Source organism: Phytophthora infestans, genomic scaffold (assembly GCF_000142945.1).
Source record: "Phytophthora infestans T30-4 supercont1.40 genomic scaffold, whole genome shotgun sequence".
Taxonomy (NCBI): domain Eukaryota; phylum Oomycota; class Peronosporomycetes; order Peronosporales; family Peronosporaceae; genus Phytophthora; species Phytophthora infestans.
The window spans coordinates 337,366-409,454 of NW_003303719.1; the positions used below are offsets into that span (position 1 = coordinate 337,366).

Here is a 72,089-nt window from a genome sequence, read left to right on the forward strand (position 1 = left end):
CGTCGCCCCAATAGAACCGGGGCCCTTTCTTCTTGAGACGTTCGATTGGGGCCGATATGGCAGCGTACCCCGGGATGTACCGTCTAAAGTAACTAGGCAAATCCAGGAACGCTCGGACCGTATGCAAGTCGTGAGTTATTGGTACGTTCATCTCCGACTTGACTTTCTCTGGGTTGGGCAAGATGCCAGAAGGGGTGACGATGCGTATCAAGAGCACTACCTGGTCACGAGCCCACTTACACGTTTTCATCTTGAGTTTGAAGCCAGCAGCTCTGAAACGCTCCAAGACTTGCTTTAGCCGTGCCAGGTGAGTAGGAAAATCTTCGCTGGAGGCCACGCAGTCGTCGAGGTATACTGGACAAGTCCTCCGCTTGAGGTCGACAAGTACAGTCGTTAACGCAGGGACTGCATTACATAGCCCAAAGGGCATCACGAGGCACTCGAAGAGGCCATATTTGCAAGTGAAGGCTGTCTTCTCCATACTCTCCGCGGCCATCGCGACGTTCCAGTAGCCGGACGCAATGTCCATCGTAGAGAACAGTTTAGCATTTTCAAGCACATCAAGAATTCATCAATGAGCGGCATTGGGTAGCAGTCTTTGATAGTGACGGCGTTCAGCCTTCGATAGTCGATGCAGAACGATATCCCTCCATCAGGCTTGCGGGACATAAGTGGGACTCGCCCAAGGGCGAGACGAGGGTCGTATGAGTTCTTGGCTTACGTACGCTTGTATTGCCGACTCCATGACGTCTCCTTCCGCACTGGACACCCGGTAAGGGGATTATTTTGTGGGCTGATGGTCACCAGTATCGATCGAGAACACAAGTAGGCTAGTACGTCCGGGGTGCATTGAGGTCTCGACGAAAATGTCCCTGAACGGTTGGAGGACTCCTTCAGCAGCCCCTTTTGTTCGCTCCCCCGCTTGGACTCTTCCAAGTCAACCTTTAGCTCCTCCTTGAGCACTCGATCGAGTTCAGGTTCGGACTCCTTCGCATCTTCGGCAGTAGTACTAGCAGCACTAATGACTGAGTGTACCCCTTGGTCTTGTGCTTCTCGGTCAATTGACTGAGCCTCGCCCAACTTGGAAGCCCCGCGTTCAACGCTCATTGTAGTCCCCGATTGAGACGCGGTTTCGGGGATCCCCGTAATACCCGCCAACCGGGTACCTCTCTTGATGACAGCGTCCTCTAAAGAGGGATTGCACACTCATACGATCCCGTGGTCGTTATGCACCGTGTACATTGTTGTAGCGACTTTAACCGAGTCATCCAGCACCACAAGGCCTTCTACTAGAACGGTTGTCCCGTCATCCATTTGACCCTGAACATCAGTTACCACGAGAGCTTGTCCTTTAGGGTGGATCATGATTGTAGACGAGATTTGCGACAAGTAAGATTCCTCCACTCGAGGAGATCCGAGAGGGACCACCTCACCCGTGTTTTCCAGCGTAACAGTGTTCTCATCTAAGTCTACCACGGCTCTGAAGTCTTTGAGTGCGTTGGTGTCTAGGGTGGCGTCGACTTGCAGCTTATGTAGGACGGCAAACGGTACTATCCTCTCGACGGATCCCAAAAGCACGGGCAAGTAGATAATTCCTTTGATAACGAGCGTAGATCGGGATACCCCGCTCAATCTACCAGCGTAAGGTAGAAGCGGGGAGTTAGCTAGGCCGAGGCGCTTCAGGACACGCTGGTGCACTAGGCACGCTAAGGCCCTTAGAGTCAATGAGGAGTTCCGCCGGAAGGTTCGCGATAACCCCCCAGGACAGAGCTTGCTCACCTTCCACTGAGCAGATCACACGCTTGCCGACGGTGACGAGTTCGCCTTCATCTTCAGCCGACCGATTCCATGCAGCACTCGGTACTTCAACCAGGCCCGGCTTGTGGCTTGGCCCGGGGGCATTCGTAACGACGTTTAAATAGCCGTACAACCCGTTATCCATTTATCGGGAGGAACAGCTCGAACCGAGGGCTTCAGTACGGTAATTATACAGAGAAGAACAGTCGAAACGGACTTGGTTTCGATTAGGAGAGTCAGGGCCCTTCCAACAACTGAGTCGGCAAGGCTAACTCCTCTCTATAATCTTTAAGCGTAGTTGCTCAGCGCTCTTCTCGTAGAGGTCGGCGATCTTCTTAGTCGGAAACTATCTCAACCTCGTGTCGGAGGGAGCAACGAGACACTCGAGTGGTTCATCGGTCCTGGTTAGGAAGTCCGGATGCTAGGGGGGGGGGGGGCGGAGAGTTGTCCTTCGACTCTTCGCTTCGCGATCCTTCGCCACCACATCCTTCACACCGGTCGCTTCTGCCAGGAACTTCGGCTTAAACGAGAAGTTCACAGCTCGCCACACTACGGCACGCCAAGATTCTGGTACGATTGCTCGAGAATCAAGCAAACCGTACGCGGCCCGACTGAGGTTGGAGGGTCTTTCAGGTGAGCCTTCCGGAGCAAGAGCAATGTTGATCTCCACAACTGAGGGGTCCACGGGTCACCCTTCCCCTGGCTGAGGAGGCATTCGGGAGGTGCACCACCTTCTTTGGCACATCCTGCCACGAGAACCTCCTTGTCGAAGTTCCGCCTCCTTCGTCTCTGTAATCCGAGTCGCCCGACCTGACCGAGTCGATCAGGGGCTGCAATTCCTCTTTCAAGTTAGGTTGGCGCGCTTTGCTCCACTGGACGAGGCCAGCGTCTTTTGGTACCACTCCAGCCCGTACTTCGGAGTCCACGGGAAGAGTCTTATGTCCTCGCTAGTTTCTCTTCCGGGATGTCGAGTAGAACATTCAAGTCGGCAAGAGATAACCCTTTCGACTGCTCCGCGTTTTCGGTCAGCCTGCGCTTTATTTCTACCTCATCACGAGGGAACAGTCGATCTTCGCGTTCCTTGTCATACTTTTCCTTCTCTTCGACCAGCCCGGATTGGCTTCCGCCTTCCAAAGCGTCCAGTACTTTCTCGGAGAACACTCTCGCGAATGAAGGTTCCTTCTTGTGTTCATCCATTACGGAACTAGGAAGGAAAACGTCCTCAGAGATCCCTTCGGCGGAGTCGTTCCTTTCGCGAAGGGTCACGTCTTCCATCCTCTCTCTTGGTTCCACTCTCGAGACTGGGACACTTGCTTCCGTAGCTCCACAACCATCCCGGGGCGGAGTTTCGAGCACCTCTGTCACGTCTAGGGGTAACTCATTTTGTAGCGGGTGGTCTTCGGACTCACCATTCTTCTCATCAAGCTCTAGTACACTTGAAACAACCCTCTCGTGGTCGATTGGCTGGGTCGGGTAATCTCGTTCCGGCGAGGACTTCCGGTTGCTACGTCATGTCCAACACAAGGTTCTACTGCACCACCAACTACCCCGGTTGCTACGTCATGTCCGACACAAGGTTCTACGACATCACCTTCAACCAAAGGGCCACCTACACCGCCAACTACAACTTCAATTACGATAACGACCCCAGGCATGACGTCGCCACCAACGGATTCTACTTCTACATCAGTCACAAACGCTCCGACTACGGCTCCACCAACTACGTCGCCGCCGACTGAAACTATAACAGGCAATGCGATGACGAACTTATTTTCATTACCGTAGTTGATAGCTCGTTTTGACAGTATGTAGACTGCAATAATGTAATTTGCTAAAGGAAATGGCGTCTCCTGATATTCGCGTTCGCAGAATCAGACGCTTCAAGAGCCCGTCACGTTTTGTGCCATGAAAGTAATATCGCGGACTGTGTCATGCGTAAACGCGATTCGTCTCTTCGTGATGGTATTACCGGCCGTGGAGAGCGCTCGCTCTGACGGGACTGTGGACGCAACACAACTCAGTCATTTTCGCGCAAGTGGCGCAAGAATGGGAAAGTCCAAGTGATTAGTTTCCACCAAGCAAGCGGAGACGGCGGATGCTGATTGTTCTTGTCCAGCCCTGCGTCACTTGAACTGTGCATGTACCTCTCGAGCTCCTGGCGGCAAGATCTCTTCAAGACTTCGGCGCTCATCTCCGGCACCTCACCGTTCATCCTGGGTTTGTACACAAGCTCTCGCATTTCGTGACGAACCGTCTCCTTCGGATCGATTATTATCTTCTCGGGACTTTGAAAAGGTGGCGCTTGGGGTTGGCATGGGGTACCAATGGATGACCGCTATACGTTTAGCATCTCGGCTAGCAGACGCGCTTTAGCTTTGTCTCGCGGATATGTCAAGTAAATAATTGAGTTTGCTGTATAAGGGTTTTGTAACAAATCCAAAGGATCTCGTCCTCGGTGGTGTAGTCAAACCGTTGTTCCATCAATGTGAGAAAGCCCCTTCGCACTGACTACATCTTCATCTGCGTTTAATACGCATACGATTCCGTCTGCACCGTTTTGATGAGGTCGTCGAACGTTCTGTCATTCTGAAGAACCCTTTTCAGGGATGAGATGACAAAATACAGCGACACAAACGTAGGATACGACTCAGCACCAAGTTGATCAGAAGCAACACTGAACGGAGCGAGAAGAACGACGAGGTATTGAACCGTGAGCCACTCGTCTGATATTGGAAGTTTCCTTTTCTTTGTAGATCGGTCGTCAAATTCCTTCTTCCCAGCGGGAGTTTCCAGATAAGTGAAAAACTTCTGCAGAGCCCCACGTAGTTCAATAAACCACTGGAGCATTGTAAGCGTACTATTCCTCCTGGTTGGGCAGTCATTCATAGCTACAAGCGGATTCTTTTTATTGGACTGTAGCTTTACCAGCCGATTCGATCCCTTTTGAGAGTGATGAAAGTATGTCGATATCCGGGCACGCGCACTCTTATATTCATTATGCTTCTTCTACCTTTGGTACGGTATTGAAGGACAATCTCGCGCACAGACTCCATGACATTTGAACCCATCTCGATCAAAGAAGTGGTTTTGACTGTACTGACACATATAGCCACGAAATGGCAAAGGTCATCGATATCAGCATTATTAATCCACTCAAATGGTTCACTCTTAGAGTCAATATCTGGAGCATTATCAGGTCGCTCCAGCTTCTCTAATTGATTGTCCATCCACCATGATCGCGACAGCCTTACACCTAAAGCCACCCCGCCACTTTAATCGACAAAAGCTGGTACACCGTCGGTACTCCCAAGTAGCCGAGACTGATCACCACCTTGTCCAGTTGTTTCAATTTTGGAGTCAGGCCCAGCATTGAAATCAGCAGCGATACTGTTTCGCTCTTTACGTTTTATCAAAAGAACCCCACGAACGACCAGATGTAATGAGTGAGCTAAACAGGACATGTGTCGTAGCCCTAGCATAACACACGCCTTAAATCATGTTCGTCGCTCCATCGCGTAAGAAAATCACGCATCACTTCGGATCCAGCCGCCACCACGAGAAGCAACGAACCAAAACATCAGCAATGGCGTCGCCGTCGTGTTCTCCTGAAATTTCGGTCACTTCAAGAGTCCAGGAATGCATGACAAAGCGGGCGTCGACGTAATGAGCCGTAAGCCTGATGAAGCTCTCGCGTTTCATGGAGGTCCAAATGTCCGATGAAAGAAAAACAAATAGCATTTCTTGTCATCCGCCAGACGGAGACGAAGCGATTAGCGATATTGGCTGGCCTTTGAGTGAACGCATTCAGAAACGGTTTGACGAGAAGGGAGCGATAGCTGAGTCTTCACATTATTTGCAAACCGTATGGCCTCTATCAGCCCCTGACCCTCAACGAAGTTCATTGGTCGTAGAGAAGTACCAACCCATTGCGCTACGATAGCATTGAAGACGCTCTGCTCAGACGCACCAGACTCCCCGAAAACGTTGGTCAGCTTTCGAGATGCTTCTTTTTCCTTTTGAACTTGATCATTATCTTGGAAAACACGTAATTCGTCGGGATGAATGTTTTTCATGTGCGGGGCGACAATACGCTTTCCCTTTTGGATCGGCCGTTTCATACTACAGAGTAGACAATAGAAACATTCAGCATGATCACGCGTTAGCTGGTCTCTTGGGACACTACCATACGCATCGTGAGCGACTCAAGCAATAAACTACCAAAGCGCAATTACTCGCTGCGGTCGTTTTGGAACGACAAGCGTCCTTCCTACAGGACATGATCGCATATTGGCAGTGTCGTATGTCTGGCAGCTCGTTGTAGGTCGCGTAGACTCTACTTGGATAGACCTGGCCGCCACAGAAGAGGGTGAACTGAGCCTGTGTATTGATCTCACGGAGGTTGATCTTGGCCGTAGAGGAGCTGATGCTCGATTTTTCAGTGTTGATTGTGCTCTCTGTCGACTCGGTGGCTGCGAAATCGTTCTTTGCCTTGGCGGAGTAGACTCGAAGAAGCTGCTATCGCCATCGAGCTCGCTGTCCATTGTGTCAGTGCTCAGCGTACCAGCAGGGTTCACGGCAGCTTGGATAGTGAAGCACCTCCAGTGGAGGCTCCAGGCAGGCTCTCCACTGTTTGTGCTTCAAGCTGCCAGCTTCAATGAGATAATAAGGCATTATGCGCTCATTGGTTCGCCAAATGCATTTTTAACCAATCGGTGTATGCTACGGAGCGGATGTCGGCGGGATGTCGGCACGACGTCGACGGACACCGAGCAGACGTCGGTAGTCGAGTGTCCGAAAAGACGTCCGTGTCTGTCGACGTCGACAGCTTAACTTGATGCAGTCAAAGCGACTGAGGAAGGATTGGATGATACAACATGTCCCGTACCCGGGAATGCAGGGGTTGTTCCAGCAGCGTGCACCAGATGCGAAGAAGGTAAAGTCCGTGTTAAAGCACACAGGGTCCTACTGTATCAAGTGGGAACTGTTCAAGCGCCGACTGCGAGGTACGGTTGGTGCAGAGAGAATTGTGAAGACCTTGAGGAGGGAGTTTGCACTTGCCTCGCCAGCTTCAAGGATGGATGACACGAACTATATACTGTCTTGAGTATCGAGTCAACCGGGTGTCACGTTGGGTTGGAAGTCATGCCCAGGAGTACAGGTGAGCGTAGGAGAAGGGGTGTCATCCTCATGAGCGCGATCGACCCTTTCCCCGTTTTAGCCCGGCGCATTAGTTTCTCAGTCGTATATTTCCCACCTACTACAAAGAACAAGGAACCAAGTTTACTTTTCACTGATTACCGCTCGTTACCGTTCTACAACTACAACCCGCTCCTCGCTCGCCCCACGCAAGGCCCCGCTCTACAAACAGCCGCGGACTGCCCGACCCTGACCAGTAGCGCGGCCGGAGGCGCCGCGCGAAGGGGAGGTGTGCGACAAACAGCGCCTGATGGTACAGCTTAACGCTGCTTGAAAACGCTGGCTTCGCTGACAAATATCTAACGATTTATCTTTGATCGAGTGGGACGTGTCGGCGAACCAAGATGTGATCATGGTCCATTACAGCTAACTCAAGCAATAATTGGCTAATAGGTGTTATGAAGCTCCGACAGTGGTCTCCTACTCATGACTAATGATCCGTCAACAATAAATTGTAAGCGTCACGGCCGACTAAGACGATGGAAGTAAGCCCTACGTTTCTTCAGTATCCCCCTCAGAAGGTTGACAATCATGTCAATTTCCATATACCGTTTGGTCCGACTTCAACAGCGGCCCTGCGTTTCCAACCACTATAAAAGTGGCGGATGTTGGAACGCTATGTGTATTCTTCGCAGTGCCGTTTGAGACAAGGGTAAAGGTACCCCCAACACTTACCACCGACCCGATCAGTCAAAAATGAAATGGTCCTGAAACCGGGTGCGAAGCCCAGTATTGGACATTTTCGTGGCCGATCTAATAAAACAAAGCAAAACTGAATCGAATTATCGGATTCGCCGTGGGTGGCCAACATTTTCGGCGTGTCTAAGAGATATTCAGCCACCTGGAAGCTCCCATCACACTTGAGTGGCTACACTCGAGCAACACCCACATGCTGATTCGGTGGGTTATCGATTACCGGCATGTGAGCGCCGCCGTCAAGGTGGCTAAGATACCTCTACCGCATATCGAGCGGCTTTCGATCGTATGGTGGGTGCAATGGTGTTTACTATTCTTGACCTTGCCATCAGCTACCATCATACTTCGCTGGTCTGGAAAAGAATAAACAGTTCGGTTTTCTTTAAAAAAACATGGCATGGGTGATTGGTCAATGTACATGCTGAGATGGGTAAGATTGAGTTCAAATGAGGATTTGTAAGCACACGGATTGAGAGTTATTAGCACGAAAATGGACTAAACTGCTTTTAGTGATATACCACTAGATTAAGCTCCGTTTTCTTTTTCTAGTATATTTTAAAATTTAATTCTGATTATTTTTGACGTCAAAGCGAAACAAAACTCCACCCCTCCATAAAGTGATTGTTAAAATGGTCACGTATTGGCAAAATTGGCGGGAAATTTGTTAAAAAAAATCGTGCTGACGCTACCTAAGTAGAGCGTTAAGCTAGCTCAACCACGCTTCCGTTGGAGTTGTACGGTCGAAGTTATCGCCGATTTAAAGAACTGCTAACTCTTTTTCGGACCAGACAAGTATTCACCTGGTCCCTACATCGAAGTAGTACATTCCGTTCAGGACAAACCACGATATCTATCCCTGGAGCGGAGCACCGATTGATCTGAACGGCATGCCCGGTACATGGACCCGTCTGATACGCAAGGTGTTAAGCCACTTACCGTTTGTCGCTGTAAATCTGGATTTCATCTGTGTCTTCTCGCGTTGCATGACCGATCATGTCAAACACTTACGCAAGGCTTGCAAATTGCTTTGTGCGAACAAGCTGTAAGCACTTCCGGACAAGTGTGATCTCGACTAACGCTCAGTTGACTTTCTGGGTCATATGATTTTGTTGCTGCATTGGCGAAACCGGGTTATGTTAATGTGCTTCAACGTTTATTAGGTCTCGGTGGCGGCTATCGTTGGTTTATTCATCAATTCGCGACGCTAATTCTCCCGCTCCGCTCTCTGCACAAGAAGGATGTGGCTTGGATATGGGATGAGCGCAGGGGCAGGCATTCCAATGCCATAAAAGCTCAAGTTGCAGCATGCACTGGTGCTTTGACAACCGGATTTGACTAACCGCTCATCGTCACGACGGATACCAGACATGCGTGCGTCGGTGGCGCGCTCTCGCAGTTGCACGCTGACAACGGCATACCTGTGGGTTTCTTCAACAAAACGCTAGGGCCTATGGAATCCATGATGTATTGAGCTGATCCGGCCACAAGAAGGGGTTGTTTGCAATCAAGCAAGCGCTCACACGTTGGCGCTACTACCTCAATGGTGTCACGTTTGCCGTACACACGGACAGCTTGGGGTGCGAACGGTTGTAGAGCCCACATCAGCAACGTTTTCTTTATGAACGGCATGCCTTTCGTCTTTGACATGCGATGATATTCGACGCTTAGTCTCGCAACGTACAATTAAAGCAGAGAAGCTTCGAAGCATTTAGGTACGTGACCAAGATGTGGTACCCGCCGTAGAACAACCACCCGCAGAGCCAATTGAGTCGGGTGTCGCTCCGTTGCATCTGAGATTATATGCAGCTTCAATCAAGGAAAGAACGATGATCAGTTCACTCCAATTGGATACTCAAACAAAGAAAGCTTTTTAGAAGGCTCGCCGCTCAGACCCAGTCTTAAAGCAGATGTGGGAGGTCGGATCTGGATACATCGTACGTAATCATTTGCGGTTGGCTCGATGTGATTCATAACGCGCAATGTCGGGGTCTTCTCTTGTCGGGGTCGTGTATCTTGTAAAAGCCGACGTAGGAACTTAGACGCAATAGATGAGTAAAATGTACTTGTTTCCTTTTTCTATTTTTTTAGCACTTCTCGTAAAAGAAGGAAATTCACGACTGAGAGCTCCCTTACCAGCCCTCTAACTTACCAAAGTACCTCCTACCGGCACCAGAACCTTTAGTCGTAGTTTGTAAACGGAGTCAGCGTACCGCTGTCTGAGCTCCTTCGCTCCATTTTAGACTAGGGACGAGATAGTTGGCGACAGAGAACGGGACTGATCGGGTCCGACACTCTTCTTACACCGCTCGCCGTAGGCAGTCGTTCAGAATAGCGAGTCCTTCCTCTAGCCGAAGACCGTGACATTTCTCCTTGCCTGCCGCTCGGAGACCTCGCCGAGCCTCATCCTCCCCAGCAGGTCCGATCGCCGGTGCGACAGACAGATCTGGAACGATCGACGTCGTTCCAATAGGAGTCGAATCCGAATTTTCCTGCGCCGTCGACGCTTTACCGTTAGGACCTGCACCCAAATGGTCGAGGCTAGCTCTCTCGCTCTCCTTTCCCGTAGCTCCTTTCGCCTTTCGAGCTGAGCCCAACCTCTTTGGGCGGTCTCAATACCTGAACCGTCGGCTTCCTTCGTTCACGACGCCGAGTAGTACCTCGTCGCTTGGCTATAACAGCCCAGTGTCAGGACGAACCCGTTACCGTATAGACACGCGACCGAGAACTCCATAATCACGCTCACCACAAGGGTGACTAACGCGACGCCCATCCACCCACATAGTACGCCTTCCACGCCTTCATAAACCACTCTTGGGAGATAGAATACGAGCGACATCAACAGTTGTCCATGGCACAGATCACCATAGCTTCTGCTTCAATCTCGGGGTAGGCGACACCGCCACCTCTCTATTTAACCACGTCTCCCATACTTCCATCATTTCAGACTGACGCTAAGCCAGTTAGGAAAGGTCTTCCAGGCGTCGTCTGTTGGCATTCCCTTCCCAAGTGGCGTCTGTGTCACCCAAGTCGTTTCCTTTCAGGTCGTTCCATTTTTGCACCCAGTCGCGAGCACCTTCTCCCTAACGTCCGTCAGCCACCAACCGAGCCAATGCGACGAACCCGTCAGTTTCCAACTATCTCCTCGTAGGACACCTCCCAGCTACAACATCTCTTCTGTCAGCATGTCCAAGCGCCTCACAGTCGCGGAGCGCCGGCGTTTCAAGAGATTCATCGACGCGGCACTGGAGTACGACGAACATGGAACACCAGGAGACGACGCTAAGACTATCAAGCGGGAGTTCTGGGTCGCTTTGAAATCGCACCTGGGCGGCAACGGCCTCTCTACTGGTCTGGAACATATGGAGCAGTTAGTCGACGATCTACTAGAAGGTCGGTCCTCCGTCGCACTGCGCGGTCCCGTGGTCGCGATGCCGTCTTAGTCAGGAGTCCTGTCCGTGCCGTCCGCACCTGCTAAGTCTTCCACCTCTCCCTCCACTTCGACTGCGAAGAAGCCTGTTCGCGGTAAGCGGAAAACTCGCAGTGGGCCACCCCCAATCAAGACGTCCAAAACGCTGCGGAGTAGTGACAAGGCCGACAAGTCGACGTCTCCTCTCGTTCCTTCTGCAGAGTTCCAGGCGTTAGTCGGCTTGAACCTCAACGCTCCCGGCTCCGTGAAGGCCGCCGTTTATTCCATCCTGGCAAAGGCGGAGGCGGTCGGAAAGAAGCCCTGGTGCATCGCTTACCCTTGGACAGGGCGTCCGCAATGGTACAACCCGCTCCGTTTCCGCGCGATATATCGAGCTCATTGGCGTTTCTGGATGTCTCACCGTCGACGGTTCTGGGAATGGGCCCTTTACGCGCCTCTGGCGTCGGAGACGGCGCAGAATAATCGTCGCATGGCCAAGATGCGTGCCGTACAAGCTCGCGTAGCCTTCATCAGTTTGTTCATCGAAACCTGGGGCTTCTACGGGTTCCTCACGCTCCTAGACAAATGCCCGTTGATGCTCTGGATGGAAGGCCAGCCTAGACGTGATAACAAGTAGTGTTTGCACTACGACGGACCCCTCGCGGACACGTTGACTTCGCTCGAAGACAAGAATCCGGAACGATACCAGGCCACGATCGACAACTCTCTGGAGCCCGTGCAGATTGACGCGTATGGATTCCGAGCATCCGCATTCTGTTAGGGACGAAAGAGGCTTTGGTCCCTATGGTCAAGCCGGCCAATATACTCTCCATGGTGGCTTTGGCTCGCGTTCGGCTTGATCTTCAGTCTTTGGCGACGCCTCGTGACACATGGGTGGGGTCCACAAGTGACGAGCCTTGGAAGACCCTCATCAACAACGCTCTGGTAGACAAACCCAGCTGACAGTCGCAACCGAGTTGGAGAGCGGTTCGTATCAGCTCCTCAAAGTTAGGGGACCGACTAAGACGGAGCGCAGACGCGCCGAATGGTCGGATCTCGAAGAGGAGGACGAAGACGAGACCAAAGCTGCTGCTCCAATTGCTACTGGCGTGACCTCCACCACCGCTGATTCTCAGAGTGCCGATGACGACGCTGACGACGGAGAGGACGACGACAAAGAATCCGGGAACGACGACGAAGACGACGACAAGGACGAGTACAAACCGGAGGACGACGGCGAAGAAGAAGATGATGAGAATAAGGCTGAGGACGACAACGGGGGAGACGATGAGAAAGTCGTTCCCAAGAAGGATTTAACCGACAAGGGGAAGGCCACTAAGAAGCAGCCTCCTCTTTCGGAGTCGTTTTGAGTTCTCGTTCCTTTTCCTTCTTCCTCGTCTCGAATATGCTCCTGAAATCTTCACTTATAAGTCTTTGATCGCTCCGCGATGTCCAGTCCGTTGCCTTCGTTCCTCGTGCCAATGTATCCTCGCTCCAACTTTGTCAATCCCGAGCATAACCGCTCCGACTAAGGGTCTTGCTCCCCTTTGATGCCTTATGTCACGCTCCTAGTGTCAATTTGCGTAGCGTTCCAATATGTAAATGCAATAATGCAGTTCAGTGGCTTGAGACTCACTCGTTCCCAAACACCAATAAGAGTGAAGCGGTCACGCTTCATTCGTTCCCACTAGTCAGAGGACCAGTTAGAATAACACTTCCGTGTCGTCCACATCAGCGTTGGCCTCAACCAACCTGACGCTTCGACAAATTTCCGGTAGACCCTTCTTCTTGCGGTCGGCTTCCCCAAATACGCTTATTAAGGTTCCGAACTCGGGAGACAAAGCAGTCCGAGGCAACCAAAAGGTCTCGTATGTTGCCGTCAGTACTAGGTACTGCAGCTCGCCCTTATCCATTCTCTTAGCAGCGATGTCTACGACGGACGACGAAACACCGGTGAAAGCTGTCTCCTCACCTCCGATAGACACTCGTTCCACAAAACTCGACGGAGGCAGATCATCTTCTTGTAGTGGTCCAGCCTCCAATTACAATTCATTCTCTGTCACGTCCTCAATTGTCGAGTGATTTACTTGTCTCGTTCATGGTTGTCACATTCTCGCTGGTCGCGCTCTCACTTGCCACGTTCTCGGCTGTCCCTCTGGGCACTTCGTCAGCAAACGGTCGACTCCAGCGGCCACAGAAACGTTGCAACCGATTCACGTTCACAGCGACGACCCTGTCGGGATGTTTAGGAAATGCGATCTTGTAGGCGTTCTCAACGACTTGGCCGACAAAACGGTACTGACCGTGCCTAGAGAACGCCAACTTCTTCGTCTTCTTTTCGCCAAATTTTGCCCAGAAATACTGATAGACCCAGACGGGATCGCCTACCTCATACGCGACCTTAACTTGTTTATGCAATCGCTGCTCGTGACGATCTTGGGCCTTTAATAGCTGTCGTTCCACTAGACGCCTTGCGTCACGTAACGATAGGTACAACTTTCTTCGATACGCGGCAATCTCGTTGCCTTTCCAGTCTTTTCCGGTGTTAAGGAAAGCCAAGTCGATCGGCAGGACCGGGTCACGACCGTACATGCTGAAGAAGGGAGTGTCTCCCAGACCCTCATGGCAGGCAGTCCGGTAAGCCAATAAGTCCGAGGCATATAGATAATACAATCGGTCTGAGCTTCAGTCACGAACACCTTGAGCATTCCCAACAGCCTTCCATTGAATCGCTCTACCAACCCCTGGGTTCGGGGGTGGTAGGCGGCTCCAAACAACTTATTTGTCCCTAGCGTCTGGTATAACGATCGTGCCAAATCGGATGTGAAGTTCGTTCCTCGGTCACTAAGCAATCGTTCCGGAGCGCCACGCCGACAAATGACACCTTCAAGCATAGAGTCCACAAAGAAGATCGTGTCCAATGACGCAACCGCGAAAGCTTCGGATCATCTCGTAAAGTAATCTACAAACACCAAAATATACTTGTTTCCCCTTGGAGTGACCACCAATGGACCGACGGCGTCACCCACCAGCAACGAGAACGGTCCCGATAGCTCCTGGATCGGCATATTCTGTATTATACCGGCTCTCCAGGGTCTCCGACCTTTACCATAACTACTGATAAAACATTATTTCACGTATTCGACCACGTCCTTTCGCCACCCGTGCCAGTAGGCATGGTGTCTTACTTTGTCCAATGTCTCGTCTTCCCCAAATGAGCCGAGAATATGTCAACGTGACAATAATGCAGAGCCGTCTTGATAAACGGTAGGGGGACGACAGGAACTGTCACTGTTCGAGCAGGATCGGCACGAGCCCCTATGTGCACGAGGCGCATTAGGACCTCGTTCTTTATCAAGTGATGTGGGGACATCTTTAGCACCGTCATCCTTAGCTGAGGATCTAAGGCCAAAGCTCCGGCTTTTAGAAAGGCTCTCATGGCACGCATCCATGACACTCGCTCTTGTTCGTTCACGAACTTGTCATAGTCCAACCCGAACACGTCCATAGTGGAAGGTAGGGAAGGTGGGGCAACTGCTTGTAGTTCTTCTTCTTGTTCTTCCTGGGTGATCTCGCTGGCAGGGACCACCTCTCCGGCCTGCTCTTCGACTGGAACTGAACCGTCAGTCACGTTCGAGCCCTCGTTGACCTCCGAAGAGATCGTTTCAAGTCTGTCAGGAGGATCGTTCCTTTCTTCGCTCGAGAAACCATTCATCGTGATGGCCCCATTGTTCCTTTCTTAGCGCGATGATACAGTCTCGACATTCCATCGGCGTGCCCCATGGACGCTCCAGGCTTGTGATACACCATAAGCCTCGGCTGTGACAACTCCGCAGCCCATCGTGCCAACTTAGCATTCGACGTTCTTGTGTTGTCACCAACAATTCACGTAAGTGCTTGATGATACGTATACAGGTCAAATTCACCGTGGTCGAGATAGCACTTGAGCTTTCGTGTAGCCCAGACGATTTCCCAGCACTCAATTTCGGGGGTGCCACAGGTCTTGTTGATCCAATTTCTTTGAGATCCTACCAACCGCTTACTGGTGTAGGCAACCGCTCGGTCACGTTTGTCAACTTCTTGCATTAGACAAGCTCCTACAGCCAAATGAGACGAATCCACATAGAGCTTGAACCTCTTGCTAAAGTTGGGATCTATCAGCATAGGAGGTTTCACCAAACCCGTCGGAGCTGCCGGAACGCCGCTTCACAATCTTCGTTCCATTTGAAGTCAACCTCTTTCCGCTTCAGTCGTTCCAAAGGGGCGGCAATAGCAGCGAACCGGATAGATAGCGTCGGAAGTAGCTCAATCCAAGGAAAGCACGAACAGTGTGAAGGTCGTGAGGCCTTTCAATATCCATCACAGCCTTTGCTTTTTCGAGGCTCGGCAGTATGCCCGTAGACGTCACGATGTGTCCCAGGAACGCTACTTGGTTACGTCCCCAGTGGCACTTTTTTCATTTTTAGCTTAAATTCCGCCGCGCGGAATCGTTCCAACACTTGTCTTACTCGGACTAGGTGAGTAGGGAAATCGTCACTAAACACCACACAGTCGTCCAGATAGACGAGGCCCGTTCTCCATTTCAGGTCGATTAGAACATTCTCCATCAGTCGTGATAAGGCAGGAACGGTGTTGCATAACCCAAAAGGCATAACAAGCCATTCGTAAAGGCCAAATTTGCTCGTAAAAGCCGTCTTCTCCATACTGTTCGGTTCCATCGGGACGTTCCAGTATCCCGACGCAATGTCCATAGTGGAAAACAGCTTAGCGTCTCCAAGGACGTCCAAATGTCGTCGATTAACAGCATAGCGTAGCTACCCTTGACTGTGACCGCGTTGAGCTTTCGGTAATCAATGCAGAATCGAATCCCGCCGTCGGGTTTCCGAATCATTAGCACGGTGCTAGCCCAGGGGCTGTTCGAGGGCCTGATCAGGCTAAGCTCGAAATATTCTTGAATCTCAGCCTCCATTACGTCCTCTTCTGCTGTAGAGACCCGATAGGTAGTTTGCTTTATCGGCAAGCTCGTTCCCGTATCAATGCTGAACTTCAAGAGGTCCGTACGCCCCGGTTTCTAAGACGTCTCGACAAACAAATCCTTCAGTCCCCTTATTATCTCGGCAAATAGCCTCCTTTGCTCCGCTCCCAGCGACGTATTTTGGAAGTCCACATCAAAATCGTCGTCTTCTTCGTCCTGCATTGCGGCTGCTATCTCTGCGTTGGCGGGTTATCTTCGTCCCTTTGTTGCTGTCGGTAGCACTTATCACAACGCTTACCTCACTCGTCGTTCCACCTCGGGCTTTCATTCCAAAAGCAGATTTGGGAACGCGTCATAGCCGCTACGTACGCACCCGACGGAATTTCAACTTCTTCCGTGGACGCGTTACAGACCTCCACTAGGGCCGTCCCATCCATTACTGTGCACAGTGTTCTGGCCACTCGTAAGTTCTCATCCGTACCAGGGATGCCTTCTACCAGAACAGTGGAACGATCTTTCATCGTTCCACAAATCTTGGACTTGACCAGCGCGAAGTGACCAAGCTTCAACCGCACTGCTGAAGGCGTCATGACTGCATAAGTCTCCTCTACTCTCGCGATGCCCAACGGGATCACCTCTCCCGTCCGTTTCAGTGTCATCGTTCGGTCTACGAGATCCATGACTGCTCGGAACGAACGCAACGAGCCCGTTTTTAAAATAGCATCCACGAACTAATGGTCAACTACCACAAACGGAAGCGCCATATCGACAGTTCCAAGTGCTACTGGAAGCTCGACCATGCCACGCACGGGAATTTCATGTCCCGAAACACTGTCTAAGCTCCCAGTGTAGGGCGTGAGGGTTCGGACACTCGACCAAGTCGTTTCAGCACCCGCCGGTTCACGAGACTCGCCGTAGCTCCCGTGTCTGCCAATATTTCCGATGGGCAACAGTCAATGAAGCCACCGGTAACCGCTTTAAGCCCTCCTACACTACCAATGACGCGTTTTCCTTCCGCTACAGCTCCTGATCCATCCTGAGAAGCATCGGCCTCGCGCACGGCTGGCAATCCCGGCGACCTTCGCGGCCGCGGAGCCCTTCGCGCGTTGATTGCATAGATGTCGGATAGTTCATCGGCTATTTTCAGCCTCTCTTTTTCCGACGATTCGATTGGAAGTCCAAACGTCACCTTCTTCAACCGTTTTAGTGCAACGGCATCTGCGACGGGCTCGTCTGTTTTAGAAGCTTTTTGCTTGTCGCGCAATGTGTCTGGGATGGAAGAAGCCTCAGTCCGGAAATAGGAACGAGCCCAATTCACCGCTTGATTTTGGAACGATCGGGACGTCGTTCCACCTACTTTTTCTAGGTGTGCACGAAGGAACTCCTCGTCCAAAACGTTTCCCTCGGACTTGTCTCGCAGCGGGGAAATATTATCCCGCGTTCCGCTCTCTTCCTCTAGATCAGTCTCTCCCACCCGACATTCGTCCCTTTCCTGTTTGAGCATTTCATACACTCTTTTCCGGATTTCGGAACGCCATCTAAAAAGGTAACGGGACTCCTTCTTTTCTTCGTCTATTACAGTTGGAGACTCATCGAATCCAACGCAAACGTTCCGTTTGAATTCACTCTCAGCGGAGTCGTCCTTCGATGCACTGTTAACGTTTCCTTCTTCGGTAATGGAGCTGACGGGCAACACAGTCTCCGTCGCTCTAGTTTCGTCCTTAAAGTCCCGACTAGCACGTCTGGCCACTGCAGAGTTCTCTAATGACTTCTCGTACCAACCTAGCCAGTACCCCGGCTTCCTCAACTCTCCCGTAGAGAATTCCCTTGTCGGCCCCAGCACTTCCTCCGATATCCTCAGCTGCTCACTCAGTCCCGCAAGTGACGGCTTCGCCTGCCTGCTAGGTTCTGTTTCACTCGTGACCGAATTTTCTCGTCGTCCAACGGCAACAATCGTTCTTCCTGCTCCTTGTCGTACTCCTCGAGCTCACTCTTCACTATCGGATCGTCACCGCGTTCGAGCATATCCTCCTCCTTGTCGGTAAACAGACGATCAAATTCGTTTGATGAGTCCGTCGCCTTGGTACGTCCCGAATCCAGCCCTGCGTCGGGAGTCTCAACGTCCTCCCTAGGAACTTTTACTAATCCGATTACAACCGCAAACAGGTTGGTTCTGACGCTTACCACGTCTTCCGTCTAGGTCTCGAGTGTATGTTCATCTCGCGTAGACTCGTTGGACAGCTCGTCAACTTCCGTTCGTCTGTTGCATTCTTCCTGGGTCTTTAACGTATCCTCGGAACGCTCCGTTGTCCCTTGATCGACGTCCTGTGCCCAATTGGAACGACCCTTCGTTCCCTCTTCACCTTTCATTTTTATCGAGGAGCTTTCCGTTGCTCCTTTCTCTCGTTCCATCTCTATTTCCGGTCACTCCGTAGAGACTTTCCCTTCCCCTTCATGCCTTAAGCCAGTCCTTCCGTTAGACTTCTCGTTTCAATTACAACATCCACATTTTCAGTCGTCACGCTTGCAACGGGAACGTTCCGAGCGCTTACTCTAGCATTTTTCACACCAACCTCGAGAGCCTTCTCAGGTCCACTAAATCCCCGTAACCGTGAACCTTCATCTCCCTTTGTGTCGCCAACCTGGCAAGAGGAAAGAGCAACACTTATTTCCCCTTCCTCTTGCCCCCTTCATTTCCGGGACATTCCTGTTGGTGTAGTCGAACCTTGAGCAGTAATCGCCTCAGTTGCTACGGCGTTCCTCAAGAGACTACGTAGTATCTCGATCTCAGGACAGCTGGTCATGCCATGACCCGGTTGACGACAAAAGAAACACTCCGTGCTCCGGCGATCTCCAAATCGATTTCCACCCGTTCGACTAGGCAAGTTACTCTCCATGGAGTAGTGACCAAATCGGTGACAACGATTAAACAATCCTCTCGCACGAGGACACGTCTCTCGACTACACCCCTTTCGTTCGCAGCGACCGCACACTACTTCTCCTTCTGCGGTGCGAGTGTCGGGACCCATACGAATTTTGAGAGGCCCCCGTTCAGCACTCACACCACCGTTAGGATTAGAAGGACTAGTCGGTTTCTGATCGTTCAGAGTCACTCGTTCTAGAATGTTTTTGTGAGTTCCGATTTAGCTGTTGCAGCTCTTGAAGTACTTGTAGCTCTGTCGAGGGCACGTTCTTCGTACTCTGGGGATTCATTCCCTCCTCGGGAAATTCATCGTTCTCTTCGATAGGCAGGTAAAGATTCTTGAACAACATTATGCGACAGGCTTGCTCAATAGACCCAATCACGTTACCGTTCAGCACCGCTCGCATCTGCTTGTTTCCTATTCCCTCAAGGAAGAACTCGTACCTCATGCGGGGTTCGGGCAAGTTCAGCGCGTCGCATATCGTCTCGAGTCGATCACCCCACTCCTCGGCAGACTCTCCTCATTTTCTTGCTGCCGTCTTAAGGCACGTCCACGTTTGTGCCGGAGTCAGACAGACGAACCGGTTGTGAAATCTGGAACGAAGCGACTCAAAGTTATGGATCCTCGAGTTGTACCACCATCTTGTCCCTTTTTACCCTTCAGACACTGTTCAAAAGCCGTTAAGCGCAATTGGTCGTCCATTCCCATCGTGCACTTCTCGAGCGAACGCCAAAACGCCGCAGATCGTTCACTCGAGGCCGTGTCCGAATAAAACGGAGCGATCACTTTGACCGCGTTCCTCAGCTCGTTTGGAATCTTTACCATAGAAGCATGCCCTCCGACATAGTCATGAGGCTCACGTCCCGCATATGAGGCCACGGGAGTATTCGGGCGAGGCGTTGCATATATAGGGTGGCGTTCTCGGTCAAATCCCGTGTTTCCACCGAGTCGCGGTTCTTCCTCGTGATCTTGGAACGATCTCCCGTTGGTCGGCTTCGTTCCCCCATTCGGCGTTTCTTCCGCTCACATTCCAGCGGGCATTGAGGGCGTAGTCATAGGCGTAAACGGGTAAGTAGGAGGCATCTCAATCGGGTTCCAACCCGGCGGTAACATTGGACCAAACGGATTCGAGGACGAGTACCGTCTTGGCGTGCCATACGCTCCACTTCCGTCGTACGTTCGGGGTGCTTGGACAGATACGTTCTCATACGAATGGGTAGGAGACGTTAGTCCACCGGTTCGAGTTACAGAGGTTGACCGATACATGATGTCTCCGTTCCCGGGACTACGGGTTTCACTCCTCGGGGACTCTAACAGTCGATCCAACTCGTTCGTCGAGTATCGAGGCGAGGCCTCCGCCGTTCTCGACCCTCGGTCCTTCGACGGGGAGTGTTGAACCCCTACGGATCCACTTGACATTGCAATATGTTGCATCGCCTGGCCGTCGTGGTAGCCGATAAAGGCTTGAAGAGCCGGGTCCACCGTCGCCGTCCCTTCACTGGTAAGCGACGTTCCGTCCCTGGCAGGGGTCGCTCCACTATTCGCTGGCATCATTCTTCAGTTCACAGGCGTCGTTCTTTGACTAGCGGGCTTCGCTCCACGGCGTACAATCGTGGTAGGAGCTTGCAACGTCGCACTTGACGCTCTGTGGCGTTCCACTCCGCTCGGAGGCTCAGCTTGAAAGTCGGTCGTACTTCCAAAGTGCGACCAAGGCGCAGGGGCGTCGCTCTTACACAGCCTTCCAAGATCCTCCTCCTGAGAGTAATCAGCTGCCGCAGTTGAGGACGCTTCTCGTTCAGTCTCGTCCACGGGATTCAGCGACGGTCGGGACGAATCCAGCGAGAAAGACATTCCTCGTCTCGTTCCAGAACCCGTCGTCTCGGCTTCTCGTGCCTCTCTTGACCGCGCCTGCTCCTCTCTGGGAGTCGGCCAATCAGCTAGAGTCCCGAGGAGCGCTTGGAAGCTAGTTCTGCCTTGAGGCGTCCCCAACATCGTCACAAACATTCTTCGGTTCTCTTTGGCTCGTGGTGACGCGCCAAACAAGCTTTCATCTTCCTCCTGGGCCGATCGTTCCCTCAGACCTTCTACCACTCGTTCCGCCAGTGCCTCAGCCGCCTCTCCGGTTTCACCATGCGCTCGGGGATCCGCTTCGCCGCCTTCGCCGTCTGCAGCTGGGGCATCAGCGACTTGGTCCTCGTCAGCGTCCGCTAAGATCCGTGCGAGGCGCTGCATATCTGGCAATGATGTCGCTTGTGATTGATCTTTTTTACATTTACTTTATGAGTTGTAGCTACAAGAGGTAGTTTTCTGTGCATCTAGTGCATTAATTCCTGGCTAGAATTCGGCGTCCAGAGTGAACACCTGCTCCTCAGCTGAAACACCCACGCCAGCCTTCGAATACTCGCCCACGCGCTTCTCGAAGAAGTTTGTCTTGCCCTGTAGTGAGATCATGTCCATCCAGTCGAATGGGTTCTTCACGTTGTAGATCTTGGATACACCCAGTGAGTACAGAAGACGATCTGCCACAAACTCAATGTACTGACACATGAGCGCCGAGTTCATGCCGATGAGCTCCACCGGGAGAGAATCGCACACGAACTCGTGCTCAATCGCCACAGCGTCACGAATGATCTCATGGACACGACTCTCCGGCAGCTTGTTGACCAGCTTCGAGTACATCAGGCACGCGAAGTCCGTGTGCATACCCTCGTCGCGACTAATCATTTCGTTCGAGAAGCTTAGGCCAGGCATAAGTCCTCGCTTCTTGAGCCAGAACACGGAGCAGAACGAGCCTGAGAAGAAGATTCCTTCCACTGCAGCAAACGCTAGCAGACGCTCTGCGTACGACGATACACGTGGGTCACACCATTTGAGTGTTTCTTCTGGACACACGGGATGGTCTCGATAGCTCGAAGGAGGTGGTCTTTCTCCACCGCATCCTTGATGTACGTGTCAATAAGCAGCGAGTAGACTTCCGAGTGGATGTTCTCGATAGCGATCTGGAAGCCATAAAAGCAGCGAGCTTCAGGGATCTGCACTTCGTTACTGAAGTTCATGGCCAGATTCTCGTTGACGATACCGTCACTGGCAGCGAAGAAGGCGAGCACGTGCTTGATGAAGTGACGCTCATTGTCTGTGAGTTTCGCCCAGTCGTTGAGATCGTGCACTAGATCCAGCTCCTCGGCAGTCCAGAAGGAGGCCTCTGCCTTCTTGTACATCTGCCACACATCGTGCTCCTGGATGGGGAAGAGCACGAAGCGGTTGGGATTCGCAACGAGGTACGGCTCAGGCTGCAGCTCGCCACTCAACTCTTTGCGCTTGTATTCAGACATCTCGAGCTCATCCTTGAGGTCGATGCCCTTGACGAAGCGCTCTACAAACTGTGAGCTCAGATCCTGCTCCGGGGATTCGACCGAGGCGGCGCGTTCCGACGAGGCTGCGACCATTGTGGATGGAGAGGAAGATGTGTTTCAGTTGGTAGACGGCGTGAGGAGTCGCTTGCGAAGTCGGACGCCGAATTGGGAGTGAGAAGCCGTCGAGCTGCCGCGCTCTAGAGGTCGAGCTTGGTGCGAAGAGCAAGCGATTTGGGGCACTTCTGTCCGCGGATTGTTGAAGCTGACAAGTTGCTCTTGTCCAGATTGGAGCAACTTTCTCGCAACATAACACCTGTTCTGTGATTAGGAGCACTCGTCTTCAAGGCCATCCTGTTAAAGACGGAAAGGAACGAATAGATCTTGTTCATGAAGCAGTATTTAACAAGGGCAGTGATAGGCCGCGGCGAGTGGTAGTTACACCACAGCCTTCGTTGCACAAACTACAGCCTACAGTGAGCACTGCTCTTATTCTTCTAAACGCATGGCAAGGATCGAACGTACTGGTCTTGTTTAGCCCACACCACCAAATTGGTGCCAATCAAAGCGAATCCACGGAACAGCTCAGCGTGCTGTGATCCCGTTCCAATGGAGCATCCACCGCGTTGTGCTGCCCATCCAACCTCCGGCCAGCGAATATTTCGTCCGGCACGCCACCCTGCCTCATTTTGTGCGATTAGTTCAATCTCGTGCGTTTGAAGTTTGCAAAAGTCTCTCAGCACCTTAAAAAGTCTCTCAGCAACTTAAACAGCTGACCACTTGTGTTCAACACATCAACTTCTCGTCTTCAAGAGCTCTATGCCACTTTTGTGCAGCTCTTGGCTCGTGTCATTCGCAGAATCCCTCGCCAGCTGCAAGATGGAGTGGCTGGACATCGCCAAGGACCTGAACGCCGGTACTATCGGCGGCGTAGCGGGCATTGTAGCTGGTCACCCATTGGACACCGTCAAGGTGCAGCTCCAAACCAGTCGCGAAGCAGGAGCCGGCGTCTTACGCACACTGCGCCGAGTTGTTGGCTCTGACGGTGCTGCGGGGCTGTATCGGGGCCTATTGTCCCCAATCCTGAGCAACGCACCTATCAACGCTGTGGTCTTTGGTGTACAAGGCCAAGTGGTGCGTGGTTTGCAGACAGACGACGCTCCATTGTCCAGTACCCAGCACTTCATGGCTGGATCTAGTGCTGGACTAGTCCAAGTGATCTTTGCGGCACCGTCGGAACACGTCAAGATCCAGCTTCAGACTGGAGCTATGGGGGCAGAACACAGCTCTCTAGTGGCAGGGCGCACGATGCTAAGGAGGTATGGAGCCAGGACGCTGTTCAAGGGCTGGCAAGCGTGTTTGCTGAGAGATGTCCCGGCATTTGGAGCGTACTTCTGCGGCTACGAGGCGACCAAGAGATGGCTCACCGAAGGCCAGAGTGAGAACGAGACGGATCTTAAGCTTATGATGGCTGGAGGCATTGCAGGAATGCTGTCGTGGATGGTGAGTATGCCCCAAGATGTGGTCAAGAGCTGTGTGCAGAGTCAGAGTCTTGAGGGTCAGCAGATGACCATGACCCAGATTGCAAGGACGAGAATGCAGCAGGAAGGAGTTGGCTTTTTCTTAAAGGGATTCAGTGCCACAATGCTCCGAGCGTTTCCTGTTAGTGCAGTGACGTTCCTCGTCTACGAGAAGACCATCCAGTTCATGTCTTAATAAGCTAAGGGATGGGTCCAGGATCAAGGCGAGTGAAGCCGTGCGACTATTATGCTGGATACTGTTGGAATATGTGCTGAGTCATTGTTGGTCACGTTCTGGGCTTGATACATGTATGTTGAAGCTAAATAGACCATTAAAGTAGCTGGTATCGCGTCCGAATGGTTTGACTTCGACAACAGTCTCGTGATTTAACATGGTAATAATAATACTCGAAATTGATACGTGTAGCTATGCACCGCACGTTTTCACAAAATCGAAGCTGGGTGACCATTCCTATGACCAATTATAGGGAGGGCATAGAAATCACCTACAGGAACACGTTTTGAGCAATCGGACTTCTTCAGCCCGCGGGGGTACTACATGTATCAACAGCGTTTGGATACCGGTAAAGGCTACTTCTGTTGCAGAGCTGTCGAACTGACTGCGTTGTTGCTGAACCATTCTTTCTTACGATAGACAAGTTCTCCTGGGACTTCGTGAGGGAAGAACTGAAACAGCAGCACGCATTCAAAGGACCATTGATGGAAGGGGCTAATTTGGGACGACAGCTTTGCTTAAATGATCGCATGTCGTCGGTTTTTGGAATTGGTGATGTACACTCAACGTTTAAGTTTGTGTCAACCCATTTAAAACTAGGGCAGATTCGACTCGCTGTCAATCGCTAAATTTGCTACCAGACCGATTCCAAAACAGCCATCACGCTTTACAACCTATAGCGCTTCTGTTGTTACTCTCTCGCTGGCGCTACACGTATGCATTGTATTCTTCTTGCTGTATTCATGTGACATCACGCTGAAGTAACCTACTTCAGAAGTTGAAGTGGACGAAGTAACGTTAGGTGCGAGCTAAGATATTTCATTTGGTTTGCAAGGCTATTTATACCACCGTACTTACGTTGTCATTAACAACGAATGTGACCGACCAACTTAGTACCTTTATTAACTACTACAGGTTATGCTGCGTTACTTCAGTTAAATGCGAGGTTGCACTTGTCGCCGCCACGTCAGTCGACAGCCCATTCAGCAATTTGCTGCCTCGGACGCAAGCCACCTCCCCGCCGCGACAGGGCTACCAAGAAGAGCTGTGTAGCGATGCCACGCATTGAGACGGAAGTCCGTTTGGACTTCAAGGACGTGCTCATCCGCCCCAAGCGCTCCACGCTCAAGAGCCGCTCGCAGGTGGATGTTCAACGCGAGATCCGCTTCCTCAACTCGAAGCGCACGTGGTCCGGTGTGGTACGTGCAACATTACCATCACTCTGTAGTCTTCTTCAGTCACTTGATATTTACATTCACAAATACGTTACTTCAGCCCGTGATCGCAGCCAACATGGACACTGTCGGCACCTTCGAGATGGCTGTAGAGCTCGCCAAGCTCGAGTTCATCACGTGTGTACATAAGCACTACACGCCCCAAGATTGGGCTACTTTTGCCGCCAAACACCCGGACGTGTTGCCTACTGTCGCTGTGAGCGGTGGCTCCAGCGCTGCGGACGTCGAGAAGATAACGGCCATCCTCAAGAGCCACCCAGACATCCGCTTCATCTGCTTGGACGTGGCCAATGGCTACTCCGAGGTTTTCGTGCAGGCTGTGCGCAACGTACGCTCCGCTTTCCCAGAACACACGATCATTGCCGGCAACGTCGTGACTGGGGAGATGGTAGAGGAGCTGCTGCTGTCCGGAGCCGACATCATCAAGGTCGGCATCGGTCCGGGCTCTGTGTGCACGACACGCAAGCAAACTGGCGTGGGATACCCGCAGTTGTCTGCCGTACTGGAGTGCGCTGATGCTGCTCATGGCCTCAATGGCCACGTCATCTCCGATGGAGGCTGCACGTGTCCTGGGGACGTCGCGAAGGCGTTTGGGGCCGGCGCTGACTTCGTCATGCTTGGAGGCATGCTCGCTGGCCACGACGAGAGTGGAGGCGACAAAATCGAGATGAATGGCAAGTTGTTCAAGAAATTCTACGGGATGAGCTCGTCTGAAGCCATGAAGAAACACAATGGCGGTGTGGCGGAGTACCGTGCCTCGGAAGGCAAGAGCGTGACGGTGCCGTATCGTGGACCGGTTTCTGGAACGTGCAAGGAGATATTGGGCGGTGTGCGCTCGACTTGCACGTACGTCGGAGCCAGCAAACTGAAGGAAATCAGCAAGGTGAGTGCACATGGTGATTGCTGTAATATTGTTTTGCTTGACTAAAGGTTGGTTGAGGAAATCTTGCTCTTATGCAGCGCACGACTTTCATCAGAGTGTCTCAGCAGCTCAACGAGGTCTTCGGTCGTGCTCCAAATGAACAGGAGGAACAAGTGTCCAAAAAGCAGAAGACAGGTTAACCTATCAAATGATACCCAGGACGCCGATTTTTTTTTGCCTAGAAATTTGCAAATGCTACTGAAAAAAAACGTTGTATCTTACGCTACGAGCTTACGTGAATCGACCATACTCTCGATATAGACTGATATATTTTCCTGAGAAGTTCTAAAAAGTTTTCAAGCCCCCCAACTACAACACTCTGCAATAATGACAAGCGAATACTTAAAGGAGCAACCTGGTTTTAGTGCCGCCTTAGTGGATGGGCATAGCACTTCAATGGCGCGTCTCGTCAATAACATGAAGATAATTCATGGAGTCGATATACAACAGTCGTTTATCGTACGATTCAACAAGAAAAGAAAAAGAAAAAATGATCCCCTTGATGAATACGGTCGCCTGCCTAGCTTCTCGCAGGTATTTTCAGACAAAAACCCAACATCCCGCGTCTGCTGTTAAGTAGATTCAAAGGGGAGACTCTTCCGTGCGTTTGTAGCTATCCGTACTGTTGTTCGAGCTCAAGACAGCTTTTTACCGGTGTGGGAATGTGATGGAACTCATATGAAAGATCCGATGTACAACGGAATTTGTTTGAGTCTTATAGGCAAAGATGGGAATAAACAAAACGTTCCGGCAGCGTTCGCCTACGTTCACAAAGAAACAATCAGCAATTTCGCCTGATTCTTTAGCAACTGTATTGCAGCAGGCCTGAAATAACATAACAGACCATTTTTTTGTAACCGTGGGAAGCAATTAGGTGCACAAATATTACTAGCTTCAATGGACCTGAAGATCTATCTAAAGTTCTGCTCGGTCCATATTCGCTTCAATGTGATGGATAAATTTAAGGCCCGAAATTGAATCTACAGTCTGTAAAGGGCGACGTATTTGCGCTACAAAAAGCATCGACTTCAACCAGCTACGATCTAATTATTTCGGCGATTCTAAGAATAAAAGAAGTGATAACAAAGCAGATCGTCGATGAGTATGTTTCCACATACATTCGAGCTATTCACCCTACCGATTGGTGTGTTGTTGGCAACATGCAGCCCACTTTTGAAGAAAGCAAGTGGCTGTTGGAGTTCTGGGGCAATATCCCTCGACACGGAGACGCGCTTCAATTATTTGGAGTTTGCACAACCAGTGCTATAGAGGGCGACAACAATGTATTGCTGTGGCATGGTGTGCGGACCAAACTAGTGCTTGGCTCTATGATAGCCTATTGCTCGGGGGTTCTGAAGCTCTTCCAGAAAAGAAAGGAAACCGTGCAGGACTGAAAAAAAAACTGATGCTGACGTCACTCCGTATGCTCTCGGATTGTTTAGCGAGGAGAAGGTCAGAGTAATTCAGCAGACTGTGGTTCTCAGCGACCCCCCCCCCCCCCGATCTTCTATGTATTCGATGCATTCGACTCGCGGTCTACAAACGGCAGTGCTCATCTTGATGAGGCAAACATACACAGCGATTCCTGTACTAGATGCACTGTTGCAGAGCAGCTAACGATAATATGTCGCCACATCCAAGCTATTATATACTGAAGATCAAAACAAAATATCAGTGCTCTTCCTAGGTATGACGTGATGACCTATTTCTATGACGCATACAAAGTGACAAAACACACAAAGTTAAAACGCTAATAAAAATCATGTGTGGTATTAATCATTTGGGAATAGCTTCTCTGCTAATTTGAAGGAACGTTTAACAATACGGAGTTTGGTGGGCTGCGAGTAACCAGTCCAAAATATTAAATGAATTACCTGCACACCACCACGAGGGCTTCATTGTGGCGTAGGTTGTCAAAGTAATACCAATGCAGAGGCTAGAATTTGTTCATTCAATTGAGAAACACGTACGTACGACAAACATTGCTTCATACCCAGCGCCCACTTAGCTAAAAACACCTCCCCAGGCTTCGCAGCACCGGGCCTTGTTACCACACCTCTCACTACTACTAGCTGGGTACTAGCGGCGTTTAGCTAAGGTTTGGCTAGAGAATCTTTGAACGAGACAACGGAGTTGAAGTTAATACAATAAGAAAAATTAAGTAGGACTGAAATCCTTCGTTACATGCTGTTCCACGTAGGCATAGTGTAATTGGCTACATGCACCAGTACAAGTGTTTCTTTCCTATGGTTCTTGCCCATCGTTTTGTCATTGCTTCCGGCAGACATTATCAGACGGGTTTGTATGAAAGCTCTCGAATCCAACAAGGGAACAGGAACCTACCACAGCAAAATGAATTGTTGAGCTACAGCTCAACATTAAGCCACTTTCTTATCCGCGTACTTGATTCGAGGAAGTTGAGTCGTTAGGGTGGTTTGTAAGCTGCGAAAACTCCGTGTAATTCATTAATCTCCTTCAAACCTTTCATCCGTATAAAAACAATCCTATACGCACCGTTCGTAAGCGATCGCCGTGTCTTTTCAAAGAAGATATGTGTGGGCTGTAGTCGCGTATGATCCTGATCCTGCATGAGCCGGTATTAAGCGTGGATTGCGCGAGCAGGTCTTAAAGAAAGAAATAGAAAGCGAATCCTCACTGTGAGGCATCTAGACTAAGTTGTATTTTATCCAATCATATTGTTTGTGGCCCCCACTGTCGTTCGTTGTGGTAGATGGTTAATAAATATCCTGGCGGGCCTGCCACTGCCAATCCGAAGATCAGCACTACCGCCCCTGGATGAGGCTACATGCCCCCAGCCCACTACATGAAGATACAAATGGGGAGTGGGCCAGCCGTATTTGTAAAGCTTGGCATTTTGCAGCTAAGCTCATCAAACCAGATAGTGCTGACGGCGCTTTAAGAATTTATCTACTCGGCTGAACAGTATGCGTTGTCATCATGCTTGTCGTTAAATGTTGCTGTGAGCAAGTTTGTCGTTATCCCGCATTGTGGATATCGTCGGCTGTGTCGACGACCGTCGATGCAACTCAAGCTCTGGTTTTGACATATTTTAGTTGCTCAACACATTTTAGCTGTTCAAATTTGGGCATTCTTTAAAACTTGTCTGGTCCGGAAAAGAATTAACAATTCTTTAAATTCGCGACAACTTCTCCTTGAACGAGAGCGTACTTGACCTTGATAAAAGGATGCAGCGTGGGGAAGCTTTTTTTTGGAATAGGGGTTTCCGCCAATACTATCATTACATCTTAGGCAGGTGAAGTTCCATAATTAAAAGCGGAACCAAAACATCGTATATTGGTCCTAAATAACTAAAAAGTAGATCGTCTGTGACTTACGCTTTAGTTGCTTTTTTTAATTGATCGAAAATTAGCTCGAGATTAAAGTGCACATAAGCTCAGGTCCTAGTTAATTCGAGTGAAACGTTTAATAAAACTCATACGAGCTCGCCGTCACTATGGAGAACCGTCAAGCATTCAGTATAATTAGCTTAAAAAACTTAAGTATAACTTTATTCTCAATGCAAAACGTCACAGGCTTCGGTTAAGACTCGTGATTTGTGTTAAGAAGTGTGAATCTGATTGGGCTACAATGTAGATCAAACTCTGAACGCTCTCAACTGAAACCGTAAACACTCCGGAACAAGCGTATAGTGACGATATTTGCTGGAGCGCGAGCTTCTTCCTCTCTAGCTCTAGCTAAAACGAAGGAGCATTCTCTTAGATTGGACACTGAGCAAAACATCTAGGTAGCAGCTTACATTTTAAGCCAATCTTCGTGAAATAATAGAGGCCTTGTGACGGGTCACACAGCACCTTGCACAGAGGAAGTGCTTAAGGGTATTAACTACCCGAGTGAACGTAAGTCCACGTGTTCCCGGCCTCAGTGGGAACAGTTTGCTACTTAGAGGAGTAGATTTTAAGACTGATGTATTTATAGGTAAGATAAGCTTGGGTCTCATACAAACTAGAGGCTACCTATAGTAGAGCTAAGTAGTCATGCACTGACTGGTTCCGAGAGCACCTGGTACCGTGTACCAGGTGTCCACAAGAGTGACGGGTCACTCATTATGTAACATGGGGCACACTGAATTGTACCCCGTTACAGGCCTTGTAGCTAGACGCTAAATATCCAAAGGAGCCTAGACAGGGGAGCCTTGTGATGTACTCCTTCATCTAGTATTTTTGAGAAAGGCCCAGATTACTCCTCATTTAAACTCCCTCGATACTGTGAAAGCCTCGAATTTTTAGTAGACGACCCCCTTCCTCTTGGCTCACGGGACGCATGAGCGCATGACCCGCAAAACTGGTTACCCTGCCGACAGTACATATTGTAGGGTAAACGTAGCTCGAAAAGAGTACTGACCAAAGCTCAACTAAAGTTGAGAATACAAACGTAGCAAAAAAGTACTGATAGTTAAGTAGCAGTATCCTAGCGCAGTTTTCATACGTTTACTTTTCAAAACGGCATCGCTTCCAGCCCTTCCCATCCTTGCCATAAGTCAATGGCGTTAGCTTGTCTTTCTAGCCTTCCATCCGTCCTATGCCCGTGACTAACTTTGACATTACGCTGGAGTATTTGGACTCGGAGACTTACAAGGGCACAGGTTGGTAGTTGTGGAACATCGACACCACTCAAGGCTAGCCGCTTGCTGTCGCGCTGAACACGGGAAAGTCTCTGATACTGTTTATCATGGACTGTCGACGACGTTATTGCGCAGGAAAGTGCCAAAACGATACGGAAGACACGTGGAACCCGCTTCTGTCGTTATTTCTGACTGAGGGGGGGCTTCGGTGATTCCAGTGCTCTTACGAAGCCGTTACTTACCTCACTCACCACCTCTATTACCACTTCTCCGGCTAGGGGAGAAGATGTATGCGAGGGAACTGGAGAGGCTTTCTTGAAATAGTGATCATTATGATCAAGGCTTGCGTGCTGCAAGCCAGGCCCTCCGAAAAAGGCGTTGCAATGCCATTTTGCGCTTCTTTCGAAAAATGTTGTCAGTGGAGAACGAGAGAGTGACAAAAAACCTATTCCGTAGAACTGTAAAACGGCAAGTTTATCGAACTAGTTGGCTCAGCAGCAGCGATTCCAAGCACAATATGTCAGCCTTTTTTTGGTACTTAAGCAAATCTCGATTATGCGCTCACGACATTCGACACCGAAACTGCACCCCAGGGCTGACGTATAATCTTCAAGAAGAGCAGGATCTCTAGGCGAATTGGGAGCAAGTTGTAGCGATGAAATACCAACACGTGCGGCGCCTTAATGAACAGCCGCTACGCCGCTTTATATGTAGACGGAATGAACCGAATGGCACCGTAAGCTGGAGCAAATAGCCGTCCTCGTCTCGTACCCGGAACAAGACGCTTGTCTTCGCGTCGTCACCACTGATACCACGTCGGTATCAATATTCTTCTGCGGTTGTGTCGCCGCAGCCGTAGCCCCCCCCCACTTAAGGAGGAACTCACCGTTCCGAGCAAGATCGGAAGGCGTGGATGCCGCATCGCATCCGCGTAAAACTATGTATGCCCTGTAGAGGCAGGCACTGAGTTGATGATGGCAAACTCTGGCATTGGCAAGCAGTCGCTCCACTGCGGGAACGAGTGTGCGTAGTCGTTCAGTACGTCACAGAGCACGCGATTCACACGCTCGGTCTGTCCGTCCGTGTGCGGATAATCAGCAGTCGGCATCAACAGCTGCGCTCCAAGAAGTGTAAACACTTCTTGCCAGAACCGCGCTGTAAAGCGTGGAACATGGTCCGACACAATGTCGAGCGAATTCCATGGTGTCGGAATATCATGTCAACAAACCGTCATGCCGTCTGCACGGCCGTGACTTTAGCTGGTACTGCAGCAAGATGAACCATCTTGATGAAACGATCAACAAAGGCCACAATGCCAGTCCTCCGCTTGTTGTCTGACGGAAGACCGATAGCAAAGTCCATAGAAATGGACTGCTAACACTCCGACGGTTTCGGTAGTAATTGTAGTGGGGCCTGTGAATACACAGCAGGCCTCACACGTTGGCACACTTCACAAGAACGTACGGACTTGCGAAACCACTTGTACTGGTGGTTCATGTAAACGTACCTCCTGCATGTTCTCCCACGGCCAGGGTGCCCTGCCGTACACGCATCGTGGTACTCGGACAGGATCCGCATACGCAGACCAATATTATTCGGCACGCCGATGTGGATTGTATTGTCGTCTACTGCGCTGCAAAGCAGCAGTCCTTCGTCCACACGATATGGGTGTGTACGAGCTCGCTTGATGTGGCGACAACTTCAGACGTGACACATCGGAAGGTGAAAAGACATTTCTAGCAGTTGTTTTGCGACAGCGTCACTCGAAAACGCCTTGTTCACGTCGTCGATCAATGTCGACGACGGAGCACTTACTCGTTCAACGTCGATTTGATTGAGGTCGGCTGCCTTAACAGCATAATAATGTTGACGCGACAGCGCGTCGGCCACCGCATTCAAGCTTCTAGGTTTGTATAAAACCTGGAAGTCGTACTCCGCAAAGAACGAACACCATCTCGTTATTTGCAATATTCGCGGAGTCATCACTCCTGTTCGCAGTGAAGCGTGGTCGGTGTAGACCACGAACGGTCTACTCCCAAGTAAATACGCTAGGGACTTCGCCAGTGCATACTTCATGGTAAGGAGCGCCTTGTCATGTACAGAGTAGATACGCTCCGCTGGCTTTAGCTGACGCGACTGGTAGTTGATCACACGATCATAGCCCTCGTGATCGTGCTGCATCAGCGCGCATCCGATCGCAAAATCAGACGCGTCACATACGATGTGCATCTTGGTCAGCCACTACCAAGATCGGCGCCTCTGCTAAGCCCTCCTTGACGGTATCGAAGGCCTGCTGACACTTTAAATCCGCTCAGCTTCCTTTTTCAGGAGCTGTGACAGCGGGCAAATCTCGCCTGCGTAATTCTCAACGTACTTGCACAAGTACGTGGCAAATCCAAGAAACTGCCTCAGCTCCTTCATGTCGGTTGGCGTTGGCCATTCATTGATCACTATGATCTTTTCTGATCAGAGCGTACGCCGTTCTTCCCGACGAGACACCCTAGGACAGGTTTCTCGTTCACCCCGAAAATATACTTCTTCAGGTTCGCATAGAGCTTATGTTTACGGATAAGCCAAAGCAGTTGACAGAGGTGCTCTTTGTGCACCTCAACGTCAGTCTTCTTGTCCACAGCCCGGCTGTGAGCGAACACGTCATCGAAGTATCTCGGTGCGAAGTTACGCACTGAGTGCAATATATGTGTAACACATCTATTGAAGGTTGCAGGGCGACGGTAGTTGTGGCGATGGAGGTGATGATAGTAGCGGCGACTGCGGTGGCGATGGTGAAGCGGACTATCTTGAAGCCAGCCGGTGCTTCGTGATCGCTCCCAATGACGACCCGGTTGATGCTGTGAATGCCAGAAGCGGGCCGAAGCTCCAATAAGAGAGCAGGAGAAGACGTAGATGAGCGTCACGGTGACCGCCTCAGGCTCGAACCCACTCAATTCCAGTGAGGCCAAGCCCCAAGATGAAGATTGCAGCTGTTCAAGCGAGTCCCGGTAGAGACGGCCGACTGCGCCGTCCGCTGTGTCTTTATTTTTCTTAAGAGTGATGTAAACAACTGAAGAGCTACGAGAATAAACACGTTCACAGTCAGCACCACTACGTTCCGCTTAGCGAACGAGATGCCTAGCTTATATTACAAATGCTGTAATTCATATTGACACAGGCGAAAATCAAATCATTGATTATACTTGAAATACGTACTTCGTGAGAGCATCAGTAAGACCTCGTTAAAAGAGCTGATCTCAACTTAGCAATTTTATTCATGTATTTAAAATGCACCAAATATTAAGCTACAGCCAATTTTGGTGAATCCTGTTAGAGAATATAATTTATGTGTTCAAAAAGCACTTAGAACTTGAGCTACAGCCACTTGCACAAAACAATAAAGTAGAGCGCACCAAATTTGCCCCAAATAATTCCCTATTGTGCTGTCCGTACTACGTGACAACACTACCAGGATAACACTACTGTAGTCATTAAAGATTAAAATCACGGCGAATATGCAGCATCGTAAAATGAAGAATTGAAAATAAATCGCTCAAATGTTGTAAGCAGTCAAGATATATATAATGACTGCATTTGTGATAGAAATCAGATCAGAGCGAATACGCGGTGGTGATTGGTTATAAATTCAGTGGTGAGTAAAGGACTCCATCTATTGTTAAGTTGACTGCTGACGCCGCTGATACTGCGTCGGTCTATTGTACTCAGTCCCACACGATACGTCTTCTGCTCGTTTTGGTGTCACCGTGTACAATTGGGACAGGATTTTGGCGAATACAGTGTCAAAGAGGTTGTCTGTTTGTAGCGAAAAAATCCCACTTACATCGTCGGCTTGTGCTCCAGCGTCTTTAGCAATCTGTTCAAGATGCTGCATCAAAGTTCTTAATCGGGAGGTGGTGCTCTGGTTTGAAATCGTGATGCTTGCTGAGCGGTCGGTAAGGACGAATCCTAGCGTCTTTGACGCCAAAGAACCATAACTTCCGCGGCGACTTCACACTTGCAGGAGCCGGAAAATCTCAATCTTTAGGAACAGCATGTGCGAGCTTACCATCACACCACTCAACTGAACACCACTCACGATGCTCACTAGCCAAAGTAATGTTGCTAATTGGAGTAGCTTTTGAATGGGGTGCATAGCATTGCGGAATTTCACAATCATACTAGCTCGAAGGTCCGCCATCCGGCTGTCAATGTCGTGAATTGAAACTGGAGAAACACAACTACCAACAAAGTGCTGTTGTAATTCGTTAACCACTTTCTGTGCGACTTTGGAGGGTAGTTTGACACTCATGACTTCTTTAAGCTGATTAATCTCTTTGTGAAGATTGGTCACCAGTTCTCGCAATTCGCTAACCTGCTTTGCTCTGGCAAGGTGAGTTAGAATTTCAGATGTTTTTAATCACAATTCGGAGGGTCACCAATTGCCAAAACAGTAGCACCCTGCTGTTTATCAAGAAGCTCGTTGTCCGAAAACACTCTCGCTTTAAAGATCGGGTGGTTGGGGCACAATGTACTTCGTAAGTGTTGCTCATAATGAATAATAGCGGCTAGTAAAAGCGGGAAAGCTCACACCCTGAACAAACCAAACCATGTAACGTGCACGTAATTCGTTTGGTCGTAAATTACGCAGATTTGTGAACCATCATTACGAAACGCATTGGTTTTTGGTAAAATATTCCCCGGATCTGAACCTTGGAATGGGGTTTGGAGTTTCAGTCACTACAGGTTTGGAGTTACAAAGCCTGCACAGAAAGATTGTGCCTCCTCGTCAAAAGCCGCGTCTTTTTAAGATACTTCACAGGATCTGAGCGCTCAGTTCATCTAGCAGCCAGCTAATCACCTCAGACTTCAGTTCACTCCCTTCTGCGCAGGCGCACTGCTTCAGTACGTGTCCGCGCTTTAAAATCAGTGATAGGCCCAATCCGTCACTCTAGTTCCTTGTCAACATCAGTGTTTCACGTGCTTGTCATTCCGCCAACACAAACTCCATCGATTTGACTTGGCTACTGACCTGTACAAATAGACCTGAACTGGCGATTTGTTCATCATGAAGGAATAGTAACTGGTCAGTGCTAATCGCTGCTGCCACTTTGGATACGAACCAGCTCCAACACTTGCAACGCAGCGTCCACCTTCCGGGGTTAGCAGGGGATGGATTTTGGAGACAGTGATTTGACATCGGCACAGGAAGAGGTGGGAGCCCAGCTAACAGGTCAGAGTACAGCGACATCGAGATCGGGTGTTGAGGCAGTGAGACGAGGAGAATTTATGGCAGCACCAGACACTTCATCGAGCACAAACATCGGTGCTGTGATCCCTGTGCCAGAGCACGTGAGTCAAGCTATCCGAGATTATGTTCCTCTCGCTGGATTCACTGTTGTACCAAAACGCCGGGGGGAGCGCTCAATTACTCTTGACTAGGGTGTTCGCATTTCCGCAACAATTGATGGTAAGTAGTACGTAGGTTGGATTTGCCAAGGAAGTCATGAATGTAGTCGTCAGAACAAGATTATTCAGCTATATGGTAACACATCGAAAGCCACAAAACACCTCGGCGATGAGCATTTGCTAACCGCAGCGAAAGTGAAAGCAGAGAACGGCAGAGAACGAAGTCGGGCGGAGCAGCTGGAGCGTATCCGGAGCAAGGTTGTGAATGGCGACGACAGCAGAAGAATGACATTACTACTGGAGACGATGCGTGTGGTTAATAACAATCTCCCTTTTCAAATTGGGGAATATGATGAATATGAGCTACTAGCAGACTTTACCCTAGGAGATGATTTTCGGGTCACGATCAACAATCACACGGTGACGCGTTCTATTGTCGAGCTGTACTCAAGTGCACGAATCGTTGCTTCTGATGTCATTGATCGCAGCAGAGTTCTTGGAGTACCGACGTTTACAGTGGTGTGTGATATGTTGACGTCGAAGACCCAGAAATCCACCAAATACTTGGGCCTCCGTCTCTACTTTACCGACTGTAAATGGAAACTCCAATCGATTCTTTTGGGTACTCGCCATTATGAACCTATGTATGGCGAGAGAAGTGAAGGAAGTCGCGGGCCATTAAAGCGATGGATCCTCGAGCTTTTGCAGGATTTCGGGGTGACGCTTAAAGATGTGTATGCTTCAACCACCGACGCTGGCCTAGACATCAAATGGATGATGACGGCAGGACTTCACTTTAAATGGGAATGGTGTATGCCGCATCTAACGAACGCTGCAACAAAGATGGCATTTGGAATCGTGCCGCAGCGATGCAACTCGAAGAACCCCGAAGGAACTGATATGCTTTCACGCATCGCTCGCACCACGTATGCAATTCGTTCTAATGCAACCATGGGGAGTCTTTTTGCCGAGCTTTGTGAAATGGCTAACACTGGCGCGTCCAAACAATTGCTTGAGCATAAAGATCACCGCTTTATGGGTATAGAGAAGATTATTAAACGTTTACTGAGCAAATGGGATCAGCTCGAAGACTGGTTTCAAGAGAGGATTAACAAAGCAATTCGTGAACGGAAAGCTGCACCAGAGGGCCTACCTATCGCAGATGACAAGGAAACTCTTCTCCAGTTGTATGGACTGCTGAACCCTGTTGCAGCTCTCAATACTAAAAGCCAGAAAGAAGACACAAACCAATTAAGCGTTCTCCTGTCGGTATTTCGCCTTCGAACGACCATTTTAGACGAAACGCGGCCCATCCAAGACAAGGCACGGTCCTCTTCAGAACCTCCGCTGTACTACCAAGTGCAAAATCTCACTCGACTCGCCAAAACTACGCGTGCCCTGCTAGCACAAGCATTTCACAAGAACTTCTTCATTCGCTATACGGACCCATCGCGTTTTCGGAGTACAGCGTATATACCAGAAATGCAATTGTTGTTGCACCCGTCATCCAAGAACCAAGCCAAAAATCTCGCTAAGATTGTCAAAATTTGCAACGAGCAGTTGATAATTGATCCAGAACAGCCCCACCTTCGCCTAGACGAACATAGCGTGGCGCGAAATGTAGCGTCCGTGAAGGTAGCTGTGATGAATCGACCACGAGATCTGATGCTTGAAATTTTAAAAGGAAGTGCTCTTGGCTCGCAGGCATCGACACAATGACAACAGCCGGCCAGTTCACCTAATACGTTTGGTCCTATGCCCGATTTATCAAGTCTCCAGCAGCAAACGGTGTTTTCGGAAGATCTCATTGAATTTACCGAAGAAACAGCGGTGACAGTTGTTCAACGCGATGTGCATGAAGCTCGAGTGGACGAAGAGCTCGACAGGTGGTTAGCAGATGCGAGTAGACTGCAGATCACTAACTCAAAGCCCGAGGGTATCCTTTTATACTGGAAGAGGCAGCAAAATGAGAACAACTACCGGATCATGCCTATCGCAGCGAAAATTCTGTATGCGATTCCGTCTTCCGCCGCCCAGATCGAACGAGATTTCGGAATCACTGGAATGCTGGTTACGAGCCACCGAACTAGCATCGCAAAGCACAACATTGATATGTGGTCATCGGTCAACAGGAGCCGCAGATTTGTTGACGTAGCAAACTCCAAGAGACTTTCCAACGCTGAAGTGAAGCAAGCTATCCCTGCAAACGTCCTCGTGCCCCTCACCTCTCACGAGTTTGACGCGCCCTTTTCCACGGAGTGGGAGAACGAGATGGCATCTTGCATATTTGATTTCGATTAAGCCGTCAGTCTAATGGTTTCTCAAAATACGCGACTGCATGTTGAGTCTTGCCTTGCAGTGAAATTCGCATAATGTTCTAGCTAGATGTACTGACCACGTTGCTGTATGACAAATACAAAACCGCTTAGACTAATATTTGATGGTAGTTTGTGCTCGGGGAACACGCTTTCCACGGGTGCCAAGCTGGTTGCTGTAGTTGGTAAAAGATGCACAGCGAATTTACCTTTGAATCGGCTCAAATTCATCTTACCAATGTCATGCAATGCGATCTATTCCGATTAGTCTTAACCTTCGATCGCTTACGCTATAGACTCAGCAAAAGTATTCCATTATTCAAAGTGATAAACGAATTCATTCTGTGAAATGGGACCAAGATGATCCCTTGCGATAAATAGTATCAGTTCGCTTTAGTAGCCTCTAGAAATAACAAAACAATAATTTGCTCGTAGTTGACAAACTGTCACTCCTCAAGTAGATTACGATTTTGCGACAAAGTAGCATACCTGAACGTCGTAGTTCTCGCTCTCGTTGCATTATTCGCTGCACAACTTGTTTGCTGGATTTAGCCCGTGCACGAACCAGTTGACCAACGCGTTTGGTACCGTTGTTTTCAGTTCGTGTTGAGCTAGATGCACCGAGTTTTGGATTACGCACGACTTTTTGGCGACGTGGAAATGACGAAATTTTGTTTTGGCGCGCTTTCATTCTAGTCACGGCATTACTGTTGCTTTTGTATGAAGGCTGGGCTTTTACAAATAGCTCATTAATACCACGACTTAACTGAGCAAGTGCCATTAAAACTGCAGATTCTTCGGGAGGCGTAGCTATCAAGCTTTCAACTTGATGAGCTGCGATAGATTGTACATCGTCGGCAGTATTCGTGAGTGTATTGTTCTCCGTAGATGCGGGGGCTCTTGTGGGGGCTGAAGACGCGATAGTATCAGCGACGATCACGTCCATATTTGACGAAGTTTGCTGGAAAGGGACTGAAGACGATACCTTCCCGATTTGACGAAGTTTGTTGGATGGGGACTTCACTGAATTCTTGGCATGTACTTAGGGAACTACCTAAACTGTGAAGACGCACCTCCAGTTTTGTAACTTGCGAAACATGTCCCGCCATTTTGATTTTATTCTCCTGCGCAGCATTCTTCAGGTCTCTTAACACTTGTTCTAGACAGTGTATCTTTGTGGCTGTGGTGTTTTGTGCGGCCTGGAGCTGGTATTGAAGATTCTTTTCTAATGCTGAATTGCTCGACGTAAATGTAGTCTTGAGCTCATTTTTAGCACCCTGATGAGTGTGTTCCAATCGTGCCATTGTATTTACCAAGCGTGTATCAATATCCCTTTTGGTGTGCTGTTCAAATACTTCAATGGTATCGTCGAGCTTCTTTTGGAGTCGCCTTTCGATGTTATCAGCGTACGACTGCGCCAATTCAGTTGCCCTCGCGGTAATTTTCTTGTCTTGCTCATCAATTTGTGTTTGACACGATCGCAGGTTGTCTTGTCGCTCAATTTCTGCGGCCTGTTTGGCTGCATCGAGCTTGGCATTGAAACGTTTCTCAATCCAGGCCGATTGCAGATCTGTAGCTGACTCAAAATCATCTTGGACTTGTTTTAAAGCTGACTGCAGCCTCGTTTCACATTCAGATACATACGTAGTGTTGTGTGTATTGTATGATGTCTCCATCGCTGCCAAAGCGCTGTTATAATGACTCTCCAGCTTATTTGCCATAGTTCTAGCTGTAGCAACAGCTGACGCTTGCGCACGCTCCTGAACATCGCGTTCCAGGCAACCCAAGCGCCTATCAAGTTCTACAGATTGAAGCTCACCTTGGTTTTTCATTGAAGCGTCGTAATATGCGTGAATGCCATCGAGATACTCGCGAAGGTGACAACCAAGACGCTTTTCCGTTTCCGCAGCAGTGTTGATGGCGTGGTCGTGGATGTACTAAGCTAGTTCTAGTAATTTTTCATCATTTCGGACTTGGGAGCCTTGCAAAACTCTGTCTAGCTCCTGAGCAACGCCTACACCGCTGACAATGACTTCTTCTTGTACAACAACCTGCTGACGTCGCTGTATACTGCTTGCACTGACTACGGTCGGGTCGTCGATAAATGACTGTTGTTCAGGGGTTATGACGCGTGGTCCCTCCGAATGGCGCTCTTGCCCGCTGTCTCCATGAACGACCATTGCTGCAGATGGTTGGAACATCTCGAGCGGTAGTTCTTCAGATGCGAGTACTTGATAGCAACAGAAAGTCTTAGGTCGATCCAATCTGCAAAAGCCGCAGCAAGAGCCCCAGGTTCGAACTAACCGAGAGGTTTGAAGAAACCGGCATGTTGCTTTGGAGTTACAAACTGAAACGGATTCAAACCTTGAAACCGATTCAAACCAGGTTTGCTTGAAGTTTTGGTTTGGTTTGGAAAGGTCTAGGTTTGGTTTGGTTTGGTTTGTTCAGGGTGTGGGAAAGCTGCCTGTAACACCATGCCGGTAGCTGGTGTATCCGCTCACAATCTGTTTCCAGCAATCATGCTTATAACTTCAGGTGAAAACTGGGGTGGCAGCACGCCAAACGTCTCGATCCCAAACGGTAACCCCGCTATTATCCGATCACACAGTTGACCAGCACCTTCTCCGAAGTATGTCGATCAGTATTTTGGTTTTTCTATGCTCCGACCCATTCGTAGATAAAATTGAACTGGAGAAGGGCATTAATATGTCCAAGAGCGTAGGAGCCGCTGTCTTAATGTAGACTATAAGGAGTCGAGGCGTACGGTGTATCAATTCGATGCTGATCCAGTGCAGTGGACAAGTGAGCAAAGGAAGTGAAAGGTGCTGCGAAGAGCTTCGCACCACCCAAGGCGTAACGGTATCCGAGAAAAAGTCGAAAAATTGCTTGTGGCTGTACCGCTCGGAGGATGCTTCTTCCCTCATTTCAGAACGACTTATTCGGTACTTCTCGTTTAGGCCTGCCGGTTATTTGACGCATGGAATCACGTTGCGTCGTGTTGCAGTGATAAAGTATATATGAGGGTTAGCTGTAATAGACGTACACACTTCGGAGAGCAATACATTGACGTAAATGGAGCTAGCTAGGGTTTGTAAGTATCTACCGTTGTCGTGCAAGCGATGTTTTGCAAGTTTTCCACATGTGAGAGGGGTAAAATAGCTTTAATTAGACTCCGAGTTCATATAATATGTCTTTCATTAATTGAAGATCGTACACACAAAGCCACCATGCAGCGATACACTTTCCACGAAGTGCATGTTGACTTATACGCATTGCGTGCGCTCTCGCACGTCAGGAGTATATAGCTAATAGCTATAGAAAGAAAACGCTTACAGCACTTCCTTTTCAGGAATAAAGCATGAATGAGGGGCTCAATCGCATCGGGCACCTTATCAAGTGGCGGTATCGTGTACCTACCCTTCCGTCGAATGATTCTGTGCATTAATGCCACTTCGGAAAATGATTGACAGTGGCAGTTTTTGAGGAAATGCTAAATGTACGTGAGGATGTCATGGTAAGTCGGTTGGTGCTGCTCGTGCGAAACGTTGTCAAAAAAATTAATACGCGTTATTGCGGTTTTGCCCAATGCGACTCGAATCCATCTTGGGACATATTTCCGCGTATGGATGTTGCTGCTCATTACTGTGGTAAATTAAGCGAACAGTCAATAAGGCTAGCGTCCGTGATAGTCAGGTGCCGTACCTTCACAAATACAATATTTACACAAAATAAACTTCTTCCTACACTTACATATTCCGTTTTGCGCGCGGACGGAAAAGGGATCTAGAAAGCTCGACCATTGGGTCTGCTTTAGCGGAGTCACTACAGTACAAACAGACAAATGCAAGTACCAAGCGCACGTATCTGTCGCAGGTGAACATCATGACAACGTTGTTAGCTTCACACTATCCCGCCAGTATCGACAGCTCAATCAAGAGGATGCGTGCCCCGCCCCTACAACGACGCCATCCATGGTTGTTTCGGACATATTTTTCGAGCTGCTTACACGTGCGATCTTGAAGATAAACACGCTAACGATGCACCAACCACTCCTCTCTCTTCGTCATGCGTGTGTGGGGGGGGTATCGAAGTGCAGTAGTGGATGAATATTGCGCCAACAAACTCGAGCTGGACATGCAAACCTACCGAGGGTTGCGCCGCATTGACGGCTACGAAAAAGTAATCAACAGCTTTAAAAACGTGGTTGCATGAAAATAAACGGGGAAAGCATCGACATAAAGCTAGTGGATTCGAGCTCGTGGGGTTAAAACTAATGACACTCACACTAGGGAAGCAACGTAACGGTGCTATTCGGATGGAGCTACTTTGCATTAATGTGGCACCACATGAGTCGATCCAACTCAGTAGATACGATTACGCTATAGAATATTGATTGAAGATGACTGCCTTGTTGGGGATGAACAAGGCCATAAATGGGATCAGACTGGTGCGTAACCGTTTGGAAAACACGTATACGCCAACCGTCACAGTGTGCTATACTCGCCATAGCAAATCATCTTGTCTGTTGCGCTGAGCGCACAATTGGTGGTAAACAGCAACAATTCATCAGACATGATACTAAAAATTGGTTTGGCCGCATCTTAAGTTGCATTACAAACGCGCTGGCCGACGAAGGGAAGTTCATCTAAGGGTGTAATCTGGAGGACAGCCGAGGCACAACGCGCGACGAGCGCATTGCTCGTAGCCGTCAGGTGGACCGTCTGCAGCGACGAAATGATGAAAACAAATGGCACTTTGAAGCGCAGAGTGAACGCTTGGAGCACCACTACGAGGAAGGAACTGCGCGGACCGAGAAGAAATACAGTGACTTCAAAGACAAGATCGAGGATCTGCAAGATAAATTGGAAATGGATTGTAAAAGGCGGGGACTGGGAAACCCAATCACAAAGCTCGAGATTTAACTTGCTGGGGCCCTGGACCGTTTGTAGCAGTAGGTTTTGAAAATTTGCGGAATATGTGAGGCCAGTCTCGCTAACTGTTAATGATTGACTCATCAACACGATATGTTCTTGCGACGTGATCGTATGCCTCGATTTCACAAAACATCATCCGTGTAAGCTATTCGTACACGAGTGAGAATTCTGGGTCGTCACCACGCCATATTAGCTCATATACGGTTCTAATTTGGTTGGTACCAACGCGACGCATACGAACTTGATGATAGCAGAGACAGGTCATGAAGTTTTGTTTCAGCGAGCGTGGACATCGGCAGGTAGAAGAAGGGGAAGAAACCGTGAAAACGACCCTTGCAATGATCGCATCCCCCACTCGACAGCTTGTCGAGCAGATACAAGCCGTGTGTTGAAATTCATCAGGTCTTCATACTCATGAATCCTACCACTTGCTTGAAGCTGACCAGGAAGTGTCGAAATATTTTTTAGAGGAGTGTTAATTCCATTTTCAATATCGGGTTCCACTGCGAGGAGATGCTGTGTCAGCAATTGCGTAAAATCGTTCGGGTATTCGATTCACGAGCTTGTCGTACAGCGTACGGGCCGTCGCAGCGTCATGCCAGCTTCCGGGTCCATTTACAGTGCACCGAATAACACTTCCATCAGGATCAAACGCAAGGACGTTTGAGCATTAGTGACTGCAAGTCCATCATTCGGAATACGCGTTGTGGATGACGCCGACATCAGCCTGCAGTCTCTGAGATGTTCAAGCCGTCCAACAAACAAAAACCTTGCATTAAAGTGGATGCTGGAGCTAAATCATTGCAGCAAAGTCAACCTCCTCGCTGGGCCACGACAGTACTGCTTCCGGTATGGTCTTAATCGCTTCCAAAAGAATATCCACTGCAAATAACAGGTACCGTGTGCACACGGATGGGGTCACAGCGAAGATCGGCTGCAGGGAATACTCAGGCATTGTCGAGATTAAATATTGGTAATACAAACCAAGAGAGGCAGTAAGAGAGAGAGAGAGAGCGGCGATCAGGTCTTAATTCTTTCTCAGCTACAACGTCGCTTCTACGTATTGTTATGAAGGTCCATCTGAACGAGGCAAAAAGGTAAGACATGCATCCCACACCTTTATGTTTACAACTTTACCTGGCGTAAAGAACAATAGCAAATAGGGAAAGGAGCTAGCGCCAAAGCCTGTTGTTGTGATACACGCTCGGTCGTTTCCATCCCCGTAAATCGCTTTGTTCCGCAGCGTGACTCCGGATGAAGATCGGCCCTTGTGAGATAGTGCTGGCCGCGCTGTCGATCGCATTTTTCCCTCAGGCATTCGGCACCTGATAATGAGCACCAAACTCGTGTCGGTGCCCTTGTAGCTCATGTTCGATGCGGAATAGAGTGGTGGAGCAGATAAGGGTAGGCACCCGACTTCCAAACTCTAGGAGCATTGTCTAAATAGAAGTTTGACGTCCTTTACTGGCTGCGGAAATAATCGCTTCAGTACTTCAAAAAAACTATTTTACCGAGCAAAACAATTAGTAAGCACAAGGATCCAACATCTCTATTAAGTACCAGCTTCACTTCGTCAGCCCCTTCCCACTAACATTGCAACAGCGGTCTCTACTGATTCACCCAGTTCTCCGAGCTGATATTGCAATACATAGAGTACTCGTACTTGTCGAGGATGCAACATACATAGCCGCCGTTGCATTTATATGCTTGTGAGCTAGATTTAATTAACATAATTACTACGTCTGCCGCATCCATGATAGTGCCGTACAAGTATTGAGAAGGCATCGTGATATTGCTTTATTATAGCTGCCTGAAATCCGGAATCAATACTCCTGCATATTACATGGATAAAGTATACTGTGAAATAACGTGTCAGATTCGCGACAAGTATGATCACACACGTCCTCGCGACCATTCTGGCCATTGAAGGTCCTTGTTTGTGAGTTATCTACACCTTAGTTTAGTGACATCACTTACGGGCGCAGTGTAACAAGCCATGTACCACCGAATCCTGGTGCGTATTATCGCTTTTCTTGTAAATTGTGCACCTTATGTCGCCGTGCTCCGAAACACTTACGACGCGAGAGATGGCTTGCTCTTCTAGCTCGTGAATGATAGTCGCTGCAAGATTCTTAGATCCTCTACTATTCTATCCTGACGACGTACTTGGGATGGGCTTTGCTCTCATTGGTGGATTACAGGCGGCTGACGTTTGGTTGGTTGACGCTGACCCTGACTGGTACTTTGCGTTGTACTGCTAGACGTCGATTGAGATGAACGTTTACCGGATCACCGACGCTCAGTTGACAGGAGTCTATTTGCTTCTATTGTACTCTTGTTGGCTTGACGTCTTGAACGTGAGCGATGGATTTGACCAGACGTTTCAGCAAGCGAGTGTGTCCGGTTTGGTCGTGGTGTAGCCGGTTGGTTCGTGCGTGAAGTGGGTCCTTTCTGACGCGCCTTGGCTAGCAGAGGGCACGCGGATCGGGCTTGAGTCGACTTGGACTTGTGTAGCGGCCTTGGCTGGCAGAGGGTCGCTTGTGTGGGTCGACTTGAGCTTGAGTTGGAAGAATTGTAAGTGAATTAAATTATGGATGAGCGGCAAGGCTCTCTCTGTTTAAACTACTGCTACGTTCAAACATTCAAACTGTTCAAACGTTAGAAATGTTCTTCTTCTCGAGAAACTTGTTGCACCTTCTCGAGTTCTTATCCTTGTCCTTCGCCACAGGATTCATCCATATCAGGCAGGCAGTCATGTCATACTCCCCCCATGAACCTGTGCGGTTTAACAAGGAAAGATGCGGCGGATGCTGACTTGCTGCGTCGTTGCACCTTTGTCGATGGTGACCGTGCCGTTGGTATGCACTAGCTTGATGGTATACGGGCCGTGTGCAACAGCTCGCGTCTTGGATCGAAAAGGGATCGGGATCCGAAGCATGACATTGTCTCCTGGATTGTAGAAGTGCTCGATGCGCTTGTCGTTCTCGCGATTGTTGTCAGCGAGGATCGCCTCGAACCTTCTCTTGGACAGATAACTCCAGTTCGCTTGATGCAATTGGCGAGATATCATGTCTTGGCCGAAGACGAGTTGTCCGGGTGACGCATTCAGGATACTGTGGTAACTGGCACGCACTGCAAATGCCGCGTACTTTAACGCCTTCTTCCAGTCCACATTCTCGTAGCACCGAACGATATTTAGTAGCTCCAAATGAACTCGTTCGCAGATGGCATTGGCTTGCGGGTTCTTAACGGTAATGGGCTTCGCCGTGATACCGTAGCTCAGCAAGAGCTCTTGAAATTCTTTTCCAGTAAACTCTGGGCCTTGGTCGTGGATTACTTGTTTTGGACGAGGGTACCGGCAGAGCCATTGACGGTCGAAGCTCTCAGCTGTCGTTAGCGCCTCCTTGTTGGGCTGGACGGCGACTTCGAGCCAGCGTGTGGCGTGGTCGATCATTGTGATGCCATAACCACCGTCGTCGTAAGGACCAATTAGGTCAACGTGTACAACATCCCATGGATTCGCTGTCTTCAACGTTCGTGGGGGCAATAGTCCGTAGTCCTGCTTGCCACCGTGTACTTTTGCACGCTTGCACACAAGACACTTCTTGACGAACGCTGTGATAAAGGCCTCCATACCGGGCCAGTAGAGAACTTGATGCATCGTCTTGAATTGACGCTCATGGCCAGGATGTCCGAGGTTCTGATGATACCAGCTTACGAGATCCTCGCGCAGCGATTCAGGAATAACAACTCGCTTCTGATAAGCGACCAGCGAACAACCAAGAAGAGGCATGAGCTTGTAGTCAGGATTGTTGGTTCCGGCAAGACATGCAGACTTGATCGTCTGAATTGTTTCATCTTTCTCTTGATGATCTCGGATGACTGGGCCGTGCATTACGCACTCAGGCTCGTCAGTCGCAGCGTAGATCTCTTCGTCAAGCGTCTGCTGCTGGTTAGCGTCGAACTGCATACGTGAGAACGCGTCAGCACCGATGTTCTTGGAACCCTGGATGTAGTGTAGTTTGAGTCGGTACTCCGAAAGAAGTAGCTTCCAGCGCTTCACGCGCAAATTCGTCTCTGTCGGGTAGATTAAATTTTTGTGATCGGTGTGGACCACGACCTCGAAGCCAAGTAACATAGTTCGATACTCGCGAAGCAGAGACACGATGGACAACAATTCCAGTTCCATCGTTGTGTAGTTGATCTGGTACTTGTTCAGTGACCGAGAGTAGCAGGCAAGAATGGATTTCTGCTGCATGATGATACCTCCAAGCTGCTTTCCACTGGCATCGGCGTACACATGAAAGGGTTGGTCGAAATCTGGAAACGCCAGGAGTACAGCTTCGGCAAACGCTTTCTTGATAGCGTTGAACGCGTCTGTGTCGCTATGCAGCCAGGTAAACGGGACCTTGTTGCTGGTAAACCGGTTGAGCGGAGCACATAGTGCAGCTTTGTTAGGTACCATGTCGCGATAATAATTTATCATTCCAAGGAACCGACGGAGTTCCTTCCTGTTCTTGGGCACTGCGATTTGCTGTATGGCTTGAATTTTCTTGGCCTGCGGCTGAATGCCTTCAGCAGTTAGCGTAAAGCCCAGGTAGTCAACGGAGTCACGTAAGATGTGGCATTTCTTGCCGTTGAGGGTGACATGGTATCTGTTGAGCCTTTCGAAAACCACACGAAGGTGCTCCAAGTGTTCTTCCTCATTGCGAGAAAACGTCAGTATGTCGTCGAGATAAACCACAACGAATTCGAGATCTCCAAAGATCTTCTCCATAGACGCTTGATACTCATCAGGTGCGGTTGCAACGCCCATGGGGAGTCTTTTGTACTGGAACTTGCCCCATGGCAAGCAGAAAGCTGTGTATGACCGGCTTTCTTTGGCAAGTCGACGCGCGTAGTAACCCATGTTCGCATCAAATAATGAAAGGCACTTTGCCCCTGCGAGGCGCATGAGAATTTCGCGGATCTTGGGCACGTAGTACGGGCTGCGGCGCAGGTACCTGTTCAGTAGTCGGAAGTCGATCAGCAACCGTAACGACCCGTTCGGTTTGACTATGAAGAAAGCTGGAGAGGCCATTTCCGAGTCGTAAATCTGTTCGAGGACGTCTTGGCTGACCAATCGCTGGATTTCTTTCTTGGCTTTGGTTTCGATGCTCCTTGCAATCGCGTACGGTTTTGCATGCACGGGCTTAAGGTCAGGAGACAGAGGTAGCACGTAGTCGTCGAACTTCATTCTGCCAAGATGGCCATCGTATAGATGCGCGTACTGCTGCAGGAGATGCAGGTAGCGTGCAGCCAATTCTCCCGACACAGTGTCAGGCATCAACTCAGTCGGTTGGAATGCATCGTCGCTTGTCTCCTTGTACTCGTCGGGGAACTCGGGGTCGGTATTCGTATCCAAAGCCGTCGCAGTAACCGGAGAGCCCGTGTTCAGCGCGGTGGAGCAGCCGTCCCATTGAACGATTTTATCCTTGAAATTGGGCACAATGCCCAGTGCTTCCATCAGGTCTCGTCCAATGACCATTGAGTCTGTGCTGACCTCAAGGACCTCAAACCGGTGGGTAATTCTGACCGACGGGTTGAGCTTGGTGAACTTGAACTGCACGATGGCGCTACCGTCACTCTTGACCGGACCACCTGCAGTCTGAAAGGTTGTGTTGGACGCGACTTGTCTGCGTCCGTGCTTGGCGATAGCTTCCATAGCTGCCGCGTTGATTACACTCTTCGATGCTCCACTGTCCAGGAGGGCTTCGATAGTGGAGTGTTCGCCACGTAACTGCACGTCAATGCGCAATGGCGCCTTTGTGGTAGAAGGCTTCTTATTTACCAGACCGATGAACTTTGAATTCTTCATCCTCGTCACTGGACTCACTGTCAGCTTTGTACACCTTCGGGTACTTCTTCGACTTGGACGGCTTCTTAGTTTCAGCTTGTTTGTGTTCGGCTGGTTGCTGCGTCTTGAGTGCGAAGCAGTCACTGGTGTTGTGGGATGAGGTCTGATGGTGTGAGCACCATTTACCCTGTCCTTTCTGGGTTGGTGCAGCAGAGTTCCCCTGCTTGTTCTTGTCATTACCGCTCTTGTGTCGCTCCAAGTGGGTAGACTTGCTCGGTTGGGAGTAGCGAGAAGGCTTCTGCTGCTGATTGCTGTTTTTGTTCTTCGAGATGGACTTCTCGCGCATTTCAATGCGCTCGAAGTACTGAAGTAACTCACTCATTCTTTCATGGACGATTCCAGACGCGGCAAGTTTGTCTTGCCACGCGTGAGGCATGGCACGCTTCAGGAAGCGGCACTGCTGTACCTCGGGGATACTTTCAGCGTTCACTGGTAATTCAGCGAACATACGCACGAGTTCCTTGAGCCGTCTGTAGACTTGCTGTACTGACTCGTTCGAGCGCTTGGTTAGGTTCCAAAGTTCTTCGTCGAGGGTCTCGCTGTAGTCGAGAGGGACTAGTTGCTGGCCGATATTCTCGTAGAATTGGGAAAATGAGAATCCTTCCTGTGCCGCCTGTCTCGCAGCATCTTCGACATCGTTCTTCATCTCACCGTCAAGTAGTAGGAGAAGTTGTAGTGCGGCTAGTTCGACGTTCCATTCTTTCTGCTGGGCTAGACTCTTAAAGCGCATGCTCCATCGCAGCCAGTCCTTGGCATTGCAGCCGTAGAACTTGGGGATGTTGATCTTCGCGGTGTCGGCCGGAGCGTGCTCAGTCGCTGGGCTCGTGACGATGGTGTAGGTGACGTAGTCGTTCTTGTCGTGAGACTGTCGCACCATCTTGGAAGGTCTTGAATGATTGATCCGTTCCAAATTTGATATATCAAAATGACGCGCCTTGGCTAGCAGAGGGCACGCGGATCGGGCTTGAGTCGACTTGGACTTGTGTAGCGGCCTTGGCTGGCAGAGGGTCGCTTGTGTGGGTCGACTTGAGCTTGAGTTGGAAGAATTGTAAGTGAATTAAATTATGGATGAGCGGCAAGGCTCTCTCTGTTTAAAATACTGCTACGTTCAAACATTCAAACTGTTCAAACGTTTGAAATGTTCTTCTTCTCGAGAAACTTGTTGCACCTTCTCGAGTTCTTATCCTTGTCCTTCGCCACAGGATTCATCCATATCAGGCAGGCAGTCATGTCATTGCTGTTGGTGCTGTACTGAGTATGCCGCGTTAATCGACGTTCCCGGGCTGGTAAAGGACTCGATATTTGAATCACGAGAAGATAGCGCAAACGGCGGAGCATTAGGGATCTCGGTCTGTGGTGGTGAAGGTAAATGACGTGTTGTTGTTCCAAAAACACTCATTCCAGCTTGCAAAATTCTTCTGCTACTTGATGAAGCAGCGGGAGGAGTTTAGTGGGTCCAGAACAAAGGTTTCTCTTATCTCGGCTTCACTCGCAGGCTCTTTTTCATTTTGGGGTGGTGGGGTGTAATCTCCTGTCGAGCTGGCATCCTCTTCCTCATCACTCGAGTTGTTGTTCTCTGCAATATTGGGAGACCACTTGTCGTCAATGTCGTCGGCTGTAACGGGGTACAATCTGTGTACCTCGGATTATATAAAGTGTGACACGTCACTCTTGTGAACACCTGGTACATGGTACCAGGTGCTCTAGGAGCCAGTCAGGGCATGACTTCTTAGCTTCACTATAGGTAATCTCTAGCTTGTAAAGGACCCTAGCTAAGCCTACATATAAATACATCAGTCTTACATCTACTCTATCAAGTATCAAATCGCTCCCACTGAGGCAGGGATCACATGGACCAGCGCTCACTAGGGTAGAAAATTCTCTTAAGCACTTCCTCTGTGCAAGGTGCTGTGTGACCCCGTCACATTGGCCATGTATACCTTCTCCTCGATGATGCTTACGAACCTAAGTACGAATCGCGATTTAAGCAACCTCGCCGGATGCTATGGGCAACAGGGACTTCTTGAATCGCCCGTAGGCTTCTTGCAATTTAGCAGTCCTTGGATTTTTTTTAACGATACAAGTTCGCGCTCAGCGCATTGGTTCTCTCGCTGTAGCGCTGCTTGACAGACTCCAACTCATTTGGGCCAGTAGGAATAACTCTGCCTTTGGAGCTCAGCAAGAAGTCCAGGTCTTTAGGGCTGTAGTTCTCGACTCCAGCTATCATCCTGCGTCTTGCCATGGTTTGTTCTGCTGATGCGAGATGCTCACTGCTGTGCTCTCAATGCGGAATTGAAGAGTGTTTGTCGCTAGCCCAAATCAGTATCGACAGGTTGTTTGGCTTTGATTGCATCGTTCTATTGGATTTCAAAGGTTTGTTTCACCAAAACACAGATCCAAGATCTGATAGGGGCCTCTTGTATATACTTTAATATACAACTAGAAGTCATTTACATCTATAGGGACATTTCTCGCCGTTTTACAAAGTCACGGTACTCCTTTTAAACTATTTCTTTTATAAAAATCATTTAAGATAGGTGATGCAATCCTTCATGAATTTGCCTGGATTAAAATATTCTTAAATGATTACGAATCGCACTGTAAATTAGACAGTACTGCACTCCGTTTTCGCGCCCTTGGACCTTTGATAAACTTCTGGATGTGAAGATCCTAAATCCAAATGAACTAAAGCTTGTATGCTGAAACATGATTTTACTTGCACATCCTATATGGTCCTCCCCTGCGAAAACGGGGTGCAGTACTTATTGTCGCAACATATAGTTAAACTTCCGTTTAAGGGCGAATAATGCGCCTTTTAAGAGGCTGATTCCTACTGTTCTTTGCACAAACCACTAAAAGGGCGACTTCTGCGCCCTTTTGCCACGAAAAGGGTGTGATAAGTAGATCAAAGAACAAAGTACTTCAGGTATGAAAGGGAAGTAAAAATTCAAAGTTTTTTTCTGCCAATCCTGGTTGAGACAACTTGAGCTATGTACAGAAGTCCCATCAACAAGCGAATCCGGGGTCGCCTGATTAATTTGCATAGGGAATTCTTAGCGCTCTTGTGATTTGTCAAATGTTCCCCAAATCCATGTGATCCGATACAGTATAAAGGAGTATATGAAGAACATGTACAAGCTATTACCCTCTCTCGTCACCGCTAGTAGCGATCGCTTACTTGATCTATACATGTATCACTGTAGACCGTGCTTTGCTCCGCTGTGCTGCATTCCTCGTTGGGAAGTGTGTTAGCTCGCACCACCTGGTACTTCACCTTGAACGAGCGTTGCAGTATTAATAATACGCTTGTTCAGGGTGACTTATGTACTGGTATTACATTTAGGTTTAGGCAAACGTGAGATAAAGTAATCAATGATTAATGCTCCCCGTTAACTTCTTACAGTACTGCACCAGTAATTTACATGTACATGTACATGTATCGGTACACACTGTACTATTATAAGTCGTTGCATAATAAGGATTCAACTGTGTGATAGGAAGTCTCGCACCCAATGTTGACAACTCGCTTCTTCATTCTTCAAATAACCATCCGAGCGCACGGACACCGAGGACGGTTGGTCGCAAATGCGAAGTCCCTGGACTGTTGTGGTGATCGTAGCTTTCCTTTCTCTTATTGGCCCTGTTTCAGCGGTGGGTTATGGATTAACAACACCTCTCCTGACAGCCAAGAATCGCCTGATCAAAAATTCAGACGCTGCAAATATGGGCGACAAAGTGAAAGCTAACTTTCCAGGGTTGTCGAACGTCGCGAAACTGGCGGCGGACTTTAGTCCACTTACTCAGAAGGTGGCATTTCGGTTGTGGCTGCAGCAAAGAGCAAGCCCCACTCACGTTTTCGATGTACTACACAAGAACATTCTCAAAAACATGGGGACGAATCTGGAAAAGAACACTGCTCTGCTGGACTGGTTGAGGTACACAGTGGCGTACAGGGAGAAGCCGGGGAATAGCAAGTTGTACCGGGATGAAGAAATTTACTTGCGCTTGCTGAAGTTGGGCCCCGAAAGTACACTCGCCTTTTTCTTCCAGTCTCTACGAAGGATTCCGGATCTGAAGCAAGTGGGCGAAAATTTGCAGATAGCACAGTACAAACTGTGGTTGAGACTTGGAATGGGGCCAGACGACGTTGCCAACAGTTTGGGTATCACGCACATGTTGGAGTCAGGCAAGGTGATGAGCGATCCAAGATTTATCATTTATTTTGGCTTTGTCGAGGTGTGGCTACGCAAAATTTAAAAAGAAGTCTTAAATGACACAAGCTTACCGATTCGCTAGCTTCTAAAAGGCAACTAACGAGAATTTTCGAATGATACCCAGTTGCTATGGCGGGATAAAATTCACCACCAAACTCCGGCTTCTCATAAAAAAATCTTGTATAAGGTCATGTCGGTCGAACGCTGAAGTGATGTTCGAAAGGTGTTAGCTTTAAAAGACGAGATTTTTGTCTGGTGGAGACAAATAACTGTCTGTAACCTCCCTACCTAAGTGTAACCTTTCTCATTCAATAAGGGTAATATTAATTAGTGCCCCGGGTATTAATCGGAAATTTTCGTTATTGTAGTGCAGGGATAATGCCAGCCGCCTCCAACTAGCAGCAGCAGCAACAGTGAGCAGGGATAACTGCTCGTAATGACCAGCCTGCTTACAGCAATGATGATGATAGCAATGCATAACGCAGTGCAGGCTTACCCATTGACACTACTGTTATTGATCGTTGTTAATGAACATCGGCATTACAAAACCATCTTATTTTTGGAATGTGAATTTTAAAAATGTGGTCAGAATTAGCTGATTCGCAGTCGTTTCTGCGCTATAAGACTATTTTAAAACTCTTTCCAGATGCCCCAAATTTACGGGAGCAAGAAAGTACAAGAAAGTACGCAGCTGAACAGCAGCTAATCCGATTACGATTGTAGCTACATATTTGAGTGCAAGGAAAAACCAAATATTTATTTAAACAGGCACCTTATCTTCCGCTTTGCTCGCGCTGGGACAGATGACCACTTTTTATTGCTATCTAGAATTATCGCTTTCCACAGGTGTACCGAGTTTAGGGTACCTGTTGGGATATTTGCTCACAGAAAACGGCTAATTTTTCAAGTCGCCCGTGACGTGAAACGATCTGGCAAAAGTGGATGGCAAAGCTATTCATCCACGTGGATTCGATGGCAAGTGCCGTGTGTGGGCTGCGAGCGATATAAATGCTTTTTGGGACAAATTTAAAAAAACTAATGTCATTTGCTGGCATACTCTGAACGAAAAAGCCAATGTCCATAGCTAACAATCTCTAAACAGCGATAATTATGGATTCTGTATCACTATTTGGTAAATTGAGGATAGAGGTCACTCGGTTTTTGGCACTTTTCGTTTAAATATTTGTTATGCAAAGTTGGGCACAGATTATGAAACAAGTACTTTGGAGAGGAAACCAACAGCAACAAAAAGTTCATTGAAATTGAAAAATTGGGTGAGAAGGCAATGTTTGGTGGTGCATTTCATCCCGCCAGTACAATACCGATTCCGCGTTACAAACTATGCGACTCGTTACGCTCTTGGGCTAATATATATACAGTACTGCACCCCGTTTTCGTGCCCTTGGACCTTCGATAAACTTCCGGATGTGATGATCCTGGATGCAAATGAACTATTACTTGTAAGCTAAATTCTTGTTTATTCGCAAATCCTATATGTCCACCCCCGCAAAAACGGGGTGCAGTACTGTATATGGAATGGAATACTTGGCTCGTTTGGAAGCTCGGCACTGGGTCCACCTCCGCAAATACGACGCGATTAGACAGCTTTCGCATCTGCTCGACATGCACGTAAGTGAACTCTATGTCACCCCCTCCATCTCAGTTGGGAGCAAAATCACTATCATACCGTTTTGCAGAACAGTCCAATAATATATTTAACTGCAAATTTAAAAGTGTATAAATTGCTATACTTTTTCCCGACCCAAGTCGACGTGTGTAGGAATTTCTTCTACTTTAAATCTCATATCTAACAGATCACTTGTGGTGTGTTCTCCGTAGCTGAGTGTGTGAAGCTAACTACCTTGATTTTTGTTGAGGAAAAATGGGTCAATAATACCACCAATCATTTTTTTGTACGGAAAATCTACTGCCCAGGTTGTTTTTACATGGCAGTGCGACAAATGACCAGGGTACAAATCAGTACGGTATTGACCAGAATGTAATTATAAAGTAAATTACAATGATGTGCAAAGATTCCCCTTACCCTATCAAATCTTAAGATTTTGTACAACGGTGGGCGGTGCAACGTTCTCCTGGCCTCTCATTTCTCAATTTGCGCCGAAAGCCCACAATGAAGCGGAAACTGTGTAATGTTGAAGACGTCGACTCCGACGAAGACGACGAAGCTGTGTCAACGTTCGGTGGAGGAGAAGATAGTTCAGGCGACGACAATGAAGACACGGACCGGACGCAGCTAGCCCAGGGCACGCAGTTAGTTCGGGAGGGCAGCGAAGACTCACTCGACGATCTCTTACTCCAGGAAGATTCATTTGAAGGGAAGGAGCTGAAGCGGCTCCACGCCAGTTGGGACGCTTGGGAGAGGTATCGCGTTAATTACTGCGAGGAGGAGAGCGCGAATCTAGTCGTTCAAGAAGCAGAGAGTGTGTCGAAGCGCAACAAGCAGCTGCGTGAGTCCAAACGTGCGAAGAGTGGCCGGGGCGTCCGCTACTTACCTGACGACTTACCGCGGTGGCGACGCATGTATATTTGCACCCATGGAGCGAAATCTCGGCGCCGTGGTATGGGAAAGCGGCAACAGTACCGACTTCGTGGTACTGGCTGTCCGTTTCGATTCACAGTCGAGAGTATTTTTGTCAAGGGCAAGTGGATTGTAGAGGTGAAGAACCCTATATATACGCACAACCACGCGCTACCCGAAGTGGTGCTCGAAAACTATCCACATAATCGGCAGATACCGATGTGTGAGCCTATTTTTAAAGACCTCCGGCTGATGATTCGAGCGGGCGGTAAAACTTTGCGCATTTACGAGTAGATTCGTGACTATTCAATCTACAAGGTGACGCGCAAGGACGTGGCTAACCTCCTAGTCAAGATTCGCAATGAAATGCGTGGAGAAGCAGACGACGATTTGGCTGTTGCAAAGTTTCTTATGGCGTTTTGTGAAAAGGACAAAGACAATGTGGTTAGTGTGGACGATACATCTTCCGGAGAGACCTGTGCTATTTCGCTGACTACGAGACGTATGCGAGCCACGTTCGCCATGTTTCCAGAGCTCTTGTTGGTTGACTGTACCCGCAAAACCAACAGGTAAGGTTTTCATAGGGAATTTTCCAGGTTTCATTTCAGGTTCATGCCGGGTTAGACACCAGGCTTTCACATAGGTGATTTGCCAGGTTGAGAATCAGTTATAAACCAGGTTTTAATCCTTACTAATTCAGTTCACGTTTGTATCTTCAGATATGACTACCAACTTTGCAGTTTAATGGTTATGGATGCGTTCGGTCGAGGGTAATTCGTGCAGTATTCGTTAATTGAAACGAATTCCGACTGGCACATGCGCAAAGCTCTTATTCACTTCAAGACTGCCAATGTTGGTTGGGACGCACTCCGTGTCATGATGGTCGATAAAGACATGACGGAGATCTCTGTGATCCGTGAAGCTTTTCCTGAAGCGGCTGTTTTGCTCTGCCATTTCCATGTGTTGAAGTTTTTACGTGGGGTTGTCCGTGAGGCGCGCTTCGGGCGTTATTCGCCAAGTCAATACGATGCCATGGGTCATCTTTTCGCTAACTTGGTGGACGCTACTTCAGAAGAGGTCTACGCTAAGAATTTCTCTCTTTTAGAGACGTTTTCCTGCGCTCAAGGCAACGTGTCGTTTTGGGAGTATCTTTTGGCGAAACTGGGATGAAAGCAAGGATATGTGGACACACTACAAACGTCAAACATTGCCGCATTTTCGCAACAATACGAACAACCGTATCGAGTTGAACTTTTGAAAGATCAAACTCGATTTTGACGGTAGTTGCACAATGAAGGAGTGTCTGGAGTCTCTTCTTCGAGCTCAGCGTCGATGCGATAACGAAAGTCTCGCGAGGGTGGCGTTTGAGGGGGCGTGGACCCATTACGGTTACTGTAACGGGCCTGGGGTGTCCGTTACTTGCTTACACGTAGTGATGAGGAAGCGTACAAGTCCAGTGATACTGAAACCAAGTACTTAGTCTGAAGGAAAATCAACTCTGTTTTTATTTATGTCCAGGGCGGCTTGCCCTGACCACTCAAATACACGTCAACTCCTTATTGGTTGATTATGGGTCTGGCTCCCCATATTTCAACCAATAAAGTGACGGCAGTTCAGCACACGCTACTCGTGTGCTGCTGCACCTACTTTTGTAATGCAAATTTACCTACTTATGTAATGGTGTGAACCACTACAAAGAACCTATAAAACTACCTACATATGTAACTTGGGAGGGCCCATTACATCACCCCCCCCCTCTTAAGACAGCAATCACCTAATGTGGGTGCACTTCGGAGAACAATCGGGAAAAACTGGGAAATGGCAGAGAAGAGAACGCTTGAGAACTTGACGGGCGGGAGCCTTTGCGAAGCCCAGGAGCAGCACAATACAACTTGCGCGGACGAGAGCAACATGGCGCAGCAGACGGGGGCGGCGAAGCAGGCAGGAAGCGGAACAACGCGGACGGCTCCAGCGTCGGCGACGACGCTGAACAGTGGGTGGACCGCTGATATCGCACCTGAGAGCGTGAGTCGACTTGGGGTTCGGCCCGGCGTGATGAACGAGGATATGAAGCCGTGGGCGCTGTACGACTTGTCCGGGGCGGTGACCCCGGACGCGCTGGACACCATGCAGGACCTCTTTCGGCGCTTCAGGCGTCTCCGGAACAAAACACTCGACGGCGCGTCGTATGAAGCTTTGCAGATATCATGGTGCGCATTCATCCGGCGGTGGAATCGGATGCAAGAGGCTGGAGAAAGTGTCGTCGGCTGGCTCGGTGATCGCGAAGCCCTACAAGCCGAGCATTCACTCGGTGATCTGCACCTGAAAGTCTGCGACGACGCTTTGACCGAAGACCGTTTGTGCTATGTCAACGTACGCGAAGGTTGCAGCTCGTGTGACATCGGGCGACGCCCGACGCAAGCTGAGTGGGATCAGCATATTGTCGAGTATCCGCTCATGCCAACCGAACACACTTGAATCGAGAAGTATAAGCATCCACTCTCCGAGTTCACCCAGGCGGCTATTCGCGGCGGCTCGCGCCGACAGCGCTCGCGACGGAGCCCGTCTCCGGCGCATTCGACGTCTCGTCGGGCGCGTAGTCGATCGCGTTCTCGATCGCCGCGAGGTCGCTCGCGGCCGCGTTTGACTCAAGGCTGGAGTCGTAGTCGTGGACGACATCAGGAACGTCACGAAACAAGTTGGCGTGAGGCTCCCACGTATCATCAGCAGGTTGAAACCCGAGCCATCGTATCTTATACTTCCGCGCGGCGGGATCCGCGTGCTGAGCCGACGACTTGATCGAGTGACGCGCGCGGGGAGGATCTTCGTGATCAAAAATACGGTCCACGATCCAGCACGTATCTCCATTCGAGTCAACGATGGCGGAGGACCGTCGCGGTGGAATTCGACGCGACCTGGTTGACCAGGACGACGTTGAGCAGGCGCTGAACATTTCTCGAGACGCACAGGAGGAGGCCGAGCGGGCGGCTGAGAGCTCTCGGAACGCCGAGGCGACGGCGAGTAGTCTGCGGCAGTCGAATCGTGAACTCTTGCAGCGACTGCGTAGTCTGGATGCGCAGGTGTTTGGCGGACCGAGGGGTGGAGCTCTTCCACGCGAGCGGGGAACTGGGACAGATGGGACGCTGGCTTGACAGGATCATGGCGAGGACCGCTCAACGCATGCTCCTGCTCCGCCTCCGGGATCATCGCGGGAAGATACTTTCTAAGTCGCCCGACGTGAAACGTCGGGTGTAGTGTAGCGACGCAGGTATGTCTAGCGTGTAGGCATCACCCATAACACGTATTAATTTGAATGGCCCAATGTAGCGCGGCGCGAGTTTGCTCGCGCCTAGGTTCGTAATAGCAGAGGTACGAATTACATCCGTTGAGAGTAATACACGCTCACCAATCTTGAATGCACTTGTGTTCTTGCGGCCACGTTTGTCAGCGTGTTTCTTCTGCTTGTCAACCGCGAGTTGTAGCGCGTCACGGACGAATCGGGTAACCGATTGGCGATGAAGGACAAAGTCGGATACCGCTGCCTTGTCAGCGGGTCGCGCTGGAGGTTTCGGCGCGTAGTTAGCCACAGTCGAGTGTGGCTGTGCTGGAGCGATCAGCGTTCGGTGTGTCCAGTCAACTAACGGCGACGACGTGGATTGCGCGGGTGCGAGAATCTTCTTCGACTGTAAACGCGTCACCGCGTTGATGTCTACTGCAGGAGTAGCTGAACTCGTAGACGGCAGAACCGTTGTCTCACCGAAAACCGGTGGTTGAACCAGTATCGGAACCGGTTGGGCAGGGTTATCACATTCCTCCCCCTCCAGAGTGAAGCCATCAGTCGCCGTGGGTTGGCCCACAGCAAGTTGTGCGGGGACACGTGGATGACGCGCGTTGTTGACGAAGAACGGAGTCAATCTCGTCGACGCGTGTTCGGCATTGTTGAGTGCAAACTCCGCAAGAGGCAGGAAGGAACTCCAGTTCTCGAAGGACGGGGTGTAACTGCGCAGAACATCTTCTAGCACGCGGTTGACGCGTTCCGTTTGCCCATCAGTCTCCGGGTGCGCCGCCGTCGACATGAGGAGTTTGGTGCCCAGGAGGTCGAAGAGTTTCGTCCAGAACGCCGATGTGAATCGGGGATCGCGGTCAGAGACGATTGATTCAGGAAGGCCGTGATGTCGGAAGACAGCGTCGACAAAGTGCACCGCGGTATCGGCCGCGGTGATTGAGTCCGGAACCGGAACGATATTACACATCTTGCTAAAGCGATCCACGAAGACCAGAACACCAGTACGACCGCCAGTATCGGGTGGGAGACCGAATATGAAGTCCATTGACACAGAGCGCCACGCCTCTGTCGCCAGAGGGAGAGAACGCAGCGGAGCTTGCGATGACGGTGACGGTTTAGCGCGTTGACAAGTTTAGCAGGAGCGGACTCGCTTGCGCACCCACTTGTATAGGTGAGGCCAGTAGAAGTCCCGGGATACCGCTGCGAAAGTCTTCTCACGGCTCAAGTGGCTACCCACTGGAGCGTCATAGAATTCGTGTATAATTCTTGCGCGTAGATCGGGGTCGTTGGGGACAACGACGCGAGGAGCATCGAATCGATCGATACTGTACATCAGCAGATTACCGTCAAGTTGGTATCTGTGAGTCTGGTCGCGCGTGGAGCGGCTCAGTGTCTTTAGCGTGCCATCACTTGGTGTGCGAAGGTGTTCCAGGATACCGGCATATATCGAGTCATCTCGATACGCGGCAGAGATCTCTTCCCGCAGGGGAAGTATTGGAGATGCCGCCGTCATCAGGCTCACACCTGCAGCCACACATGTGCCGCAGTCCAATTCGTCGTCGTTCGCGTCTTCAAGTGACTGACGACCCAAATCTCGGCGATCGTAATCGGGGCGCCGAGATAGGGCATCCGCAAGGATGTCATTCTTGCCTGGCTTGTAGTGAACGACGAAGCTGTACTCGGAGAAGAATGACAGCCATCGTGCCATGCGCTGAGAGAGATGAGGGCTCTTCGTCGCTGTTCGCAGCGACGCGTGATCTGTGTAGATCGCGAATGTCTGCTCACCGAGTAAGTACACTCTGAATTTGATCAGTGCGTAGCGCATAGCAAGGAGTTCCTTGTCGTGGACCGGATAATTCTTCTCAGCGGGCTTCATCTGTCTGGATTGGTAACTCACGACGCGTTCGCGACCTTCGTCGTCGAACTGCATCAGTGCACAGCCGATGGCGAAGTCGCTCGCGTCGCAAACAATGTGGAATGGCTATGAGTCATCTGGAAGCACCAGGATTGGGGCCTCCGCCAAGCTTTTCTTCACTGCGTTAAAGGCTGACTGATGTTCGGGAGTCCACGACCACGTGATGTCTTTCTTCAGCAATGAAGACAATGGCTGGATCAGACCAGCGTAATTTTTATGTACTTGTGGAGATAATTTGCGAGGCCAAGCCACTGACGCAATTCAGTCTGATTCTGCGGCGTGGGCCACGCACAGATGGACGAGACCTTCTCAGGATCCGCTCGGACACCATTTTTGCTCACATAACAGCCAAGCACCGGAATCTCCGGGGCACAGAAGATGCACTTCTTCAAGTTCGCGTACAGTTGGTTTCGCGCATGACTTGGAACACTTGTCGTAAGTGATTCAAGTGAACTTCTGTGGCGCTGAGATCGCCCTCAGCGCGGCTGTGAACGAAGATGTCATCGAAGTAGCTCGGAGCGAAGTCGCGAAGTGGGCGCAGAACGTGGGAAACCAAGCGATTGAACGTGGCTGGTGCGTTTTTTAGGCCCTGCGGCATGACAAGCCACTCCCCCAGCATCCCGCTGGGAATGCTCACCGCTGTGAGCGGGATGTCGCTGAGTCGCATCAAGATCTGATAGAAGCCATCGGTCAGGTCGATGGCGCTGAAGATAACACTGCGGCCCATGGTGTCAAGTACCATATCCTTCCGAGGGATCGGAGTTTGTGCTGGGATGGTGGTGTCGTTTAGCTTGCTAAAAGCGTGAACAATTCGCCAACCACCCGTGGCCTTCTTCACGCAGAACGTCGGACTCGAGTGTGGCGAGGTACTCTCCCGCACGTGACCAGCTTTGCTGCGGCTCTCGGAGAAGTCGTCAATGGCTGTTACCTGATCGCGTGGGAGGGGCCACTGTCGCGTCACACAGTACTTGGAACCCGGCGTGAGATCAATCTCATGGCGAATGCCTCTGTCAGCAGGGAGCTCAGCTGGAATCTTGTCAGGAAAAACATCCGCGAACTCGCGGACGGTGTCGTATACTGGATTGCCCGAGTCGCGGAGTGACTCCCACGACTGGGCAGCGAAGCGCTCTTCGCGCGCCGACTTCGGCTCAGCGTTCTTTGGACGAAGTAAAAGATTATCGGTAGCGACCGTGTAGATCTCTTCCGCCGAGGCAGACTCGGTGATCAAGCAGACCTGCTCGATGTCTCCTGACTTCAGATCGCGCAGAAAATGCTTCCAGGAAAGTCCCGGAAGGCGTGTGATGGAAGAAGCTTCGCGAGGTGAGCGCTCAATGTCAAGTGAGCGTGAGCGAACGGCGCCTCCTTTCACGTGTTCCAGGACGTGTATGGACTCATTCACTGCAATATCGGCGGTGGGCTGACCACGTCGCTTAAGACGGCGTCGCTCGGATTTCTTCTTGTGGCGTCTCGAACCGCTGCTCGAGACAGAAGACTCGCTATCGCTGGACGAGGGAACACCCCCCTCTAGACACGGAGGGGCGCCATCAATCGTGTCGGTAAGGCGCGGGAGCTCTCGATGCTCGACCGCGCCATCGACTGGCGAGAGCCCCTCGATCGCCGTCGTAGACGGTGGGAGTGTCAACTGCTCGACCACCGCTGTGGATGACCGGGAGCTCCAACTGCTCGACCGCCGAATCGCGTTGCGGGAACCTCTGCTCAACCGCTAGAGTGTTTTGCGGGAACCCATGCTCAACCGCATTGGTGTGTTGCGGGAACCCATGCTCGACCGTCGTGTTGCGTGACGGGAACTCATGCTCGATCGCGTGTTGCGTGACGGAATTCATGCTCGAACGCCGTGTTGCGTGACAAGAACCCATGCTCGACCGTCGTGTGCGTGACGGGAACTCATGCTCGACCGCCGTGTTACGTGGCAGAGAACCAATGCTCGACCGCCTGCTCGGATTGCGGGAGCCCCTGCTTCTACCGCCAAAGTGTTAACAACCTCCCTTCGCAGCGAGGGGTTTTCGCGCAACAGCGCTGTGCAAGGCATACAGAGAGGGCCATCGCTCGCTCTCTGCTCAACCTGCATTGTGGACAACCGGTCCACGACCCTGGCATGGGGCTAGTCCTTCTGGACAACCAGGAGGTGCGTGAACACCTCACTCACATCGAAGCCAGAGCGGTGTCTAACCGACCGAGCCAACCAGTCAATCTCTGGTTGATATCTTGACAACCACGGGATACTCAAGATGCAGTCGAACGCGTAGTTTATCTCAATCACGAGGAAGTCGTCGTTGCTGCGGAAGAAGTCGAATGTGTACGGCAACGTGATCTCGCGCCGCGCAACGCGGCGTGGCTTTCCGTCAGCAAGTTTGACGACGACCTGACCTCGACCATTACGGACTGGGATCTCTCTTGGAAGCATCGATAGGCACGATTCGCGAAAGAAGTTATTCGACGCTCCTGAGTCCAGGACTGCGCGAAGTGGTCGCCGGGCGCCGGCGACATGAAGACTGACGATGATCAGCCTCGCGTCGCCCGACGTGGTGGTGGCATTAAAGTGTGCGTGGAGCACAGGAGGGCTAGAAGGTTGGGTAGCCACCGGGGAACCCGGACCTCCATTCCAGCCAGTAGGGCGCCCCGCACCTACTGGCCCTGACCGTTGTTTGACTGAACGGCAGGTGAGACTTCGGCGGTGTGCGCGAGTACCGGCGCTGGCGCACGGCATTCCGCCGCGCGGTGACCGATTTTCCGGCAGCGGAAGCAAGTGAGCGGGCGATTAGGACGGCCGTTGGGCCCACCTGACGGTGACTATTCGACGCGTCAATCGCGTCGATCTCCATGGGCTCGGGGGCTGACTCACGAGCTGCCGTAGACATCACGCGCGCGTAAGACGCCGCCACAACGTAGTCTTCGCGTAATGCGAGGGCGAATGCTTCCTCGAGAGAGGAAGGTTCCGCTCGGGTCAGGCAGTACTGAGTCATGCCTTCACGCATGCCGAATACGAATACATGGACCGGCGATGCTGTGTCAATCGGATTTGTCACGATGCATGACGCGAGGTGGCGAGTCTTTTGAACGTAGTCGCGCATAGTCATTTTACCTTGACAAGGGCGAAGAACTCGGCACGCACGCGGGATTCGTCTTGAGGCGGCTCGAACGCGAGCCTGAGATCTTTCTGGAGAGACTCCAGAGTGGGGAATGCGTCGTGATCAACGACAAGTTTGCCGAGGGCCCATTCCTTGGCCTTCCCGGACAACCGGGACAATAAGAAATTCACCTTTGTCCCTTGCGCTTCGATCATTCTCGAAGCAATCGCGATGTCGATCTCGCGAAACCACCGGTTCAGCGGGAGGCGATTCGCTCCTTCACCGGAGAAGGTAGACGTCTCTAGCTTCACGACATCATTTTTCGAGGAACGCGCGGGAGTTGTTGCTCGCCGATTCGCATCGGCTAGCTCGCGTTCCATGAACTCTTGGGCTGCTTGGCGTTGTTGGTCAGACGTCGCTGAGCTCAGCAGCGACGCGATTACAGCCTCACCAGACACCGCCGCGAGGCGGTGAAGGGCTTTACACTCACCACGAGTGAGATGAGGGAAAGCAGCATGTTCCAGGGTCGGCCCTGGCGTTTCAGACGTCATACCTTGGCTCATCGTGAACTTGGTCATGGAAAGGACTACAAAGTGCTACCAGGTGTAACGGGCCTGGGGTGTTCGTTACTTGCTTACACGTAGTGATGAGGAAGCGTACAAGTCCAGTGATACTGAAACCAAGTACTTAGTCTGAAGGGAATCAACTCTGTTTTTATTTAGGTCCAGGGCGGCTTGCCCTGACCACTCAAATACACGTCAACTCCTTATTGGTTGATTATGGGTCTGGCTCCCCATATCTCAACCAATAAGGTGACGGCAGTTCAGCACACGCTACTCGTGTGCTGCTGCACCAACTTTTGTAATGCAAATCTACCTACTTATGTAATGATGTGAACCACTACAAAGAACCTATAAAACTACCTACATATGTAACTTGGGAGGGCCCATTACAGTTACGATCAAGAATTTAATTTGGTATTACGTCTGTGTACACCTTGGGTAGCATCTACGCTGCAGCCTGAGTATGAGCTCGCTACCTCCGACGTCGCGGTCCGGTTGTACACATTTAACGCAACGTCTGACAACACAGTGGAAGTGGAGCGGGGTTTGAAACGGTACTCATTTAGCAAGGTTGACTGGATTTGTGATTGTGATTTTTCGACAACTCTCAAGCTTCCATGCCGCCATGTGATTTGCTTTCGCCGCTTTGCTGGACTTGTTCCGTGTATTCCAGTGTCCTATATTCACTAGAGATGGTTAATTAAGGATTCGTTGTCTTTGACAAGCTTGCCACACGTGGATGTTTTCAATTACTCAAAGACTACCAAACCTATCGGAGAGTACAACGTGGATTCGGTGCTGGATAGGAGACAAAAATACAGCATATCAAGGAATCTGCTAAACCGTGTAGCACAGAAGCTGGCTGATTTGCCGATGCGACTTTTCAGCAAAGAGATGGAGTATCTGAAAGACTACCTGCGCCGACTGCGCTCTGGTTTGCAACCTGTGGAGATACCTGCACCTGAACCTGTGGAAAAACCTGTAGTTAAATTTGTGGAAAAACCTGGTACGCAACCTACAGAGGTGCCATGTCATGAATCTGCCTTGATTTCTTTAAACGATATGGATGGAGTTGAGAATGGAGACGATGAAAAAGAAGATGAAGGCAAGGTCACGGATGACGGAGTTGTAGAACCTCCAGAACAAAATCCTGAGGTTAACCTGATGAAAAACCTGGAAGTGAGCATGAAGATAAACCTGTAATGAACCCTGATGAGGTGTCTGTAAAGAAACCTGAGCAAGAACCTGTATTGTTATCTGGCAGTAAACCTGTTACAGATCGTGTAGTAAATCCTGTTACGAATCCTGTTGGTACACCTGATGTACAAGATGAGAATCCACCCAAGCCTATCAATTTGAGCAAGAAGGTGCGGCGGGCAGGGCGACCGAAAACAACTGCAGCGCAAAACTCCAAGAAACGAGCCACAGCGTGTAAGAAGTTCAATACAAGACTGGCGAAAGGCGGAGCGCTATCATTTGAGGACGTCGGGGTTGTTGCGCGCATCCTTGGTGACATAAACATCAGTTTTCCGAATTGCTGGATGTTTATCCAGTACAATATGAGAGTGCTGCCCGCAAGCATCCAAAAGTTGGTGGAGATAAGAAGCCGATTCTAAGCGCTGCTCTACTGTTCCTACTGCCTGCTCCATTAGTGAAGAAATCCTTAGCTGTATTCTACGAGTCTGGCGCAGTTCCGTTGCCAAGCCAAACCGATGAAGAACCCCCATACGTCAAGACTACAGGTATTACCAATTTTTCGCTTTATCAAGTCGACTGCATGCAGAAGGTATGGACAATGAAAGAGGCTGTTGCGATGGGCAAGAGACTAGTGGAGTAGCTGAAGTCTGTACGCGTCCAAAAGAAACAAGCAGAAGAAGTTCTTAAGCGCGTTCTACAAGCGCATCCATTTGAACTCGTGGAGGGTAATATCTGTGATTTGGATTACTCAACGCTGTACAGACTCCACCCGAAGGACTGGATAAGCTCGAAGATATTTGAAGCAATGGGAGAGATTTGGAAAAGAAATCATAGCGTGACAGTAGTTACAACAGGGTTTAAGCTCAACAGAAGGGTCAAGGGGGTCGAGTTGCCGGCTGGTTTGTTGGACAAACTTACGTCTATCACATCCAGATTGGTGTTTATACCTGTTAACTTTGCACAAGTCCATTGGACTGCGATTATTATCAACACGACGACGAAGAGCATTTTTGTCTACGGTCCACTGGCGGACCAAGACAACATCACGTTTTTCACCAAGCTTCAGAGCAGCATCACTAAAGATCAAGCGTTCAGTAGCTTCAAACTGGTTTTGGTCGCTTCGCCGACGCAAGACGATGGAAACAGCTGCGGAATATACATTCTGAACTTCATGTGGAGACTGCTTGACGAAAATGTGAAGAGTGCGCATGAGGACTCTGGACTCAATATCTTCCGGCTACGTGTGCTAGCAGCCCTGCTTAATCTGTAATACATTTGTTTACTCTGTGTAATTGATGTGTACGTATTCCCGTTATAGCGTAAGTTCCTGTGCAAAAGACGCACCAAACATGAAAAGAAACTTGTCCATGAAAGACAGAGAGAAAACGTGAAGAAGCTATCGACGCCTTGAAAAAACACAAAGTGCTCAAACCTGGTAAGCGACCGGCATCAACAACCTGGTTTCCAGCCTGAAACCAAAACAGTATTGAAAAAAACAAGTTCGAAATCCTGGTAGAAACCTGTTTGAAAAACCTGGTGTCTATCCTGACACCAAAATAAAGGGAAAGCTACAATTCATATTATCACACCTGCACTTACACCTGGTGCGCAGCCTGGGATGTAACCGGACACGCAACGAAGACGGAGTTACAGCTCAGCTTGCTGCCGGATGCCGTCCAAACACCATGATTACTTTGGAGCACGACTTCGATATAAAATGGCCGCGCAGATCTCTTTATGAATCATTTAGTGAGTATTCAAGAGCTGCAGAAAAACAAAGAACATCCATTTATATATATTACGGTTTTATTACAGGTCAATCTTATATTACAGCCTGGTTTTTACCCTGTCAAATTCACATCAGGAGATACAACAGGTTAAATTCGCGCGGCTATGCAAAAAAAACCTGGGCAGTATATTATTGTATCTAAGAAATAATTTTTAAAAACAATCATTTTAACATAGGCGTCCGGGAGCCTGGCTCTCTCTGGGGCTTCTAGGAGGCTTGATTAGCTAAAATGACCACTATGGTCAGCGTTGTTTCTTTGATATTGTGCTCAACTCAAATTTCCACGGAGCTGTTGTGGTGGGGGGGGGGGGGGGCTCTAATATTTTCTTATTTTCGTTGGATGAATCCAGACGCAAATTGGATAGGTATTGACTAATTTTCGTGAGTGTTATGTATGTACAATTTGACAGGTGTAAACTAAATAATCTACATCAAAATTGAGAACACGCTGCCTCTCACAGGAGCGCACAAGAATCACGATCTCGCTCTTAAAGCGCATGGTGGTCATACCCCAAGCAGATTGAGGAAACATGTTTTTTTCCGAAAAAATATAGTTTAATCTGGACGTACTGGACGGCCTCCAGCACAGGTGCAGGGTACTCAGTGGCAACGCGGAGGTGTGTCCGTGATGGATTGGGGGTGGTTTTAGCGTCAAAGATAAAACAAAGCGTGCGGTACTGGTAGGCCGACAGGCGTCAGCACGCTATGTGCATTTGGTGTATATTTTTTGCTACCGCACTTTCACCTGAAATATGGAGCTGATATAATCTGTCAACACGATAACGCTTCAATCTGCTCTTCCAGGGAAACCAGAGAGGTTTTTGACGAGCATATTTGACCACTTGACTCGTCTGCACGCACTCCTGATCTAAGTCCCATTGAAAACCTGTGGGCGTTTCTGGCGCGGAAGGTGTACCCTAACGGTATGCAGTACGCAAATGGGAATACGCTAGCTACCGCTCGTGGGGTAGTATTACGACACTACACCTTTGCCAATCCAAATTGTAATAAAAAGTAGACTGAAGTAACGAAAGTAACATTCAGTTTTAAAATTCGAGCAATGGTGATATAGTGTAACGATAATTGTCGATTCGGGGACACTTCTAGACTTTCAGCTTTGCCCGCATACCAAGCTAGTCACAGCACGGACTTGCCGCCCGGACGCGGGTCCTAGACAGGGGCGGCGCGCATGCGTCGAGCACAAAGTGTACACAAGAGAAGAGAGCGCGCTAGTGGACTACTTAGGGGGAAATTGCTTGTATATGCTATAGCAAATGCAGAATATGCGATGGTTTGACTTCGCATAAGTACTTCTCATATCACTGTGTGATAAACGCTATACAGTCAATCAATTTCCGCCGGGGTTGTACTGGATGAAACAAATAAATTGCAATTTTCTGACATTTATTTCAGAGCTTGGGAACGGTTCTTAGGCCCGTTCCCAACCGGTGCGTTTTACGACACATGCGTCTTAAATGAATACTTTGTAATTTGATTGGATAAAGTTAAGTATCATAGACAGCACTCTAAGAAACGCATACGTCGCTATGTGTTTTTCGTTTGGTCCAATCAGAGTCCACCCCGTGTACTTCACAAAAATAATGCAATTCTTAACGCACATTCCCTCAAAAAATAAAGATAGCGATGGCCTTCCTACTGCACGACAACGTCGCCGAATGAAAGCCGACGATAAACTGTGCAGTCTTAATATTTGCCTTGTTGCATATAAGCGTCTCCAAACGGCCAAGAAAAGCGATCCTGTTGTTAGAAAGAAGCTGTCATGGAGAATCCACGCAATAACACTTTTAAAAGAGAAGGCATTCGCAAGATATTATCGTATAGACATCTCAACGTTTGAAAACCTATTTCCATTGTGGCCCCCTACATGATTACCGACTACTTCCCGTCTCTTCGACGAACCCGAGGGGTGCCCCACCGTCACCGGCTGCAACGTTGCAGTGCGCTTTGTCGTGACTAGCTGGTGGCAACTATCACCATATTCGCGGGATAACGGGCGTAAGTATTTCGATGTTTTATCGAGTGATTTATCGCGTAATGTTTGCCTTAAACGACGCCGATGCCTTATCCCCCTCGATTTCCAGGAGCGCCAGAAGAAATGCAAGATACTGCTGCCGGTTTTTAATTAATAGCTGCATTGGCGTTATCGACGGCTGGCTCTGCCCTATTCAGGTGCCACGAAAGGATAAGTGTGGCCGGGTAATACCTTTCTTTTCTTGACATTACCAATATTATGGACTCAACGCTCAAGCGTGCGCTGATCACCTGTTTCGTTTTACGGCGTTCTCTGTAAATTCGCCTGGCGGTATAAACGATTCGTATGCGTTTCAGCGCTGGCAGCTGAGCCAGTTGATTCGTGACACAGCTGGCAAGTACGTGTATTTCGTTATTGGTGACAACGCGTACGCTCAAAGTAAGAACGTTATGACTACATTCAATAAGGCCCAACTGGAGGACCGTGTAGACCGCAATAACTATAATCTTTACATTAGCCAGCTTCGGATACGGACTGAAATGGCGGTTGACTGCTGGTGAACAAATGGAGGATATTAAAGCGGCCACTGCATGTTCGGTTACGGCACTGCCGAATTGTGATATCTGCCTGTATCCGATTCCATAACTGTTGCATTCCGCAACGGTGCACGTCATCGGACGTTCCATGATTCGAGAAGTTCGTTCGTGGAATAATGAAGATGAATTCGATTATGATGCTACAGAAGTTGAATCTGATGATGGTAGTCGCGTGGAGCTTATGGACGAAAAGGTCCGTACCCATCCTGTTGAAAACATTGCACGTAAAACTTTGCATTGCCCTGAACGAAACATGTCACGAAAACAGAAGGAGTGACGCGAGCAAGATCTCGCCATGGCACCGAGTTCAGCCCCAATGCTATCCCGATCGGTAAGGGCGTAGTCCCAGTGGTGTATCAGACACTGGAACTGACACAACAAGTAATTTGAAGCGCTAGGTGGCTAATGAGCACCGAGTGATGCGCTCGTGTTCAAAGTAGATGCGGCTCTTGCGCACGTCGCTGACGTCGTCTGCGCAGAAGTACGGTGACCTCATCGACCTGCAACTGCGCAGATATCGCCTACACCATAAGCGAGTGGTCACCACCTCCGGGACAACGAAGCGGCATGTCTGATGTGTCCTCGAGCAGGCCGACACCGCCACCGTGACTCGTGGGAGGAACAGATTTGCTTATTCCACTATGTACTTGAAGCAGAGCACATCGCAATATTTGAGCTGCTCGACGTGCCCTGCGGAGCAGGCACCACACGATATGACGAATCTAGCCGTTATACCCGGAAGACGCAATGGAGCTCGTGCCGCTCTCCACCACCAAACCGCTGGGCGCGTGATGCTGTGAGCCGCGCTCCATCACTTTTCCGCTGACCCAAAACACTTGGTTGTGTGATACCCACCAGACTAAGTGGCCCTCCGGGGACCACACGCTCACATCGCAACACGAGATGAGGCTACGAGCCTCCGTCGTGCTTGACGAGACTCCCGCGGCTGATGCCCTTGGGAATATACTGTACAGTATTTCGGAACCCCTGACGACGGTGATCATCTGCTCCCCGGGATCATATTGCTCTCGTGACTACCCAAATCCAAGCCTGCACCTTGGCGATAGGTGCCTGGAGCTGCAGCTTGCATTGGATACTCAGCACGTGGACTAAGGGATCATACCGTACAAACCATACGGAATGCCGACTTGCCCATGGTGGTGACCTCCCATACGAGTAGCTGCGTGACTTGGTGTGTGAGTTGGCCCAGTCCATGATGCGAGTAGTATTTCAGGAATAAAATGTATTCCTCCGGTTCCTCATGGGCATCCAGCACATCACAGCGTAGATATACTTGACGAAGTTCACATCGGTCTTGTCCTGACGAGTCTCGTATAACAGTACTAATCTGTTTCAGCCATTCACTTAAAGCTTGTTGCTCTCAAAGTGCTACGTGAAAGTCCAACCAATACACGCAGGGCGAAGGCACCGCTTAATGGAAGATAATGTTGGAGCTGAATTTTCCTCCATGCTTCGTCAACCAGGTCAGCAACGGCCATCGGATTGA

At 49.7% G+C, this 72,089-nt stretch overlaps 4 protein-coding genes across 4 annotated transcripts; 3 read left to right on the forward strand and 1 right to left on the reverse strand.

The window, feature by feature from the left end:
* Positions 1-21,328: 21,328 nt before the first annotated feature.
* PITG_15659 (ribonucleoside-diphosphate reductase small chain) lies at positions 21,329-22,508 on the reverse strand (the record flags this gene model as incomplete). Its single annotated transcript, XM_002897897.1, has 2 exons — positions 21,329-21,831; positions 21,861-22,508. 2 exons carry the CDS (start codon positions 22,438-22,440, stop codon positions 21,329-21,331), a joined length of 1,083 nt encoding a protein of 360 aa, XP_002897943.1.
* Positions 22,509-23,223: 715 nt separating this feature from the next.
* PITG_15660 (mitochondrial carnitine/acylcarnitine carrier protein, putative) lies at positions 23,224-24,060 on the forward strand (the record flags this gene model as incomplete). The annotated part of the gene is made up of 1 exon (XM_002897898.1): positions 23,224-24,060. The coding sequence occupies one exon, from the start codon at positions 23,224-23,226 to the stop codon at positions 24,058-24,060; it is 837 nt and encodes a 278-aa protein (XP_002897944.1).
* Positions 24,061-24,423: 363 nt separating this feature from the next.
* Positions 24,424-26,477, forward strand: PITG_15661 (GMP reductase 2; the record flags this gene model as incomplete). Its single annotated transcript, XM_002897899.1, has 5 exons — positions 24,424-24,448; positions 24,520-24,539; positions 25,035-25,298; positions 25,375-26,217; positions 26,295-26,477. 5 exons carry the CDS (start codon positions 24,424-24,426, stop codon positions 26,394-26,396), a joined length of 1,254 nt encoding a protein of 417 aa, XP_002897945.1.
* Positions 26,478-36,353: 9,876 nt separating this feature from the next.
* Positions 36,354-37,820, forward strand: PITG_15662 (uncharacterized protein; the record flags this gene model as incomplete). The annotated part of the gene is made up of 5 exons (XM_002897900.1): positions 36,354-36,392; positions 36,464-36,923; positions 37,020-37,295; positions 37,347-37,746; positions 37,793-37,820. The coding sequence occupies 5 exons, from the start codon at positions 36,354-36,356 to the stop codon at positions 37,818-37,820; spliced, it is 1,203 nt and encodes a 400-aa protein (XP_002897946.1).
* Between the last annotated feature and the right edge of the window lie 34,269 nt (positions 37,821-72,089).